Below are 72,089 nucleotides of genomic sequence, written 5' to 3'. Positions count from 1 at the left end.
GAGAAACAGTCTTGTTCCTGACATTCCATTCACTCTCAATAGAATGAACATCTCCAAATGCGACAGTTATGTGTACCTAGGTCGTGAAGTCAACATGGTGAATGACCTGGCAATTAAGTTGTACAGGAGGAATAGAGCGTCTTGGAATGCCTTCAAGAGCGTCGAAGAAAGAGCTAAGAAGATGAAGAACTTCTGGATCTGGGCACATCTCTTCTATTCCACTGTTCTTCCTGCATTAACATATGACTGATAGACCTGAGCCCTATGAAAACAGGATGAGAAAGCTATTCGGGTCTCCCAAAGAGATATTGAAAGAGCTATGCTTGTAGTATCACACTTTACTCAAATGAGAGAAAGAATCCTGAGCTCTGACCTCTGTCGACGTTCAAGAATCAGGGACACTGTCTCATTTGCCAAGGCATCGAAAATCAGATCAACTGCACACTTAATGAGATTTCGAGACGACCGATTGGATTCCACAGGATGTCAAAAAATCACGTGGCTGCCCACTACGAGATGATCAGACTTCTTCATCAAGACCCTCAACAATCGGTTTGAGGCTCTTCATGTTCCTAGAACGAGCAGATGCCATTGGGCTACACCTGCATGGGACAGGAATGAATGGAGACGTTACTGGTGCCTGCTCGAGCAAATTGATGATTCACGGGATGTCAAGTGATCAAGTGTGATGTTCAGATGGTAAACCAATCACAATAAACAATATAGAAAAAGTATATTCTGCTGTTTAATAAATACTAATGGTGAGTGTACCAGATTTAGCTGGCAGGATTAGCACCTAATGTCTAAATATTTGTTGAACAATTAACATAACTAATATATTATAAAAGCAAGTTACAAAATAATATACCAGTTTGTTAAAATAAAAATGCTATTCACAGTTCAAAAATTATATGCATTATAAATATTTCTGGATAAAAAGTGAATAAATATACATTATTTTCAATAAAAGTCAATAAAATACACAAAAGTTAAAATATACTTTGGGAAATTACAACTTTTGGTAGTATTATCTACCTTTATTAACGACTACATTTGTTGTTCTAGTATTTAATTAAATCCATGTAAACAATAATACTAAATGTTATTCAACATATTTTAATTTCTTTATCTCAGTATGTTAGAACTTCCCTTGAAGCTTCAATAATTGATGACAAATAAATAGAGTGAATTATAGTTCTAAATGAAGATACTAGCTTTTTTCTCTATTCGCAGGGGAAAATGCAAAAGCTAAAACCTATAAATATCAGATTTTGTTCCATTTTCATTTGGCTCAATAACTAATAATGGAGTAATGTAGGACCTTCCAAGTATAATTATGCACTTGACTATGCCTCATATATTTCTATTACTTTTGTTTTTTGTGATAAAATATCATTATTGAATTCATGAACATATATGTTTTTATGTTTACTTGATGAATTCATCTCTTTATTCTTTGGTGTTTGTTTGTTGTTATTTTGGCCACACCCAGTGATATACAGGGGTTTTTCTTAGTGCTGTTATTTTTGTGTGTGAGATTCAGAAACCTTTTATTTTTTATTATATTTGTTTAAAAATTGAATCATCACGATATACACAGTTACAAAGCTGATCATGGTTGGATTTTAATCATCTGTTTTCGGGCATTCTGGTTGTTTTCAGATTCTGGCTATTGAGAATAATGCTGTAATGAACATATAAGTGCAGATGTCATTTCTTCTATGTGTTTTTGCACCCCTGGGGTATACTCCCAGAAGTAGTTTTCCTGGGTCCTATCAAAGCTCAATTTCTAGTTTTTTGAGGAATGCCAATATTGTTTTCCAAAAGGACTGGACCAGTCAGCATCCCCACCAACAATGAATGAGAGTCCCTTTCTTCACACATCCATGCCAGCACTGGTTGTTCTTGCTTTTTTATCATGTTTGCCAGTCTCTGTGGCATGGAACTATATCTCATTGCTTTGATTTACATTTCCCTGATGAGTAGTAATGTCTGTTGGATAACACTTGGTTTTCTTTGCTGCTCCTGCAGGAACATTATGGTCTATGAGCCACTCCTACAACAGAGCAACTGAGGCACAACTAATAATCCTATATTGCTTCTCTCTTTTCTTTATGTAATTTGTATGGTTTATTTAGCAATGCCTTTTTTGTATAGACACAGGAAGACAGCTGATGCTCTGCTATGTAACATGGGAGTTAATTAACTCCAAAATAATATTTACTCCTGGTCTCCATATTTACTTGACATAAACCTCAGTTGCCCTTAGTTCCTAGTACTCCAAGGGCAGAGTCCCAACAAGGAACTGATGGACACAGGGAAAGTTGTGAGCTACCCTGGCATCTAAATGGGCAAGGCCAAGCACCATAGTACTTAACTATAAATTAAGAGCACAGTCATGGACAAACTCTGTCATGACCCAAAAAGAGGTAACTGAATAAGGTCCCTGTGGGGTTAGGAAAACTAACCTGGACAGAGGACTGTGGTCTGGAATATATAGTGAAATGTTCCCAGGAAGAACCAAACTTTAAACTTAATGTATCTCTTACTGTTCTCATACAAAATAACATTGCTAGAAATATTAGAAGTAAATTTACTATGACTATGTAAGTGGATTACTAGCTGAGAAAAGAAGAAAACAGCACATCATGGATGGAATCCTGCTCTTGAGCAGATCTCCTAGTAATATGGAGTAATCTCCTTAGGTGAGATTTTTGTCCTTGAGTTGATCTCCTGAAGGAGTGGCCTTACCTCTCTTTCTTGATTTGTTAATATTCAACCCCCACCTTTGTATCCCACCCTACATGATTTTTATATAAACTATGCTGTAAGGGGCCGGAGTGGTCACAGGGTCGGAAAAAGAAGAGAGATAAGAAAGAAGACTTAAGTGGTCAGATAGAGAGACAAAGGCAGAAGATAAAGACTGAAGAACTATGAAGAAGACAACAGGCAGAGAAAGATAGAGGCAGGAGACTGAAGAAGACAATGACAGCAGAGTAGAGACCAGGAGACAGAGAGAGACAGAGACTGAAGAAGGCACACATAGAAGCAGAGTACAAAAGAAGAAGATAGAAATAGAGAACAACAATGAAGAGAAGACAACAAAGGGATGAGGAGGAAAACTGAGACATTGGAGACTTTGAGGTCCACGAGGAGACTAGGATGATGGAACTCTGATGACCAAGACTACGACCCTAATGACGGCTATGACTGTGTCATAAGGGGAGGGATCAGACGAAGCTAGGGAGTCTGCCAGTCTCCCATCCTTCACCTGTCAGCCCGGTTCCTGGGGAGGTCACTTCCAGTCCACTGAGTGCCGTACATTCTTATTTCTTATGTATTGCTTCTTGTGGTGAATATGAAAACTCACAAAGGTCGAGCATTTTTCATTGCCTTTTGGTCATTTGTGCTTTTCCTTTGAGGAAATTTCTGTTCATATTTTCTCCCCATTTTTTGATGAGTTTGGCTTTTTTCTTGTAAAGTCCTACCAGTGCCTTCTATATCTTAGATATGAATCCCTTACCTAATGAGTATTGGTTAAATTGACTTTTGAATTTTGACCCAGCATATGTCCTCTCCTGCATAATATAAAATCTGCACTGGAAGGAATATACATTCAGCTTTGGGGATAGGAATATACTATACATGTCTATTAGTAGCAATTCTTCCAATTCCTCACTTAGTTTTTTATGGATGTTTTGACTGGTGATCTTACCATTAATGGGAGTATAGTGTTGAAATCTCCCACTAGGACTGTGCTGCCATCAAAGCAGATGCTTTATAAATGTTGCTCTTTGATTTGGTGCATTTATGTTGATTAAAGTTAAGTTCTCTAGATCTACTTATCCCTTAGGCAGTATTTAATGATCTTCTCTGAGTATTAATTTGAATCAGACATTTTAACGAATTAATTTTATTTTTTTGTATTTGAGGTCACAATCAGCAGTGCTCAGTGATTTTTTCTGGCTTTGCATTCAAGATCACACCTGATAAATCAGGACTATGTGGGGTACCAGGATCAAGCCTGTGTCTGGTGTGTACAGACAAGATTAAACTTTGTACTATTTCTTCTGCCCTGTTATTATTATTATTATTATTATTATTATTATTATTATTACTGTAGTTTAGGTTATGGTATGGCATGCAAGTTTCTGGCATGCATTTACTAAGTTACTTCACATACACCCACTGAATTTTCCATGACCCTTGCCCATCATTATGTCACCTTCAGTTCAGTATTCCTTCCCCTCCCAAATATATTGGCCCCATTATTTGTTTATAGTTTTTTGTCTGATCAAAATATAGCTACTTTAAGAGTTTTGTCCTATCTTTAAACTTCATCATTGTTTCCAATCTTTTATTCTGAATTGGTTCTTATCATAAAAGTTCAAATATATCACTTATATAATGTAGAAGGTTGTATTTTGTTCCTTAATCCTTATCTACTCCATTTTTTGTTAGAAGAGTTTAGTCTTTTGATTTATAGATAAATTATAATATAAAGAATTGTGTTGCTATTTTTATGAGGATTTTGATACTTTTTTGTTATTCAGCATTGGTTTTATATGTATGTGCACCTCATTTTCTCACAATGCTAATTTATGTGCAACACGTGTTTTCAGCTGTTATTTTTCTGAGACATTTTTCTCTCTCCCTCAAATCTGAGTGATAAGCCTGAAGTTTAGAAGATTTTTTGGTTACAGGTATTTTTTATTCAGTATTTTGGACATTTCATTTCATTCCTGTCTTGCCTGTAGAATTTTATTTAAGAAATCTATGTTGAATTATATTTTATTCCCTTGTATTGAGTTTTTGCTTCTCTCTTCTCACTTTAAGGAGTCTATTTCTCTCTTTTGTTCTTGTAATTTTTATTACAATTTTTTCTTTTTTTTTCGTAGTGGTGTATTTGTTTGGCACTCCTGAATTTCTTGGATCAGTGCACAAATATCCCTTCTCAGACTTAGGAAGTTTGGTTTTCTCTTCCACCAAGCATTCTGTTCCTTTTTATCCACTCCTCCTATAAATCCTATTATTTGCAAGTTGTTCCTTTTTTCTGTCATACTTGACAGTGTTAAGTAGTTGCTCCTGATTCTGAACTCTGGAGTCACTTCTGGTCCTATTCTGGGACCATATAGGATGCTGGAGATCAAATCCTGGTCTAACAGATGCTAGACTGGTCTAACAGCCCTACTTGGTGTACTATTGCTTGGGTCCATGTTCCTTTTGATGATAATCATCAAGTGTGAGTTTCCAGAGAAAAAGGGTGCAGTGGCTTGCGCAGGACTTGTTGTTCAGTGGCCAAGAAAGGTTTCCCCAGGCTGGTCGATGGCGGCAAAGGACAAATAAAGTACCAGGGGAATGGAGAAACTGGAGAACTGGGCCCCAGTTTGGTGGATAGACAGTTTATTGATCTATTCTCCCCAGCATAGTTAGATCTCTCTCCTTTGGCACAATTGTAGTTGTAGTTTTGGTCATATCCCCAGTCATCATAGTTCCATCATCCCAGTCTCCTGTAAACTTCAAAGTCCCAAAGTCCCAAAGTCTCAGTTCTCATCCTTCTTCTGGTCGTTGACTTTATAGTCCTTTTTTAGCCCTTACAGCATAGTTATATAGAAATCATGAAGGGTGGGGACACACAAATGTGAGGTTGAACATTATTATAACAACAAACAGATGTAAAGCTACTCCTTCAGGATATTAACTCAAGAACAAAATCTCATCTGAGGGTTCAGCACTCCAGATTACTAGGAGATCAGATCAACAGTCCAGATTACAAGGAGATCTGTTCAAGGGCGGATTCCATCTAGGGTGTATTGCTTTCTTCTTTCCTCAGCTAGTAATCTATGTAGTCACAAAATAAGTGGGTTCTGTGGTGGTGGTCTCTCTTGTCCGCCACATGTGTTTCATGGCCATGAGCCTCTTTCCCCACCCGGGACTACAGCCGCTGACAACAGACACATGAAGGAGGGAAAAGGGCCTCCAGGCTGGTTGATGATCAGTTGCTGTTTATTCCATTTTCCCAATGCACCTGTTCCAGTCTCACTAAGATCCCCATTGCAGTCTCACTCTGCCCCTCACTCTCATCTCCTCCTATGCCCCATGCTAGTCTCTCCACACTCCATCTGGCAGCCTTGGTCTAGCCCAACCTCCAAACAATGGGGGTATCAACTACACCCAGGTAAGGTAAGCACAATCAACATATTAAAGAGTTTCCTTCTGAAGGAAACTCTTCTAAAATAAGAAAAAGAACTTTCGCAGCCACGAGATCCCCTCAAGGGGAAAATACCACCTAGCGTTGTGTTCCTCCTTTCCTTAGTCGAACAACCATTTAAATATTCATCTTATTTCTACTTCTTAATATTAGTAATTTTGTATGGACACATTAAGAGATACATTAAGCTTAAGGCTGGCCCTCCTGGGGACAACTCACTATAGATCCCAAACTATAGTGCTCAGGCCAGATTAGTTTTTCCTAACTCTAGCAAGGTCCTATCCAGTTGTTACTCTTTGAATCATGACAGGCTTTGTCCAAAACCATACTTTAAACTTATAGTTAAGTATTATGGCACTTTGGCCGGGCCCATTTTGATGCCAGGGTAGTTCACAGTTTGCCCTTGGTCCATCCCATCCCTCGTTGGGACCCTGCTTTTGGGGTGCTAGGAACTAAGGACAACTGAGGTTAAAGTCAAGATAACAGATGCCCTGGAGTGAATATTATTCGGGGTCAATTAACTCCCAAGTTAAAAACGTCTAGCACTGTCTTCCTTTCTCTATACAAAAAGGACATTGCTCTGAAATAAGCTATGCAAAGAACATAAGCGAAGGAGAAAAGTAATATCTCACTTACGAATACAAAATTAGAGATTTATGAGGAATTTGACTTTACAAGTCACAGGTACTGGTTAGGGGAAATAGGTGATTTAACTGGTTGGGGAATTATAGCACAGAGAAGAGGTTAAAAATAAACACAGAGGAGTGGGAGTGGGAGCACTCTGAATGGTGTAACCCAATAAACCTAAACTCCCTGTGGCCAGAGAGAAAAAACAAACCAATGTTATCCTACATTAATCCATTTAAACAATCAGAGTAAACTTACTTATAATATATCTAGTCTTTTTGTATGGACACAGTAAGAGATATATTAAGCTTAAAGTTCAGCTCTTCTTGGGGATATCTCGCTATGTTTTCCAGACCACAGTCCTTAGTTCAGGTTAGTCTTTGCTAATCCCAGCAAGGTTCTTATTCAGTTACTTCTTTTTTCATCATGACAGAGTTTTCCCATGACCATGCTCTTAATTTATTATACTTATGGTGCTTAGCTTGTCTACTTTCGATGCCAGGGTAGCTTACAGCTTGCCCCAGGTCTCTCTAGTCCCCTCATAAGGACCCTGCTTTTGGAGTGCTAGGTTCTAAGGGCAACTGAGGCATACATCAAGTAAATATGGATACCCAGGAGTAAATAGTATTTTGGAATCAATTACAAAGCATAGCCTGAACGTCTCCCTGTGTCTATACAAAAAGGACAGTGCTCAATAAACCATGCAGATGACATAAAGGAGAGAGAAAGGCAATATAAGATTATTAGTGCTTGCTGGAATTGGGTGTGCCTCAGGTGCACTGTTGTGGGAGAGGCTCAATAAATCTTAAGCTCCCTGCGGGAAGAACACGGACATGTTATCCAACAATCAAGAATCTAATATTTTCTTTATTCTTTTTTATGTAGGAGTACTGCTATTTATTCAGCCACTGATTAGCTGATTGAATTGGGAATGAACTCCACCTTACTTTTTTTTATCATAGTTTTATTTATTTATTTGTTTATTTATTTTTCGTCTTATATTTATTTATTGAATCACTGTGGGAAAAGTTACAAAGCTTTCAGGTTTAAGTCTCGGTCATACAATGATAAAACACCTTTCCCTTCACCAGTACTCACATTTCACCACCAAGAACCTCAATATATCCCCCTCCCACCCCACCCAATGCCTGTGAGGCAGATGATTTCTACTTAACTCTTCTCTACATTGATTACATTCATCATTTTGACAAGAGATGCACCATTATTGTTTATAATTTCCCCCCCAACAATCACAATTGCTGAAAAGGCATTGTAAAATACTTTGTTTTCTATAGCTGGTTATGAGAATCATATAATGTTGCGCCGCCGCTATTGCGACCACACAATTTTGGATTTCTGTAAAGAGCCAGATAATTTAGAGATTGGTTTCTGTGCGTCTGGTGTTATGGCTGTGCCAGAGAGCCGCTCATAGGGGGTAACTAAGGACCTCGGTAGGGCGTGAAGGATGACCCGGTACCGCCCTCCTTCCCATAAGACTGCAGTTGCCCTGTCACCACCGGCTCATACCTGGCTTTCCTATAGGCTCTGAGGCGGCCGCCACCTTGCTACCGTGGGGTGGGGGGGAGGCGGAAGGGAGCAACACCCTTTCCCTGCAGGGGAGGCATAGCGCCATAGTTGAATGCATGGTCCATTCACTTTTCTGCCACAAGCTGCCAGGCTCTGGATTAAGTTATCTTGGCTCTGGAGCCATGTCTGTGCCGGAGAGCCACTCGTGGGGGCAACTCGTGACCTCGGTAGGGTGTGAAGGACGAGCCTCTACTGCCCCTCTTCCCATGAAACTGCAGTTGCCCCATCAATGCCGGCTCATACCTGGCTTTCCAATAACCTCTGAGGAGGCGGCCACCTTGCTGCCAGGGGGAGAAAGGCGGAAGGTAGCAACGCCCTTTCCCTCCTGTGGAGGCATGGTGCCATAGTTTAATGCATGGTCCATTCACTCTTCTACCGCAAGCTACCGGGTTCTGGAATAAATCCTTTTGCCTCTGGAGCCATGGCCATGTATGTGGTCCAGATGCATTTCTGCCAAAAGCCCCTGGGTTTCAAGATTTCTTTCGGAGTCTCTGGGATCATGGCCATAAACTACTTGATTAGGAATCAGAGAGGCCGTTTGTAGGCGGCGAGTCAAGGTCTCACCGGGATGGGGAGGAAAGGGCCGGTTCCACCCCCATCTGGTGAGGCCCCACGTGTCTCATCACTGTAGGCCCAAACCTGACCTGTGGACTCTGGATGATGATGGTCACCAGGCCGCCAAGGGGAACAGCCCAAGGCACGAAACCTATTCCCACATGGAGTTGCCCAGCCCCAGTAACCTACTGCAGTAACAGGACGCATTTCTGCCAAAAGCTTTTGGGTTCCGAGATTCATTTCTGAACCTCTGGAATCATGGCTGTTAAACAGTTGGATCAGGAACCAGAGAGGCCGTGCCTCCAATTATATAGCTGAGATGGAGGTGGTTTGTGGGTGGTGTGTCTCTCACATTCCTAACTTTTGGCCATTTACTTTCTTGGTAAACTTTGCCCCAAGTTTTTGGGGTCTTGCCAAAGTCACAGCAGCAATTTTGGGGTATGTGAAAGCCTGACAGTGCCATCAGGATGCTGATGCACTCCCCTCACAGGTAGAGATTGACCTGCTGGAGACACCATACCCCCATATTTTCTTTATTCTTTATAAAAATCTTTCTATTGTCTTTTCTGTACTGATGATATTATGAACCTGTCCTTGAACCCAATGAATCAGTTTTCATCTTCCTATATATTGATCCCAAGTCCTTTTATTGCCTTCTTTAGCTCCTTCATTCTTCTTGAATGAATAATTTGTATTTGTACCTGGATGACAGTAGAATATCTGTGTCTCTGTAGACGTTATATCACCAAGGTGTAGCTTGCTTAGACTTCACAGTTGCCCGTTTCTTGCAATTGACATGAAGTCACAGTTTAACTGACTTGGGGAGTGACTCAATTGTGGTCACATATACCTAATCACAGCTCCTCAGCAGGCTGATTTTTTTACTACAAAGGGATTTTTTTTTCACTTGACACTGAATTGTCTGGTGACTGCTCTGAAGCACAGCCACATTGGTGGACTCACCTCTGAGATGTCTTTGATATGTCATGCCTCTGCACTGGCAGTTGCTTTCTCTGGAAATGCTGCTTACAGCTGTGATCTAGGGAAAACTATACCCTGTTGTGTTGTATCCAGCCAGCTCCTAGTCTATATGACATAATGGCTACATGTATTATAAAAATTTTGTCATAGCTTCTGGTTATGAGTCCTTGTACTGTAAAATTGGCATCTAGACTTCTGATGTTTTGGTGATATGGATTCTCTATTTTACAGATAAATAAGGTGTCTCTAGGTGTTCCATGTCAGATATACAATGTGTGGGTCAGGCCTCATGATAATTTTTCACTGGTCTTATAGCCTCACTGATCTTCCCCTTGATGATCTTGTCCTCAGTGTCTAGTACAATCAAAGGCACATGGTTCATATCTGGTATTTTTTAGTTTGTCTCTCCTTGCTTGTACTTGCAGCACTATTTTTCTACTATTTCTTCTTTTTTCTCAAATCATTCAGTGTGTGAAAACAGCTATATTCTTGGGTAAAGGTAAGGGATCAAAGAGAAATATATCTGACCTATGCCCACTTTACTATAAACCCAGCTCCAGGAAGTGTGCGGCCACATTTGCATTCCAACTGGAGATAATGCATAAGATAATGCATCTTATTATCCTGTTTTTACTTTGGAGAACCTAGAAGGCTACCAAAAGTATCCTACCCGCACAGCAGAGTCTGGCAAACTTCCTGTGTCATACTCAATTTACCAAATACCAGTAACAATGATAGGTCTCATTCTCCTAGCCCTGAAAGAGCATTGAATGTGGCTCTCAGGGTTAGGAAGACGAAGACGTTACTGGTGCCTGCTCGAGGCAATCGAAGAACAACAGGATGATCGTGATCGTGTGATCGTGATGCCACCTTTTATGTATAAATTTGAGTTCCCATATGTTTTATTGTACTTTTGTCTTGCTACACCACATGTTGGCTAGATTTGAAATGACATATTGAATTAACTAGATTAATTGGTGTCATTCCTCTCCCAGTCCGCTTCTAACAATATTCCTCCCCTCACGAGTGGGTGTGCTAAATACATTAAAGAATAATGGACAAAGTTTCATCTTCTTAAGCTATTTTCTTGGAGTAATTGAATTGGTTTCTCTTAGGAAACCCAGAGCACTGCTCCTATACCCTGACTAATACAAGAGGAGGCGTTCATTGAGAGTAAAGCCTTTTCCTACTGGGTTATTCAAATGTTCCCTTGTAATTCTCTGACTCTGGGAATAAAATAATGCTTAGGAGAGAAGAAATAATTATTTAGATACCTTAAAAAAACATCAGTAAAGTAGTGAGGCATGAGTGTCCCTTATATGTGAGTATATGCAGATTGCTGTGATGTGTTACTTATAACTCTAAAAATGAGGTCACTCCCATATGTAATTAATTGGAAAATTTAGAGGTATTCTAGGCCTCATGGTTGCTGAGATTTATATTCTCTTTTCATGCCATCAGTGCTGGAAATTTGAGTTTTCTGTTTTCATTAACAAAGAGCTCTCTTATTCAGACATTGCAAGCTACAGGTGTAAAGTATCGATGCATCACTTCACCCTATTGTTATAGATACAGCTAGGGGATCCAGAAACCTTGATTCCTATGGAGTATAGAGGAAGAGCAGGAATTAGTCCCTCCAGAAAGCTTGTATTACTGAGGAATGTGGTCCATGCTGGTAAGCTTTAATTAATATGAAAGTGTCTAGAAATTTCAGATATTCCCAAGACAACATCTAGGGCCCAGAGAATACTTGCTGAACAAAGCCTTTTAGAATATTTTGGAAAGAACTGAGACAATGAGTATGACTGCATAGTAAGGAATACTCTAAATAGAATAATGGTCAGTTCTAACGAAAAGCCTTACATACATAGAGAGCTTCAAAGGGGCTGATAGTAAAGTCAGTGGATGAAGCAATGAACAAATCAAGTAAAGAGAATTTGCCACCTGTTTTGAGAAGTTACCTGATTTAGCTTTCTGAAATGTGTCTTTAAGGTTTGATTTAACCTTTATACTTTAATTTATGACTGTGATCTCCAGTTGGAATGCAAATAATACTAAAATGCCTAGACTATGTGCTGAGTTATTTCTTCAGTAATATGGTGTCTTTTACATTTTGTAAGCTATGAGTAGCTCATCTAGCTCATCTGTAATTATTTCCTGTGTGTCTTAGTCTCTTCTTGTAGCCTCTCAGTCTTGGTGGGAAAAAGCCTCTATCCATCCAGAAAAGATGGAAACCATATGTAGTAAATATTTAAATTCTCTTTGTGAGAGGAATTGAGTAAATTCTAGTTGCTGGTTCTCTCCAGAATGTGTATGTCTTTCTCTCTACTGATTAACTTGGAAGTCTGAACGCCCTGTGGGTTCTTGTAAGCACAAATTTCCCAACACTAATAAGTCCACTTTGGAACCTTATATAGAATCTTTCCATGTAAAAACCAAATGAAGAAGAAGGTAAAAATAGTCTCTCCCTAAATAACAGGTCCTGAAAACCTTTCACTGTATGAGTTGGGAAAACAAAGATGTTATCATTCCACAGAAGCCATTCCTTGTTTTCAGAGCCTCTTGCTAATTCTTGTTAATGAGATTTCTGCTCCTTCATAAAGAAGGGATTATATCCCTATGATCTTGTTGAAGGTGTAAGGCCATGAGTGTACCAACTTGCGGAGCATGGCAACATGTGCCAAAGCAGATAAGATACATAGCAGATAAGACGTGTCCCTGCATAGCACCCAGTAGGGATTTTCTGGGCACATTTTACAAGCACCAGGTATCCTGCTTTGAATCTCACCACCTCCCAAGTATTGTCACTTAACTGCAGCATCTAGCCCTAAAATGGGATTGGGCTGGGCAAAGCAGGGTTGGAAAGGTTTTAGGTCAGTAATGCTAAACTTTATATTATTGGAACATCCTCCTGAGCTGACACCCCCTAAAAATGTGTGTGTATTTGGCAATAAAGTGAGTGGCCATCAGCTGTCTCCTGGAGTTGTTTCTCTGCACACACATCATCCTTCACCCTGTGTCTGCCCGGACCCGGTGCATAACATATCTGGACATGATGGGGAAAAACTATTCCCAAACACCAACTGTCTATCTCTTTAGCTGCCTTATTAATTTCCTGATTTGCTCTTTTATTTAAAAATAAAATATTGTTTTATTGCCTCACTATTGCCTCATTAAGTCTTCTGCAAAACAAAACTACAAGCCCTTTTGTCAGATAAACAGCTTTGATTCATTTATGTTTCTGAGAACTATACTTAATAAGGTTTTCATTGGTAGTAAAAAATTGTTTTCCTTCCAAATGGCAGCATAGGTATACATTTCTAAGAAAGTATACTTGGAATCTGTCTAGATATAGACTGATCTGCATTCATTTATCTCTAAGAATCAAGTCTGAGCTATGAGTTCAACTGGCTGGACTGAATATTCTTTGTATAAAGCAACACTTTCCACTACTGTAGTGGGGATGACTACCACAATGGAGCTACCACAATATAAATAAAATGAGGTCTGAGTTCTCAAATGGGTTATCAGATCAGTTCTCAGTTCTCTGTTAGCATATGTAAGTTTCAGAGTTTGGTAACAAATGTTCTGAAAGGAGTTACTTGGAACAAACAACAAAGTAATAGGGTTAAAGGTAGTATATAACTTTAAAGTTAGAACTGAATATTCTAAAAGAATTACATATTATTTGAGAGACAGTGGTCAGTAATCCATAAATTTCCCATAGTTTCTAGGATCTCCAAAGCTATATGTGATACTCAGGAATAAACAGATGAAAGAGCTCGTCAGATTATGAAAAACATAGTGGTGGAAAAGTCTGCTAAAGTTTTTTAAGGCAATAAAAAACCACTTCCTTCCTTCGGCTCCCAAAAAGCCAACTGTCATCTATGTCCTTCAAGCTCTCAAGAGGGTGTTAGCTACTTCCAAGTATTTTGGAATACACAATCAACAATATCACATTAGACCCCCAAAGGGCATGGAATTGGCTTTTGGATGCGTGTATGAAAATGCTGCTGTCCTAGTGTTACGGCTTTGGAGTTAAATTTACTCCCAGATATATAATCTGCTCTTGGTTAAGTTGTGCTTTACTTCTGTGACTTTATGTTTTCTTGACAGTGGAAAATTAAGGTTCTCAATGATATTTTTCCATGGCTTATATTCTTATAGTAGAGCAAGTTAACTACCCACATATTGGATGAGCTTTCTCACTGTTAACTAAAAAATTCCAGATATTTACTCAGAACCTATTAATATTAGTAAAGACTGGGAACAGAGCGATACTATAAAGAGTAGGATGCTTTCATAGCACAGGGAAACCTAGATGATTTTCAAGGCACTCTATATGGTGTACCAAACACACCAGGAGTGATCTCTAAGATGTCAGGAGTAAGCATGGAGCACAGGTGGTTGAGACCTCAAAACAAAAGAGTAATCATGTAAATGAGAACTTCCCCCCAAACCTTGAAGATGTACGGTCCAGTAAAATGTGTGAATTACTCTACCATATTCCACTTAACGGTAGGGCGTTCGCCTTACAAGCGGCCAACATGGCCAACCCGAGTTCGATTCCTCCGCCCCTCTCGGAGAGCCCGGCAAGCTACTGAGAGTATTCGATATGCCAAACACAGTAACAACAAAGTCTCCAATGGAGATGTTACTGGGCCCTCTAGAGCAAATCGACGATCAACGGGAGGGCCTTTACCTTTTACCTTTATGATTCCTTAACTACCATAATGCAGAAGAAATCATCATTTAAGTCCTTCACCGTGTCACCGGGTTTGTTATCCTCCATGTATATTATGGATTCAGGACTGATCTTGAGGTCTTTAAACCATTTTGATCTGACTTTTGTGCTTGCCATTATACAGAAGTACGAGTTCATTTTTTTTGCATGTACCTGTCCAATTTTCGCAGCACTGTTTGTTAGAGGCTTTCCTTGCTCCACTTCACATTGGTTACTCCTTTTTCAAAGATTAAGTCAGCATATATTTGAAGGTCTGTGTCAGTATATTCAACTCTATACTATGAGTGTGTATGTCCCTCTCTATTCCAATATCATGTTGTTTTAATTACTACCTCTTTGTGGTATAGTTTGAAGTTAGGGAATCTGATACTGCCCATCTTTTCCCAAGGATTGGCTTAGTTATTCATGGGAGTTTATTGTTCCATATGAATTAGAGGAGTGTTTGATCATTTTCTTTGAAAAATTTCATGGGTATCCTATTAGGGATGGCACTGAATCTGCATAATATTTAGGCAGCATTGCCATTATGAAAATGTTAATTCTCCCAATCCATGGGCAGGGAATGTGTCTCGTGTCTCCATTTCCTCATGTCCTCTTTTAATTATTGAAGTAGCATTTTGTAGCTCTCTGTATAGGTCCTTTACTTCTTTCGTTAAGCTGATTCTGAGGTACTTGATTTTCTGAGGAACAATTATGAACGGGGTTTTTTTGAATATCATTATCTACTTTTATATTATTTGCATATAAGAAAGTCATATACTTTTGAGTATTGATTTTGTAACCTGGCACCATATTATCCAAATATATTTTTTCTAGGAAGTTTTTTTTGTAGATACTTTAGGATTCTCTAAGAATAGTATGACATGTGCAAATAGTGAGAGCTTGAATTCTTCATTTCCTATCTAGATGACCTTAATATCTTTTTTTTTCCCTAACTGGTATCGCAATTTCTTACAGTACTATATTGAATGCAAGAGGCAAGAGTACGCAACATTGTCTTGCCCTGATCTTAGAGGGAAGGTGTTTATCTTTTCCCAATTAAAAATAATACTTGTTGAAGGTTTGGGATAGATGGATTTGACTGTAGTGAGGAAAATTCCTTTTGGATCCCATTAGGTTGAGTTTTTTTTTTATCATTAATAGGTGCTGGATCTTGTCAAATGATTCGTGTGCATCTATTGATATTATCATGTTTTAATTTTTTATTTTACTCAACCTAACTTTTTTTCATAATTTTTTATTTATATTTTTCTTCTTATATTTATTTATTGAATCACTGTGGGAAAAATTACAAAGCTTTCAGGTTTAAGTCTCAGTCATACAATGATAAAACACCTTTCCCTTCACCAGTACTCATCTTTCACCACCAAGAACCCCCATATACCCCCTCACACCCCTCCCAATGACTGTGAGGCAGATAATTTCTACTTAACTCTTATCTACATTGATTACATTCATTATTTCGACAAAAGATGCACCATTATTGTTTAGAATCCCTACCCTCCCCCCCGAACAATCAGAATTGCTGAAAAGGCATTGTGAAATACTTTGCTTTCTATAGCTGGTATAAGAATCATATAATGTCATATAATGATTTTGGATTATTGCAAAAGAGCCAGATAATTTAGAGATTGGTTTCTGTGCATCTGGTGTTATGGTTGTGCCAGAAAGCCACTCATGGGGGGCAACTTGTGACCTCAGTAGGGCTAGAAGGACGAGCCAGTACCACCCCCCTTCCCATGAGACTGCAACGCCGGCTCATATCTGGCTTTCCAAGAAGCTTTGAGGCAGCGGCCAACTTGCTGCCAGGTGGTGAGGTAAAAAGGAAAGCAGAAAGGGAGCAACACCCTTTCCCTCTTGGGGAGGTATGGTGCCTTAGTTCAATGCATGGTCCATTCACTTTTCTGCCGCAAGTTGCCGGGCCCTGGATTAAGTCCTTTTGCCTCTGGAGCAATGGCCGTGCCAGAGAACTGCTCGTGAGGGGCAACTTGTGACCTCGGTAGGGTGTGAAGGACCAGCTGGTGTCATCCTCCTTCCCATGAGACTGCAGTTGCCTCATCACTGCTGGCTCATACCTGGCATTCCAATAAGCTCTGTGGTGGTGGCCACCTTGTATGCGGTCCAGATGCATTTCTGCTGAAAGCCGCTGGGTTTCGAAATTTGTTTCTTAGTCTCTGGGATCATGGCCATTAATCTACTTGATCAGGAGCCAGAGAGGCCGTTTGTAGATGGCAACTCGAGGTCTCGTTGAGATGGGAAGGAAAGGGCCAATTTCACCCCCATCTGGTGAGGCACCGCGTGTCTCGTCATTGCAGGCCCAAACCTGACTGTCCTGTGGCCTCTGGAGGATGGCGGTCACCGGGACGCCAGTGGGAACAGGCCAAGGCACGAAACCTATTCCTACCTGGCATGGCTCAGCACCAGTAACATACTGCAGGAACAGGACACATTTCTGCCAAAAGCCTATGGGTTCCGAGATTCGCTTCTGAGTCTCTGGGATCATGGCCATTAAGCAGTTCGGTCAGGAACTAGAGAGGCCATGCCTCCAATTATATAGCTGAGCTGTAGGTGGTTTGTGGGTGTGTCTCCCACATACCTAACTTTTGGCCATTTACTTTCTTGGTAAATTTGCCCTAAGTTTTGGGGTCTGACCAAAGGAACAGAAGCAATGTTGGGGTATCTGAAAGTCTGACAGTGCCATCAGGCTTCTGATGCACTTGCCTCACAGGTACAGAATGACCTGCTGGCCGCAATATACCCCCGTAAATTCTTTTTTTTTTAATTAATTTTTTTCAGTTAATATTTTTTTATTTTAGTGAATCATTGTGAGATACATTTACAGACTTACAGACTTTCATGATTGCATTTCAGTCATATAATGTTCAAGATGTATGATCTTTTTGATGAATCGTTGGATTTTATTTGCTAGTATTTTGTTGAGGATCTTTGCATCTGTGTTCATCAGGGATATTGGCCTGTAATTCTCTTTTTCATGATTTCTTTGTCTTTTTTTATGTCAGTGTAATATTTGTCTCATAGAAACTGTTTGAAAGTGATTCTATTTCTGCATTTACCTGGAAAAACTTTTAAAGGAGCAGTGAATAATTTCTCTTTTGGAAAACATAGGCAGAATCCTCTATGACATTGAAACTAAAAGCATCTTTAAATATGAGGCACCACTTACCAAGCAAGTGGAAAAAAAGTTAAACAAATGAGACTACCTTAATCTTCGGAGCTTCTGCACTTCAAAAAAAATGACCAAGATACAGAAAAAGTTCACAAAATGGGAAAGATTATTTACCCAATGAATATCAGATAAGGGGTTAATATCCAAGATATGTAAGGTACTGGTAGAATTCGACAAGGAAAAAACCCTCTGTCCCCATCAAATTATGTGGAAAAGAAATGAACAGAAACTTCTTCAAGGAAGAATTACACATTGAAAAATGCATATGAAAAAATGTCCTATACTGCTAATATTCAGGGAGGTGAAAATCAAAACAACTACAAGACATATCTCCAACACAGATACTGGCACACATCCAAAAGAACAAGAACAACCAGGGCTGGTGTGGATGTAGGGAGGAAGGAACTCTCATTAATCATTGGTGGGAAGGTCGACTGGTCCAAGTGTTTTAGAAAACAACTGGACATTCCTCAAAATGGGCATTCCTCAAAAAACTAGAAATTGAGCTTTCATATGATCCAGCAATACCACTTCTGAGAATATATGCCCAGGGTGAAAAAATACACAGAAGAAATGGCACTTCGACTTATATGCTCATTGCAGCACTGTTCACAATAACCAATATCTGGAGACAACCCTAGTGCTGAGAATAGACAACTGCTTAAAGAAACTATGGTGCAAATACACAGTAGAATACTATACAGTTGTTAGAAAAATAAAGCTGTTAAATTTCTTTATAAATGGATGGACATGGACAGTATCATGTTGAGTGAAATAAGTCAGGATGAGAGGGAAAATCATAGAATTTCTGCACTCATTTGGGGCAGTCTCCTGGCCCCGCGCCTGGCTGCCCTGGCCGGGGCCCCTTGGAGGGGAGCGGGTTGAGCTTTCCTCCCCACCCCGACCAGGGCTCTGGCAGCCGAAGACCTCCAGGACCAGCCACCACCATGCTGAAACCACTCTCCACACACATGAAGGTACTGGCAGAGGGACAAAGCCATGCGGGTTCCAGGGCCAAGATCTCCAAGCCTACTCAGATTGGGGCCGAGCATCCTCCACCCCGATCCTCCAAATTCCAGTTGGTGGGGGTCACACCCACCAACTGGCCCCCTGGCACCGTGTAATCCCATCAACAGCCAAGACTCAGAGACTATAAAAACCAGCTCCCAGAAGAGAACAGTGCAGTCTCCTGCCCCCGTGCCTGGCTGTCCTTGCCGGGGTCCCTTGGAGGGGAGCGGGTTGAGCTTTCCTCCCAGCCCCAACCAGGGCTCTGGCAGCCGAAGACCTCCAGGACCAGTCACCACCATGCTGAGACCACTCTCTGCACACATGAAGGTACTGGCAGAGGGACAAAGCCACGCGAGTTCCGGGTCCGAGATCTCCAAGCCTACTTGGATTGGGGCTGAGCATCCTCCACCCAGATCCTCCATATTCCAGTAGGCGGGGGTCACACCCACCAACTGGCCCCCTGGCGCCGTGTAATCCCATCAACGGTCGCGCGGCATCTTATTATGACATCTTATTATCTCATTCCTACTTTGGACAAACTGGCAGGCTACCGAATGTAGCCTGCCCACACGGTAGAGTCTGGCATACTCCCCGTGGCATACCCAATATGCCAAATGCCAGTAACAATGATGGGTCTCATTCTCCTAAAGCCTTGAATATAATCTCAAGGTTAGGATGAAGGAGACGTTACTGGGGCCTGCTCGAGGCAATCGACGAATAACAGGATGGTCGTGATTCGTGGTCGTTGTGATTTGTGAGATTAAAAAATACATAGTTTGAGATTAATACCCAAGTCAGTAGAAATAACAGCAAGAAGAATTGTTCTCCGGTTGAAAGCCTGTCTTAAGGGCTGGGGGAGAGGTAAGTTGAGATATAGAAGGGAACACTAATGACAATGATGGTTGGAAGGAACTGCTCTGGTGGGGAGATGTGTGCTGAAAGTGGTTAAAGGACCAATTATGATAGCCTCTCAGTATTTCAAGCCATAATGTCCAAAAGCAGAGAGTGTGTGTGAGAGAGAGAGGAGAGACAGACAGAGAGAGAGAGAGAGAGAGAGAGAGAGAGAAGAAAATTGCCTGCCACAGAGATAGGGTGGCAGGAAGGATATGAAGGATATTGGTGTTGGGAAATGTACACTGGTGGAGTGATTGGTTTTAAACTATTGTATGACTGAAATCCAATCAGAAAAGCTTTATAACTCTATCTCAGGGCGATTCCATATAACTATCACTGTATCACTGTCATCCCATTGTTTGTCGATTTACTCAAGCGGGCTCCAGTAACGTCTCTATTCCTCCCAGCCTGTGATTTTATCAGCCTCTCCTTACTCATCTTTCCCAATGATTGGAGGCTCTTTCGGGGTCTGGGGGTTTTACTTGTTATCATTATTGTTTTTGGCATATCGAATACGCCATGGGGAGCTTGCCAGGCTCTGCCCGTTCCATAGAAGTAATAAAATTTAAAAAAATCTATCAATGTGATCTCTTTGGTGAGGGCAGAGTGTATGAAAAGAGCTGTACCTATTTTGAAAGGTGGGTTGGATTTGGATAAAAGCTTCATCACTAGCTCCTAACTCTTGTACCATTCTCAATTCCCGATTAGGTTTTTTTACTGTCCAAATTAAATTTATATGGATAATATCAAGTTCTTAAAACAATATGAAGCAATATTCTGTTATCTGTTTTAGACCTAACTTTACTTCAGATTTTAAGTTTTATTGATTTCTTTTTGAAAAGTGATCATGGTACTTTACATGGATGCATGATAGTTTTGCTTTTATGCATCTCCCTGGAGTGACTCCTGACCAGAGAGCAACGTCTGCTAGCTCTAATTTTTCATCCTGAGTTCTAATGAAAGGAATGGATGTGCCAAGGAGAACAAAAGTGACTGATGGTGTTAAATGTTTAAGGATATCTCTCTACGTCAGATTATATGGGAAGTTACCTATCATCATTATGGAGTGGAAAAAAAGAGATGATTTTACCACAGAGAGCAGAGGGCCTAGATATAGTTTTGGCTATGTATCTATCTGTTTCAGCCAATAGTCTGGTTTTGGAGGACAAGGTTCTCTTATTTATAATAGATCATACCACTCCTGTGTCCAAAGGAAATTAATAGTCTTTCCTGTCACCTCCAATATTACCATGGACTCCCATTATGAAACACTCATGGTGTACTTGGATGCTATCATAAACCCTGATTTCCTCTATTCATAATTTGCGTAAATTTTCCTGTATTACAGATCTTTTACTAGATCATTTGTTCTAGTTGTAGTCACATGACCAACAGTTAGAAGAGATACTATAAAACATTTTGATTAAGAAAATACAATACAGTAGAAAATAAAGAGGGATGATCTCCAAATTGCAGAAATACCAGAAGGAGAAGAAAGAGAGAAATTGAAAAAAATGGCTGGTGGAAGAAATAATAACTGAGAAACTCTTCTGAATTAGGAAGGAAATTTATGCACACATTCAGGAGGATTAAGAAGTCTAGAGTACAAGCAAAATTAACTGAAATCAAATGACACCAAGACAAATTATAACTGAATCAGCACAAACCAGAGAAAGAGTTTAATTAAAGCAGCAAGAGAAAAAGAAAAACCTCAAATAAATGGACAATAGCATAAAATTCAAATAATTTCCTCAAATAAAATTCTACAAGCAAAAATATAATAGAACAATATAATCAAATTACTCAAAAAAATTAAACTTCAGCCATCTTTACAGCATACAGCCGCAGAGAAGGGCCAGACGGAGGGCTGGCTCCACAACTCCTGGAGAAGACACCAGGTTCCAAAAAGAGCCGAGATCACCGGGAAGTCCCAGATGGGGTAGGTGCCACATCTCACCTCCCCCAGATGGAACCCCGGTGACTAGAAGCCTCTACAGGTATAGCTCGAGTATGCGGGAACTAGGACTTTTCCTCCAAACTTCCAGGACCACCCCGGCTCCCAGGAAACCTCTGATTCCAGAAGTCATGCCCACGGCCCGCCCCCCAGCACCATCTTTACAGCATACAGCCGCAGAGAAGGGCCACATGGAGGGCTGGCTCCACAGCTCCTGGAGAAGACACCAGGTTCCAAAAAGAGCCGAGATCACCGGGAAGTCCCAGATGGGGTAGGTGCCACATCCTGCCTCCCCCAGATGGAACCCCGGTGACCAGAAGCCTCTACAAGCATAGCTCGAGTATGCGGGAACTAGGACTTTTCCTCCAAACCGTGCGGCCACTTATGCGGCCACGCGACATCTCTGTATATACAAAGTGATCAATGGCAAGTAAATCACCCAACGTTTCTCCTTGAAAATCAGAGTTAAGGTTGGAGCACAGCCACAGCCCAAGAAGCACAAGGACATAATGCAGAACACAGCAGCTTGGAGCAGAAAAGTGAATGGACTATGCGTTAATCCAGGCCATCATGTCTGCCCGGAGGGGAAAGGGTGTTGCGCCATTCGCCCTCTCCTCTCTGGAAAGAAAGATGGCGGCCTCATGGGAGCCTTGTGGAGAGCAGGTATGAGCCGGGTTCTGGGGGCGACTAAAACCTCATGGGAAGGGGGGCATTCTGGTCCGTCCTTCACGCCCTACAGAGGTCACCAGTTGCCCCCCACAAGCGGCTCTCCAGCACAGCCACGACTCCAGAGCACAGAAACCAATCTCTTAATTATCTGACTTTCAGTAGAAATACTGCCAGGGTCAATAAGTGAAATAGCGGAAATCCAAAACCAACATTTAATTCTTGAACCCAGCTGTAGAAAGCAAATCACTTCACAATGCTTTTTCAGCATGTCTGATTTGGGGGGTGGGGGTAAACTCTAAATAATAGTGGCGCATCTTTTATTGAAACAATGAATCTAATCAAAGCAGATAGAGTGTTAACTAGAATTCATCTGCCTCACAGGCACTGGGAGGGGTGGGGGGTGGGGTTTTATTGGGGTTCTTCGGGGTAAAAAATAAGTATTGGTAAAGGGAAATGTGTTCGATATTTGCATGAATGAGACCTAAACCTGAAAGCTTTGTAACTTTTCCCACAGTGATCCAATAAATAAATTATAAAAAAAAATTAAACTTCAACCTAGTTACCTCTACTCTGCAGAGTTTTCTTTTAAGGGAGGGGTAAAACATTTTAGTTAAACAACAAATAAAGATCTTTCTGTAATCTAAACCAATTCTGCAAGGAATACAGGATGGAGATCTGTAACAAATAATTGTCAAATGCAGAAAGAATCAAATATTCATAGGAAATGGTGAAAAAATTCTTCTTGGAGATTTATCTAAATGCCAGTGGGCAGAAATCTCTTCTAAAAAGACATAGGGTCATTCAATTTATAACAAATCAAACTCTAGTTTTCTACTATTTGTAGGAACACATTGGAATTTTCAGTCAAGAAAACTTCAAATAGAATGATTACAAACAAGTTAACATTAGACAGAAAATAATAAAATAGCAGAGATGGCTATTTTTGTATAAGACCAAAAAGTTATTAACTAAAATAAAGTACTAAAACATAGGGATTCATATTTTACAGTGGCTAAAGAATCAATAGATAGAGGAACCTAATTACTTTTTGTTAGTTTGTTTTTGTGTAATACCTAGCAGTGCTCAGGACTTACTTCTGACTATACACTTAGGGATCACTCCTGGAGGGCTCAAGGGACCATATGGAATGGTGAGGATAAAATCTGGGTGAGCTGCATGAAAGGCCTACGAGCTGTACTATTGTTTTTTCCCAATAAATGAATCTAATTCTTATTAAACTATATGGACCAAGTAAAGGAACAGCAAAACTTATAAAGTGACTGCTAATGTCAACAAAAAAGTTATGTTGAGGAAAATACAATAGTAATGGAAGACTTCAAAAACATACTTTCATCAGTGGATAGACCAACCACATTGAATATCAGTAGGGAAACAAGAGTTGAAAATGAGGAACCTGAAGAACTGGTGTTAAATGACATAAGCAGGACATTCACAGGAAACATAATGAAGATTCTTTCCTAGTGCACATGAAACTTTCTTAAAGATAAAATACATGTTAAGGCACAAATCAAATATCACCAAAGTTACAAAAATAAAAATTCTGTCAAGAAACTTCTTGGACTACAAGCAATAAATATAGACATTAGCCATAAAAGGAAGGAGGGTGGATAGATATTACAGGAGGTAGGTTTATTGCATTGCATTTGACAAACTGGGGCTCAGCCTCCAGTACCTCTTATGGTCCCCTAAGCACTGTCATGAGTGATCCCTGAGTGCAGAGTCAAGAATAAGTTCTGAGCACTGATGGGAGTGACCCATGAACCAAAAATATAAAAAAATAAAAAAAATGTTGAGGGTATGATGCTGCCAGCAGGTCAATTTGTACCTGTGAGGCGAGTGCATCAGCAGCCTGATGACACCAACAGGCTTTCAGACACCCCCCAAATGCTTCTGTGCCTTTGGTCAGACCCCAAAAACTTGGAGCAAAGTTTACCAAGAAAGTAAATGGCCAAAAGTTAGGTATGTGGGAGACATACCCACAAACCATCTCTGGCTCAGCTATATAATTGGAGGCATGGCCTCTCTGGTTCCTGATCGAACTGCTTAATGGCCATGATCCCAGAGACTCAGAAACTAATCTTGGAACCCAAAGGCTTTTGGCAGAAATGCGTCCTTTTCCTGCAGTAGTTTACTGGCTCTGGGCCAATCCAGGTGGGAATAGGTTTCGTGCCTTGGCCTGTTCCCCTTGGCGGCCCAGTGACCACCATCCTCCAGAGGCTTCTGTACAGTCAGGTTTGGGCCTGCAGGGATGGAACTTGTAGGGCCTCACCAGATGAGGGTGGAACCAGCCCTTTTCTCCCCATCCCAGCAAGACCCCGAATCGCCACCTACAAACGGCCTCTCTGGCCCCTGATCAAGCTAATTAATGGCCATGATCCCAGAGACTCAGAAACAAATCTCGAAACCCAGCAGCTTTTGGCTGAAATGCATCTGGACCGCATACAAGGTGGCCGCTGCCTCAGAGCTTCTTGGAAAGCCAGATATGAGCCGGCGTTGACGGGGCAATTGCAGTCTCACAGGAAGGGGGGTGGTACTGGTTCGTCCTTCTCGCCCTACCGAGGTCACGAGTTGCCCCCCACGAGTGGCTCTCTGGCACAGTCATAACACCAGACACACAGAAACCAATCTCTAAATTATCTGGCTCTTTGCAGAAATCCAAAATTGAAAGGCTGCTATCGCGGCCATGCAAGATTATACGATTCTCCTAACCAGGTATAGAAAACAAAGTATTTCACAATGCCTTTTCAGGAATTCTGATTGTGGGGGGGGGGAATTCTAAACAATAACGGTGCATCTTTTGTCAAAATAATGAATGTAATCAATGTAGAGAAGAGTTCAGTGGAAATTATCTGCCTCACAGGCATTGGGAGGGGTGGGAGGAGGATATATTGGGGTTCTTGGTGTTGAAAAATGAGTACTGGTGAAGGGAAAGGTGTTTGATCATTGTATGACCGAGACTTAAACCTGAAAGCTTGGTAACTTTTCCCACAGTGATTCAATAAATAAATATAAGAAGAAAAAAATATAAATAAAATTATGAAAAAAAAAGTAAGGTGGAGTTCATGCCCAATTCCATCAGCTAATCAGTGACTGAATAAATAGCAGTACTCCTACATAAAAAATGTTGTGGAAAAATCTACAATGTTAATATACAAAAATATATTTCTAAAGTACAATTAAACCAAAATGTACACTGGTGGAGAAATGGGTGTTGAAGCATTGTATAATTGAAACTGTATTATGAACAGCTTTGAAACTATGTATCTCACTATGACTCGATTAAAAAAATAAGTGAATGAAGAGAAGGAAGACAGACTGCACAATCGGGGCAAAATGGTTTTAAAACAAGTTCTGAGAGAGATTCTATAGCATCAAAAGAAAACAATGCATACAATTTGAGTGAAGCTCAGCATCTCACAAGGGGATCTGTAAGATAATTCACTGGAGAAAATCAATCCTGCTTAAGGCAAAACTAAGGAGTGGTACCTTTGGATGGAGGGAGGCATTTATTCAATTCTTCCCGTGTGCATATTTCAATCTCACTGAGAATCCCATTTCAGTCTTTCACTGCCTTTCATTCCTGTCTACTTCTTACTGCATTCTAGTCTCCCTTTGACTGTCTCACAGTCTTCATCAAGAGCCCAACCAAGGTTGGGGGGTAGCAATTACACATAGGTCAGATAGCACAATCAACATAAGCAAAGCCCTTTCTTCTGAGAAGCTCTTCTAAGACAAAGATCTCATCCTGCTAGGTGATCTGCTTAAGGGTGAAATGACATCTAAGGGCATACTAAGATGCCCTTATTATGCCTTTACTAGTCTATGTACATTGAAACAGTCATATTTAATTTATTTCTTAATAGAGAAGTGCACCAGAAGTAGAACTCTAATCCAGGACCCGAAACAACACAGAGTCTCTACCCACCAAAGTATAGTGGTGGTAGAGGCGTGGTCTTTGGGGTGGCTGCCACTCAGGCAGCTGCAGTTATTTTCCTCTTTCATAGCACTTTTGAGTCATAGCTCATTACTTAATTCTTATGAGGACAGTCTGACTATTCCCAAGACATTAGGCAAATAGTCCACTAGCTTACTCTAATCAAAATACTCCCAAATTCACCAAAATAACGGTGAACACAAGAATCTGAAAAAGCCTAATATAAAAGAACACGTAACTGGAAGCGGCACCAGAAGCCCCACATAAGTTACAGATGAGCACGAAAGAGGAAGTTAGTATTGTTGAAGGGGACAAAGGAGACCACCATTGACAAAGTACATTCAGAATCCTTCCTCGCAGCAAGAGGGTGTCATTGATAGTGAGCTGGAGGGATCCACCTCCATACTATTACAGCAACATCAAGAAACAGCACAAATCCCCACCAAGAGGAGTGGATGAAAAATAGAGCCCAGAAAACTCAACAGGGAATTCCCACAAATACAACCTCTCTAATAAAAAATTTAGAAATGAAATGTTGAAGACGTTCATTGAGCTCAAAGAAATGGTGGAACAGATATCCGGTAAATTAAAGGAGAATATGAAAGAAACAGGATATAAAAGAGGTTATGAAAGGAACAGACAGACAATACAATACAGCAAGAAATGAGAGAAGAAATAAGAAAGCTACAAACAGAAGTTCACTAATAAAGAATTTGGGAGATGAAATTAAAAACTCAGTGGATGCCCCCAACAGTAGAATGACAATAGCTGAAGACAGACTGAATGAGCTTGAAGAAGAGCTGCAGAAAACCTAGAGGCAACAACATGTAAAGGGAAAAAAGAGACCTCAAAATAGCTCAAGGGCAAATAAGAGACCTAGGGTATGAATTCATGAGGAGCAACATAAGAATTGGAGTACCAGAAGGACAGGGAGGCAACCCTGGTGAAATAGTAAATGTTAAGGATATCGTTGCTGAGAAATTCCAGAGCCAGAGAAAGCAGGCATCCAGATCAAAGAAGCCTGAAGGGTACAGGCTAAAAGAGACCCTAACAAAAAGACTCCAAGGTATGTCATGATCAGAATGATGAATACCTCAGATCGTAACACAATACTGCAAGCAGCAAGGTCAAAGAAGAAAATCACATACAAAGAAGTGTCCCTTAGATTTACAGCAGACTTATCAGAGGAAACCATCTGACTTCAAAGACAGTGGTGAAGCAGAGTGAAAAAAAAAAAACTCAATGAAATGATTGCCTCACCAAGAATGCTTTATCCGGCTAGACTCTCAGACTTGAAGGAATGATACACTATTTCATGGATAAGCAACAGCTCAGGAAGTTCATAGACTCAAAACCAACCTTAAGAGAAGGACTACTGTAAGACAAGACAAACCCCATAGCATAACAAACCTCTACAGAAATGTGGCACAAACCCACATGACAATAATCTCTCTCAATGTCATTGGTCTAAATGCACAGATTAAGAGACACAGAGTGGCAGAATGGATTATAAAACCAAATCCAACATTTTGCAACCTACAATAAACACATATGAACAGTTAGAGCAAACATAGACTCAGAGTATAGAAAACAATCCTTCAAGCAAACAGCTCCCTCAAAAAAGCTGGGGTGGCCATACTAGTATATAACAACATAGATTTCAGGAAGAAAAAGCTTAGAAGGGACAGAGAAGACAATTTTTAATAACCAAAGGATATTTACATCTGGAAGAAATCACACTCTTAAACACATATTCACCTAATGAGGGGACAGCGAAATACTTAAAACAACTGCTAATAGACTTCAAGGAGGACATTGGTAGCAATAAAATAGTAGTCGGAGTCTTCAACACTGCTTTATAACTTCTTGATAGATCAACAAGACTAACACTCAGCAAGGAATTACTGGAAAAAATGGAAGAGATTATAAAGGGCTAAAAGTTTATAAACCATGATGCACTGAAGATAGACGTTAATCTCACACAGAAATGGAGAATCAAATCAAACACCTGGAAAATTAAACATCACAATGTTCAAAAATGAGTGAGTCAGAGAGGAAATCAAGGAAAAATCTAAAGATTCCTAGAAACAAATGAGAATGAAGACATGAGCTACCAGAACTTGTGGGACCAAGCTAAAGCAGTGTTAAGGGGAAATTTTACAGCTCTGCAAACATTTATCAGGAAGATAAAAGGGCCCACATAAATAACTTGACTTCACAGCTTAATATCTTAGAAAATGACCAACAAAAGGAGCCCAAAACAAGCAGGATGAAGGAAATATTAACACTCAGAGCAGAAATTAATGAGCTGGATTCAAAAAAAAACAATCCAAAAGATCAATGAAACTAAGAGCTGGTTCTTTGAAAAACTAAACAAGATTGATAAACCACTAGCAAGAGTCACAAAGAAAGAGGGAGAACACTAATAAACTGAATCAGAAATAAAAATGTAGAAACTATAATAGAAACAAAAGAAATTCAAAATATCATCAGAGATTACTTTGAAAGTCTGTATGCCACGAAACAAGAGAACTTAGAAGAAATGGATGAATTCCTTGATTCCTATAACCTCCTGATGCTGAACCAAGGAGATTTGGAATACCTGAATAGACCTATCACTATCAAGGAAATTAAAACGGTAATCAAAATTCTTCCCCAAAACAAAAGCCCAGGTGGTTTTCATTAGCGAATTCTTCCAAACATTTAAATGGGACCTATTTCCAGTTCTTCTAAAGCTCTTCTAGGAATTTGAAGAACCAGAAACACTCCCAAACAGTTTCTATGAGGCAAGTATTACTCTATTACCAAAACCAGATACAGATATCGCAAAAAAAAAAGAAAGAAAACCATAGGGCAAAATCCTTGATGAAAACGGATGCAAAGATCCTCAACAATATATTAGCGAATAGAATCTAATGACTCATCAAAACGATCATACAACGTGGCCAAGTGGGATTCTTCCCTAGAATGCAAGTATGGTTTAACATTCGCAATTCTGTTAACATAATCAATAAAAGAAAAGATAAAAATCATATGATCATATCAATAGGCAATCATATCAGAGAAAGCTTTCAACAAAATTCATCATCCATTTGTGATGAAAACTCTCAGCAAAATAAGAACTTTCCTCAATATAGTCAAAGCTATCTAGCACAAGCTCACAGCAAGTATCATTCTCAATGGGTAAAAATGTAAAGGCTTCCCCTTAAGATCAGGGATAAGAAAAGGATGACCACTTTGACCAGTTCTATTCAATATAGTACTGGAGGTACTTGCCTTAGCAGTAAGGTAAGAAAAAGATATTAAAGGCATACAGAGAGTACAGGAAAAAATCAATCTCTCACTATTTTCAAATGACATGATACTATACTTAGAGAACTCTAAAGCCTCTACGAAGAAACTAATAGAGACAGTAAACTTATATAGTAAAGTTGAAGACTATAAAGTCAGTATCCAAAAGTCCTTATCTTTTCTATATGCAAATAATGAGAGAGAAGAAAGTGATATGAAAAAGTAATCTCATTCACAATCGTGCCCCAGAAATTCAAGTACCTCAGAATCAGCATCACTTGGAAGGTAAAGCACCTATACAAAGAAAACTACAAAATACTATTTGAAGAAATAAAAGAGAACAAGAGGAAATGGAAACGCACCCCCTGCTCATGGATTGGGAGAACTACATTGTCAAAATGGCAATATTCCCCAAAGCATTATACAGATTCAGTGTGATCTCTATAAGGATACCAAAGACATTTTTCAAAGAAATTTATCAAACACTCCTGAAATTCATAAGGAACAATAATCTCCCAGGAATAGCTAAAGCAATTATTTGTAAAATGAGATGGGAGAAATCACCTTCCTCAACCTCAAACTGTACTATAAAGAAGTAATATTTAAAACAGCATGGTATTGGAACAAAGACAAATCCACAAACCAATGGAGTAGTTTTGTATATACTTACATACACCCTCAAATATATGGTCATCTAATTGTTGATATGGGAACAAGAAATATAAAGTTGAGCAAGGAGAGCCTCTTTAACAAGTGGTGCCGACAAAACTGGACAGCTACATTCAAGAAAATGGTCTCAGACCTCTACCTAACTATATGCATAAAAGTCATATCAAAATGGATTAAAGATCTCAAATCAGACCAGAATCCAAAAGGTACATTGAAGAATAGGTTGAAAAAACCCTTCATAATATTGAAGCTAAAGGTATCTTCAAAGATGAAATGTACTGATAAAGCAAGTTGAAACAAACTGGACTATCTTAAACAAAGAAACTTCTGCACCTAAAATGAAATAGTGACAAGGACAGCAGGTTTGAGCCGGGGATGGGAGCGGCAGGGACCTCATGGGAAGGGGGGCGTAATGGGCCGTCCTTCACGCTCGACCAAGTTCGCCAGCTGCCCCCCACGAGCGGCTCTCCATCATGGCCACGGCCCCGGAGGCACAAGGACTTAGCACAGAGAGCCACCCGCTTGGAGCAGAAAAGCAAATGGACTATGTGTTAAACCGCGCAAGCATGCCTGCCCGGAGGGGAAAGGGTGTTGACCCACTCGCCCGCTCCTCTCTGGAAAGAAAGATGGCGGCCGCACGGGAACCTTGTGGACAGCAGGTTTGAGCCGGGGGTGGGAGCGGCAGGGACCTCATGGGAAGGGGGGCATAATGGGCCGTCCTTCACGCCCGACCAAGGTCGCCAGCTGCCCCCCACGAGCGGCTCTCCGGCACGGTCACAACTCCAGAGCACAGAAACCCGTCTCTTAACTATCTATCTTTTAATAGAAATTCTTCCAGGGTTAATAAGTAAAATAGTAGAAATCCAAAACCGCGCGGCCGCAATAGCGGCCGCACCACATCATTGTATTCTTAAACCAAGTTGTAGAAAGCAAATCATTTCACAACGCTGTTTCAGCATGTCTGATTGGGTGGGGGGGTCGTAAACTCCAAACCATAATTGTGCATCTTCTATCGAAACAATGTGTCTAGTCAAAGTAGATAGAGTATTAACTAGAACTCATCTGCCTCACAGGAATTGGGAGGGGTGGGAGGTGGGGTTCTATTGGGGTTCACGGTTAAAAATAAGTATTGGTAAAGGGAAATGTGTTTGACATTTACATGACTGAGACCTAAACCCGAAAGCTCTGTAACTTTTCCCACAGTGATTCAATAAAGAAATAAATTATAAAAAAAAAACAAACTGGAAATTGAACTCCCATTTGACCCAGCAATACTGCTTCTGGGAATATATCCTGGGGGCCCAAAACCACACAGCATAAACACCAGCTGCACTCCTATGTTCATTGCAGCACTATTCACCATGGCCAGAATCTGAGAACAACGTGAGTGCCCAAGAACAGATGAATGGAAGAAGAAACTATGGAACATTATACAATGGAATAATATTCATCTATAAGGAAAATTGAAGTCAGGAAATTTGCCTATAAATGGATGTATATGGAGACTATCCTGCTGAGTGAAATGAGCCAGAAGTAAAGGGACATGTATAGAATTACTGCATTCATTTGTGGTATATAAAAATATGTATAGAAGGCTAATAACCATGGCCAGGGAAAACAGGGATTAGGAGGACTGGTCAATATTTGGAACTAACCACAATTGTGTGTGGGGCTGAGGGTAGGTAAGATAGAGAGGAGAGCAGTATGACAATAATAGATGGGAATGACCACGCTAGAGAGGATCTGAGTGTTAAAAGCAGGTAAAGGAATAGTCTTGATAAGTTTTCTATATAAATATTTCAAACTACAATGCCCAAAATGAGAGAAAGAGAAAAGAGAGAGACAGACAGAAAGAGACAGAGACAGAGCCAGAGAGAGACAGCGACATAAAGACAGAGAGACAGAGACAGAAGAAAAGCGCCTACCTTAGTGGCAGGCAGGGGTGGTAGTTGGGTGTTTATGGGAGAAAACTTTGGGACACTGGTGCTGGGAAATGTACATTGGTGGAGGGATAGGTGTTGGAATACTGTGCGACTGAAATTCAATCATAATCAGCTTTGAAGATTATATCACACAGTGATTCAATAAAAAAGTTTAAAAATGCTTTTTAATAATAGTCATTTTGTTTGGAAACTATAAGAGATATATTAAGCTTAAAGGGCAGCTCTCCTGGGGGGCATCTCAGTATGGATGCCAGACTACAGTCCTCAAGCCAGATTAGTACTTTCTAACCCTAGCATGGTCCTTGTCCAGTCACTTGTCTTTGGGCCATGACAGAATTTGTCCACAACTGTGCTCTTAACTTATTGTAATTCTTATGGCACTTGGTCTGTCGCATTTTGATGCCAGGGTAGCTTACAGCTTGCCCTGGGTCCATCAATTTCCTTTATTTTACTCTGTTTTTGGGGTGCTAGGGAGTAAGGACAACTGAGGTTTAAGTCAAGTAAATATGACAAATGCGCAGGAGTAAATATCATTCAGAGTCAATTTACTCCCAAGTTACAAAAACATAGCATTTAACTCTCCTGTCTGTACAAAAAAAAAAGGGCGTTGCTCTAAAATAAACTAAACAAAGGTCATAAAGGAAAGAGTCAAGGAATCTTTCACTTACAAATACAAAATCCTGAGACTTTGGGAGGATCTGACCTTACAAGTCACAGGGTCTGATTTGGGCATATAGGTGATTTATAGGGAAAGCAGAGCACAGAAGAGAAGTTAAAGATAAACAAAGAGGGATGGCAATGCCTTGGGAGTACTGTGATGGGTATAACCTAGTTAACTTAACTCCCTACAAGAATGGAGAAAGGACAGACCAATGTTATCCTATAGTGGTTTCTTCTCTATCCCAACTGCCCTCTCTCCCAGCACTAAAGGCAGACATTCGAATTTGGACCAATTTTCATGCCTTTGTTTCTGCTCTCTTTGAGTATTCATCTTATACTTCAATTAATTTGTTATATGTGGTAGATAGCTAGTTCTTGAAATTCCTAACTTAAAATTTAAATATATGACTTCTAATTATAATTATTAGTCATTTCTGTTACTTTTATTTCACTACCCTCACTAAACAGGTTCCTACTGAGTGGTTAGGATTTCCCCAAAATCTATCATTGTATTATAACTTTTATCTCACTACTGAGGCTGTAGGAGCTGGAGCGATAGCACAGCGGGTAGGGCGTTCGCCTTACAAGCGGCCAACATGGCCGACCCGAGTTCGATTCCTCCGCCCCTCTCGGAGAGCCCGGCAAGCTACCGAGAGTATTGGATATGCCAGACACAGTAACAACAAAGTCTCCAATGGAGACGTTACTGGGCCCGCTCGAGCAAATCGACGATCAACGGGAGGGCCTTTACCTTTACTGAGGCTGTAGCGATAGCACAGTGGGTAGGGCGTTAACCTTGCATGCAGTCAATATGGCCGACCTGAGTTTGATTCCTCCGCCCCTCTCAGAGAGCCTGGCAAGCTACCGAGAGTATCTCGCCCACAAGACAATGCCTGGCAAGCTACCCGTGACGTATTCGATATGCCAAACACAGTAACAACAAATCTCACGATGGAGACGTTACTGGGCCTGCTCAAGCAAATTGATGAACAACAGGAAGACAGTGAAACAGTGAAACCATCTCACTACTTATTTTCTATTGTTTTTTGTTGTTTGTTCCCATTTGGTTTATTATCTTTAATTGTATAAACTGAGATAAAAAAATAATTTCGTTTTGTCCACTCCATTCTCTTATTAGCTACACTTCTTTGGTTTAAATTATAATAGTTACTCAATATATAAATTTATATTTCCTTTAGTACATTGTATTTTCAAATAATATAATTCTTAATTGTATTATTATATCTCAATAAAAAGCAAGACATTTGATGTATGGCAGGCAGTTAATACATTTTAATATTAGGCTTTTTAGATTCAGTCTGTGTCTTATGATTCCATCTCATAAACACTGTCACAGTGAGCTATGTTTTACTGACTACAGATTTCTAAATGCATGCTCATAGACACATTGATTTATTGTATATTGTTTTCTCATCCCAAAATGAAGGTTAATCCTAGCTCCTGAGTTTACATGATAAGTAAATTAAGGAGGAGGGGAAATGTTTGAAGTATATGTCTTCAGATATTGAGTGTCAGTTTTACCAGACTGATGCTTAGAGTCTAAAAAAATTTTACTTTTTATTGTATTTAGAGTATTTTAAAGCAGGGTAAATTTAAAATAAGGAGTTTTAATCACAATATTTTAAATTTTGAAACACATTTATGTTGATGAATTTGTTAAAAGTGCTATAATTTCATACTTCTTCATGCATATACACTATACACTCACCACTGAAGTACAATTACCCTTTCCCTTCAACATTCTCCTCTTCTTTCCTATATAAACCAGCTCTGTATGTGTGAATCCACATTTTTTATTGTTGGTTTGTTTATTCCTCTGCTTTATCATTTCCTGCATAAGAATGAAATTATTTTTTTAATCCTGGTTTATTTCACTTAGCCATTTCTCAATCCATGCTGTCGCAAAATTCAGCACTTGGTTTTCAATTTATGACTACTTAGTATTATTTGTGAATATATATATCATTTAAAAACTATGGTCCATATTCTGTGCCTCTTAAGGGGAATGTGTAGCCACTGTCTACAGTGCTAATTTGTGACAACACATTCATTACTCAATATCATTGGTTGGGGACTCAGATTCAAAGACAGGCTCTGGAAACTGGGTCCATGCAAAATATAACTCTAGGAGAGTAGTGTGCTGGGATCACTGAGAGTCACTATATAACAGGCATCTGCTTTATTTCTAGAGCGATCACCTAGTCTCCACTATCACATTCTACTCATTGTCATTCAGTACTAAAGTTCTTATGAGACATTGGCCATTGCAACCGATACTGCAATGAATAAAGGTGTGCATATATCTTTTCTAATTAATGTTTTTGTGTTCCTGAAATAGATATCAGGAAATGGAATTTCAAGATACTATGGTATTTGTGTTTCTTAATTTTTTATGTTTCTTTTTGTTGTTGTTTTGGGGAAACGCCTGTGGTGTTCAGGGCTTACTGCTGGATCTGTATGCAAGGTTCAAGTCTGGCAAGCTCAGGGGACCATATGGAATGCTGGTGTGAAACCTGGGTCTGCTGCCTTGCAAGGCAAATGCTATACCTATTGTAACATCATTCTGACTCCTTAATTTTCTCCCCAAGATACCTTTTTTTTTGGTTTTTGGGTCACACCCGGCGATGCTCAGAGGTTACTCCTGGCTCTGCACTGAGGAATTACCCCTGGCAGTGCTCAGGGGACCATATGGGATGCTGGGAATTGAACTCAGGTTGGCTGTGTGCAAGGCAAATGCCCTACACGCTGTGATATTGCTTCAGCCCCAAGATCCCTTAATTTTTATAAAGAATCTGTACCATTCTCATAGAGGTTGAACTTATTTATATGCCTATAAAATAAATAATGGTTGGTTTTTCTCTAGATCACAGCTAGAATTTGTTTTGGTCTACCATAGAGATCCTTCTGACTACTAAGAGGTGACACCTAATAGTTATTTGTATATCTGTATGCTTCATTGAAGAGTTTCTAATTCCACATTGGCCCTAGCCTCGTGTTTTGAGTTACTTGGGATTTTTGTTGCTAAATGTTGTGACTGATACACATGTATATTTATAAAATAGTTATTTTTCAGGTGTATGTGATATAGAAATATATTATTCCACTCAATAGTTGTTCTCTATTTCCTTTTTCACAGTACAGAATCTTTTTAGGTTGACACATATATACATATATATACACAACACATGCATATATAGACATGCCTGTCTATACATGTGTATATATAATAATCCTTTGTCAGATGTATGTTATATAGAAATACATTCTCTCAGTAGTGTCCTTGCTCTAGTTCTACCTTAGTTCACAGTACAGAATCTTTTTTAGGTTGATGTAATCCATATTTAAAAATTTTGCTCTTTTTCTTTTCACTAGAAACAAATCACTGAAGATACCTCTGAAGTAAAGATCACTGTTCTATACTTAATTTTCTTGTTAGCTATTATATATTAATATCTAATGTCCAAGTATTTAATACTTTTTTTAATTGAATTTTGTTCAGAGAGTAAGATAGTGTTCCAAATACATTATTTTGTCTGTGGCTAAACAGTTTTTCTAAAATTCTATGTTGAAGCAGATTTTATTCCTTGAATTTATGATCTTATGATCATTGAATTCTATGCTGTAAATTGACTATAGTTATACCTGATGGTTTATTTCTGGACTTTCACTTGTTTTCCATGGTCTATTACACCAATGTCCTAATTTCTACAATATACGTCTAAGTTGGAGAATGAAATATATTCCATCTTCTTTTACTTGGGATACATTTTGTTATCTATGGTGTTTTTTGTGTTATAAAAACTGTAGTAGTAATAGTATATGTTTTATGCTCCTCATTTCATTGATAGTTTGACAGAAATTATATTAAATATGTATAATGCTTGGGTAGTATTTGCATTAACAATGTAAAGTTTTTATATCATGGACAAAGCATATTTTTCAGGTTTATTGTTTCTTCAATTTCTTTTTTTTCTATTTTTATAGCACAGTGATTATACTTAGAGCCTGACACATGCAAGAAAATTTCTCTTGTTGAACTGTATCTCTCACAGTTAAATAAATCTGTAGTATTTAATGTATGTTATTAGTTCTTTAAGTTGATTTCTGTTTCAGATGCTTTTTGAGGCAACTGCAAATGAATTTCTTGAATTTTGATGTTCTCTTATATTTCTTTTTTATTGTTTATATATAGAAATGAATCAGATATTTGCATGTCACTTTTAGCTCTCCACTGTAATTTATTGATTATATCCCCCCTCCCAAATTTGGAGTCTTTGTGTATTTTCTATGTTTATTAAAACATCATCTGCAAATAGTGATACACTATCTTTTTGGTGCATCGTTTCTGTGCTATTCCTAGTAACCAGAAATAATGAAAGTAGACATTCTTGTGCTAATCTTGAACTTTGAGGAAAATCTTCAGGTTAATTTAAACCATTGAATATGAATGTATATGTGTATTTCTTGAATTTCACCTTAATGTGAGATCTTCCCATTCCAGTTTAAGTGTTTTTAGCACAAACACTTATTGATTCATGTCAACTTTTCTCCACATTTTTTTTTCACAAATGATTTCGATTTAATATCACTAAAGTACATAAATTGGTTAATCTGAGGAAATGTTATTATTCACCAAGAGTATATATATACATATGTATTACACAGTATTTTTGTATATATATATAATATACAGTTTATAAACAACACATAGAAATCTCTTTTGGGGGGAGAGCCATATCCAGTGGTATTCAGAGCTGTTTCTGGCTCTGTGCTCAAGAGTGATCCTGGTGATAGTTAGGGACCAAATGCAGTATCAGTAATTCAAACCTGGGGTTGGCAAGACATAAAACAAGCACTTTAACCCTGGTACGATTTCTCTGTTTCTGAGAGTATATTTTTTGATAAATTTTATTGGATCACTGTGAAACACTGTTACAAACTTTCATGATTACGTTTCAGTCATACAATGATCAAACACCCATCCCTCCACCACTGCACATTTTCTACCACCATTGTTCCCAGTGTCTCTCCTTCCACCCCCACCCCATACTAGCCCCTGCCTCTGGGCAGGTACATTCCTTATTCACTCTCTAATTTGGGGCATTATGATTTGCAAAACAGATACTAAGAGGCCATCATGTTTGGTTCTTAGTCTACTTTCAGCACATAGCTCCCATCCCAAGCAATCCTTCCAATCATGATTTACTTAATGGTCCCTTCTCCATCCCAACTGCCTTTTCCCCCAGCAAGTGGGACTGGCTTTCAAATTGTTGAGCAAAATTTCTGGTCTTTAACTCTATCATTCTTGGATGTTAGTCTCCCATTATGTTACTTTATATTCCACAAATAAGTGATGTCATTTATCTGTCCTTCTCTTTCTGACTCATTTCACTTATCATGATACTCTTTGTGTCCATCTACTTATAAGCAAATTTCAAGATTTCATCTCTTCTAACAGCTACATAGTATTCCACTGAGTACCAAAGTTTCTTTAACCAGTCATCTGTTGTCACGCACTCGGGTTTTTTTCCAGGTTCTGGATATTGTGAGCAGTACTGCAATAAACATACAAGTGAAGATGTCATTTCTACTGTGTTTTTTGCATTTCCAGGATATATTCCCAGGAGTGGTATTGCTGGGTTATGTGGGAGCTCAATTTCTAGTTTTTTGAGGCATGTCCATATTATTTTCCAAAAAACGATAAACCAGTAGACATTCCTACCAACAGTAAATAAGAGTCTCTTTCTCCCTGCAACCGCGCCAGCACTTGTTCGTGTTCTTTTTGATGTGTCCAATTTCTGTCATGTAAAAGGATCCCTCATTGTTGTTTTGATTTGCATCTCCCTGATAGCTAGAGATGCAGAGTATTTTTTCATGTGCTTTATGGCCATTTGAATTTCTTTTTTGAGGAAGTTTCTCTTCATTTTTTCTCCCCCATTTTTTGATGGGGCTGGAGGCTTTTTTCTTGTAAAGTTCTACCAGCATCTTGTATATTCTGGATATTAATCCCCTCTCTGGTGGGCATTGGGTAAATATTTTTTTCCCATTCCATTGGCTCTGTATTTTAGTCACTGTTCTTTTGAGGTTCAGAAACTTCTTAGTTTAATGGAGTCCCATTTGTTTATATTTATTTGCAATTGCTTGGTCAGTGGTGTTTTATCCTTGAAGATGCCTTTAGCTTCAATAACATGGAGGGCTCTGCCTATATTTTCCTATACGTTCCTTATGGATTCAGGTCTGATATTGAAGTCTTCAATCCATTTGGATCTGACTTTTGTTCTTGGCCTTAGACAAGGGTCTGAGTTCACATTTTTAAAATAAATTTATTTATTGAATTACTGTGAGAGCAGTTACAAAGCTTTCGGATTCAAGTCTTGGTCATACAATGATGAAACACCTGTCCCTTCACCAGTGCACATTTTCCACCACCAAAAAACTTCCTTACCTGTATGGCAGATGATTTCTACATTACTCTCTCTCTACTTTGATTACATTTAATATTTCGACACCAGGCCCACCATTATTATTTACGATTTTACCCCAACACTCAGATCTGCCAAAAAGTCAATATTAGACAATTTTTTTTTTTTTGCTTTTTGGGTCACACCCGGTGATGCTCAGGGGTTACTCCCAGCTCATGCACTCAGGAATTGCTCCTGGCGGTGCTCAGGGGACCATATGGGATGTTGGGAATCGAACCTGTGTAGGCCATGTTGGCTGCGTGCAAGGCAAACGCCTTACCCACTGTGCTATCGCTCCAGCCCCAATATTAGACAATTTGTTCTCTATTGCTGATTAGGAATAGCATGTGATGTCGCAGCTGCAAGATTTTGGAATTCTGAAATTTTAGTAATTAAATCTGGAGGAATTTCTGCCAAAAGCAGCTTGATCAGTAATCAGAGGGCCCATTAGTGGGTGGTGACTCGGAGTCTTGTTGGGGCAGGGAGGAAAGAGCCGGCTCGCAGAGGCCAATGGACATCCAGATAGGGTGCTGCAGCTAGGAGACATGTGGGGCCTCACGGGATGCAGGTGGAAGTGGCCCTTTCCTCCCCCACCCCAATGAGACCTCTGATTGCTGCCCATGATCGGGCCCTCTGGCTACTGATCAAGCTGCTTAAGCCATGATCACAGAGAATCAGAAACAAATCTTGGAACCCAGCAGCTTTTGACAGAAATGCATCCAGATTCCGCATTAGTTATCAGCCCTGGGCCACCCCAGGTGGGAAAAGGTGAGCTCATATTTTGCTTGCAGTTGTCTAGTTTTCGGAGCAGCACTTGTTGAAGAGGTTTTACAAGCTCCACTTCTCAGTTCTTGCTCCTTTATTAAAGGTTAAGTGATAATATACTTGGAGAGGCTGTGTCAGAATAGTCAACTCTGTTCCTTTGGTCTGCAGGTCTGTTTCTATTGTAATACTATGCTGTTTTAATTACAACTGCTTTATAGTACACTTTGAGATTGGGGAAGGTGACCCCACCCATCTTCTTTTCCCCAAGGATTGCTTTGGATATTTGTGGGGGTTTATTACTCCATATGAACTTCAGGATTGTTTTGTCTGTTTTAGTGAAAACATGTCATGGGTATCCTTATAGGGACTGCTTTGAATATGCACATTATTTTGGCGAATATTGCCATTTTGATGATGTTAATCCTCCCCATCCTTGAGCAGGAGATGTGTCTCCATTTCCTAGTGTCCTCTTTTTTTTTCATAGCAGTTTTTTGTAGTATTCTTTGTATTGGTTCTTTACCTCTTTAGTTAAGCTGATTCCAAGGTACTTAATTTTCTGAGGCACTATTGTGAATGGTATTTTTTTAAATGTCTCTTTCTTCAAGTCTAAAAGTCTCTTTAAATGGACTTTTGGATATTGATTTTGCAATCTGCCACTCTACTATACAGACTTATTATTTCTAGGAGCTTTTTTGTAGATGCTTTAGGGCTCTCTAAGTATAGTATCATGTCATCTGCGAATAGATTGACTTCTTCCTACCCTATCTGGATGCCCTTGATATCTTTTTTTTCTTTGCCTAAGTGCTATGGCAGATACTTCCAGTACTGTATTGAATAGAGGTGGTGAGAGTGGGCAATCTTTTCTTGTTTCAGATCTTAGAGGGAAGGCTCTTAGTTTTTCCACATTGAGTATAATGCTTGCTGTGGGTTTGTGGTAGATAGTTCTGATTATATTGAGAAAAGTTCCTTCGACTCCCATTTTTTTCTGAGATTTTATCATAAATGGGTGCTGGATATTGTCAAATGCCTTCTCTGCATACACTTATATGATCATATGGTTTTATCTTTCTATTTATTGATATGGTGCATTATGTTGATTGGTTTGCAAATGTTAAACCATTCTTGCATACCCGGGATGAATCCTACTTGGTCCTAATGTATAATATTTTTGATACGTCGTTGGATTCTATTTGATAGTACTTTGTTGAGGATCTTTGTGTCTGTATTCATCAGGGATGTGGGCCTGTAATTATTTTTTGTGGTGTCTTTGTCTGCTTTTGGTATGAAGGTGATATTTGCCTCATAGTAACTGTTTGGAAATGTTTCTGTTTCTTCAATTTCTTGGAGAAATTTGAACAAGATTGGGAACACTTTTGATTTCAAGAAAAGTTTTATTACTCTTTTAATTTAAATTTTGAAAATTAATATGGTCATTTTTCTTTAGCTCATGAGTCAGATTTGGCATACTTTGTGATCACCAAAGTTTATCTATTTCTTCTAGTTTCTCTAATCTAATGGACTAATACTGTTTATGTCTCTTACGTTTTGATATTATCAAGGCATTTTGCATATTCTCTGCATTATTTTTTATTCTAATAATATAGGTATTTTTCTCTTTTTCTGCATTAGGATAACAAAGAGATTCTAGATTCTATTTAATCCTTTAACATGCATTTTGTTCCAGAGAGATAGTATAGTGTGCAGGATGATTGCCTGGCACACAGCTGACTCAGGTTCAATCCCCAGCATCCTTCATAGATTTTGGAGTGTGCCAGGAGTAGTTTCTGAATGCAGAGCCTTAAGTAAACCCTAAGCACCAATATTAGTGGTCTAAAGAATCCATAAATAAATAAATTGATGAACAATTCTTTGTTTCATTGATATATTTAATGATTTAATTTATATTTTGCTATTTTCACAATTTTTTAATCAATTTTCGTCCATCTACTGTCTTTTCTTTTAATTTGGTGTTCCTTTTCTAGTTTCTTAAGATGTGAGGTCAAACTATTATTTAGGAGCCTTTACTTCTTTCATGATGTAACTCTATATTGCTATGATCTTGCTTTTATTGTGCTGTTCTATGTTCTGTAGTAAGAATATATCTTAATAATCATTAATTTCTAGAAATGTTTTATTCTTTCCTCAATTTACTCTTTGATGCAATGGTGTATTAATTCAATAGTATATTTTATCCTTTAGTTTCTAAGTTTTTCCTAGATTTATTTTTATGGTTATAGCTGGAGGGATAGCACAGCAGGTAGGGCGTTTGCCTTGTTCGCAGCCAGCCCGGCCAAGCGGGGCTCAAATCCTCTACCCCTCTCGGAGAGCCCGGCAAGCTACCAAGAGTATCTTGCCTGCACAGCAAAGCCTGGCAAGCTACTTGTGACGTATTTAATATGCCAAACACAGTACAACAAGTCTCAAAATGGAGACGTTACTGGGCCCGCCCGAGCAAATCGATGAACAATGGGAGGACAGTGTTTGTGGACAGCATTTGTTCTTCCTTTATAATAATATTATCTGAAAAGTTACTTGATGCAATTTAAACCTTCCTGATCTTATTGGCACTTGTGTTGCATCCCTGGAGAATGTTCTGTTTTCACAAGAAAAGAACAGATATTAGGAAGAGTTGAAGATCCCTGAAAATATTTGTTAACACACTGGTACTGCAGTTTGTGTTAACTAAGCCACATTCAAGTGTGAGCACAAACTTATTTCAAATTGTTAAATCCTATCATTCCAAATCTTCTCTCAAAGATATCCTGTCTATGTATAATACCCATACTTGTTATTTATTACAGATTTTTGTTTGAATTCTATTTGGTTGAGTACTTTTAAGGCAACCCCAAACTTTTACATTAGACCATTTGTCTTTAGTATTATTTTTCTAAATTTTAATTTGGGCCTGAATACATTAATGAAATTCATGTAGCTCACCTCTTATAAACAAAGGTTTTATTTGACTGAATCCATAGTTGTATTCCATAACTTTTAGGTAGTTATTTCAGTACAATATGTGGAGAAACTTTTGATGCACATTGATATATGTCTACTTAGTTATGGTAAGTTTACATTTTCTCATTCTTGTTATTTCTAAATATTTTTGTATTGAGGCTACCATGAAGTTTATATTTACGATTGTAGACTTATATCTCATTTTAAATGTAAAAGCACTATTTCTCAGTTTCATTCTATGAAATTTTATTATAACCCTCCTTTCACCCATTTTGTCCTTTTTAATTTTATTACTAATTTCAGTAGGTTTACTAACCATTTTTATATTATATGTCTGTACATATAGGCATACATATATACACACATGTTATAGAATGAAGGTGGGAGGTAGAAGAGTGGGTCTGAAAATAATAAAAGGTCAAGGAGATCAGGGGCTAGAAAGTAGCCCGCATCTTTCAAATTGTTTTCAGTTAGCAAGGGTCCCATACAGCATATATGGATATTCAATTCTTGAAGAAAAGTACATTTATAGAGGTTCTAGCTGCCTATAGAGTCACTATATAGATTATCCATCCAACATACATCTTTCAATACAGAAGGGTAGAAGGGGCACTTTCAGTCACAGGTGGTACATGACCTCTATTTCCTTATGGTTTCTCCAATTTTCAATGCTCAATAACTATAAGATATTTATGATGAGACTCTTGATGTTGAACAAAGTTGACTCACAGCTATACTTGCCCATGCATGTGCCTGAATTCCCTGGTTGACACCTGCCAGATCCTTCAAAATTTGTGAGGAAATAATATGACTAAATGAAATCTAGTACACCAGGCATCACAACAGATCTGTTCATATATGGCACAGGCCTATTGCAGGTTAACACTGATATTAAATCCCTGGTCATTTTTCAGAACTGGTCAAAAGAGCACTCAGTATTTCTGGTCATAGCTAATTAAATATATATAATTTATATGTAAATTATACAAATTTATAAATGAAATATATATATAAATATGCTCACTAAGGAGCATCTAAATTAATTCATCAGCATCAGCAAAGGCCCAATCAAACTCGGAGTCATAGATCTGGACAAATTATCAAACATTAAATCACAGTTAACTAGCCAGGCCTTCTGAAGTTGACTCTATTATTCTAACCATGTATTGGGAAATACACTGCCCTCCATCTGTACCTACAAAAATTAGTTTATGAATGCGGGGGGCCCGCAAAACCACTCTCTGGACCGTGGAGGTGGCCCTAGGATCCGTAGGTGCAGGGAAGGACCGACCGAATGAACACGAGACACAAGAGACAGAATGCAGTTCAGAAACAGAGCGGAAAAAGGGACAGGCTTTATTGAGGGTGATGGGGGTATATATAGTGAGGCAGCTACACAAAGGGTCGTGCTCTAAATGTGGTTAGGAAAGTTACAGAGTCTATAAGTTTAACATACCATGCATTACAAGGCTTATACTAAGTTAATCATTGTCATTTACAGCCATGACAATTGTTTTCTCAGGATAACCATACAAAGCACAGGCTTTACCTGCCGAGGGTCACGTAGGTCAGGATAGCCCTACCTAGCACAGGCTTTACCTGCTGAGGGTCACATAGGTCAAGATATCCATACCACAGGCTTCACCTGCTGAGGGTCATGTAGGTCAGGTCAGCCGCACAGGCACGTAGGCTCTTGGTCAGTTAAAGGGCCAGCTTTCCACATATGAAGAGATGTTATTAGGTAAACGTGAGTGCAATCACCAATCATTGCTCCAGCTGGCTGAACTTTGATTATATATCAATGACCAACCACCAGAAAATATTAACCCTGGCTCTGTGTATAAGCCCTATTGACATTGACATTGTAAATGCTAGAATGTAGTTATAACTACAACTGCCAATACTCATTCAGGTTTCAAAAAGTACAGCAAAAGTCCCTGACTTAGGTGTGATCTGCTCAGACCAGATTTAGAGACAGATATTCAAATCTAGCCATTATATAACCCAAGACTTAATGAAAAAATGGAGGCATTCACCTTCTTTAATGTATGAGACAAAACCAAGGAAAGTTGCTAAATATACCAAAAGTTTCTCAATTGAGAAACACCTCAAACTGTTTTTTGATGGTCAATGAAATTAAATCAGTAGAATACAATATTGATAATTTCAGGGAGAGTATAAAAACCCTCCAAATAGAAATTAATTAACAAGAGTACAATAAATGAACTGTAAAACAAAATAGCAGTACTTAGAAGCAACATTTTTAAAGTTAAAAATGAAATCAGTGGCTTGGGAGTCTGTCTGGGCATGCGCAGCTAGCTCGATCCCCTAGAACAGCCGGTTTTCTCTCCCCTGATCTGCGTGGGACGGGAACCGAAGGCCATCCCATCTCTCAGCAACAAAGCTGAATGTCTCCGGGTCTCTCTCCTTATTCAACCAGGTACAGCCTGGCGCCCAGGGCTTGGGAGTCTCTCTGGGCATGCACAGCTAGCTCGATCCCCTAGAACAGCTGGTTTTCTCTCCCCTGATCTGTGTGGGACAGGAACCGAAGCCCATCCCATCTCTCGGCAACAAAGCTGAATGTCTCCGGGTCTATCTCCTTATTCAACCAGGTACAGCCCGGCGCCCCGGGCTTGGGAGTCTCTCTGGGCATGCGCAGCTAGCTCGATCCCCTAGAACAGCCGGTTTTTTCTCCCTTGATCTGTGCCCTTTCCCACTACATATGCCGTAGGAACCATAAGCTACCCTCTTAGATGGAACCTTCTCTAGGTTAGCTAAGCTACTGGAAACACAGTAGCCAATGACTCATAAGCATATCTCAAATCACACTGCATATCAAGCACAGTAGTAACAGTGAACGTGAAGTACTAAACCACACTGGTCACAATGCTAAAGCAACGAAAAAGCCCACCAAACTTTCTTATTGAAGAGTCTAGCCCAGAAGATACCAACAGTACTGTAGTGTTAGACAACCTTTCTGACAAGGAATTCAGAAACCCAAAAAACAATCTGAAAGATCGATGAAACCAAGAGCTGGTTCTTCGAGAAAATTAACAAGATTGATAAGCCTCTAGCAAAACTCACAAAGAAAGGGAGAGAGAAAAGCCTAATAAACCGAATCAGAAATGAAAAGGGGGTCATTACCATCTACAAAAGTAACATTAAAATGGATTAAAGACCTCAACATCAGACCGGAATCCATAAGGTACATCGAAGACAAAGTTGCAAAACCCTCCATGACATTGAAGCTAATGGTATCTTCAAAGATGTCACACCGCTGGCCAAGCAAGTGAAAACATAGATAGACAAATGGGACTATCTTAAACTAAGAAGCTTCTGCACCTCAAAAGAAACAGTGGCCAAAATACAAAGACAGTCTACAGAATGGGAAAGGATATTAGCCGAATAAACATCTGACAAGGGGTTGATATCAAGGATATATAAAGTACTGATTGAACTCCACACGAAGAAAACATCCAACCCCATAAAAATTGGGGCAATGAAATGAACTGAAACTTTCTCAAAGAAGAAATCCGAATGGTAAAAAGGCACATGATAAAATGCTCTATGTCATTAATCATCAGGGAGATGCAGATCAAAACAACAATGAGATACCATCTCACACCTAAGAGACTGGCCCACATCCAAAAGAACAAAAGCAACCGGTGCTGGCACGGGTGTGGCGAGAAAGGGACCCTCCTTCACTGCTGGTGGGAATGCCGACTGGTTTAGCCCTTCTGGAAAACAGTATGGACGATTTTCAAAAAACTATAAATTGAGCTCCTATTTGACCCAGCAATTCCACTCCTGGGAATATATCCCTAAGAGGCAAAAATGTATAGTCGAAGTGACATCTGCAGTTGTTTTTTCATTGCAGCACTCTTTACAATAGCCAGAAACTGGAAAAAAAAACCTGAGTGTCATCTAATAGCCGAGATAAGTACCATGAGGATTACTCCATGGCTCTGAGGAAAGCCGCACACGCAAGGGGAAAAGGCAGTTTAGATAGAGAACGGAGCACCAAATAAAGGGCGTTGGGAGGTTCCTTTCAGGATGGGAAATGCGTGATGAGAGTAGACTATAGACCAAAGAAGATTGCCACTCAATGTCTCTTTTGCAAACCACAGCACTCAAAAGGAGAGAGATAAAAGGGAATGCCCTGCCACAGAGGTAGGGTGGGATGGGGGGATGGGGGTTGGGAGGGATACTGGGACTGGTGGTGGTGGAAAATGGGCACTGGTGGAGGGATGGGTATTCGATAATTGTATAACTGAAACCTAAGCACAAAAATTTCTAAGTCTACAGCTGTACCTTATGGTGTTTCACTAATAAAAATTTAAGAAAAAAATAAATATTTATAAAATAAACAATGTCTTTAAAGGAATGAATGGCAGGAGCTTAATAGACATATACAAGGCACCAAATTCCTTTAAGTTAGAATAAACATTATTATCCAGTGTACATGGTATATTGCTCAATTTAAATTATATTTTATATCTCAAAATATACATCCATAAAATCAAGAAATAGAAATTATAATAACAAGACCCTCAGATAATGATGTATTGGGAATAAAATTTAATCACAAACAATAATGAATAAAAGACTTGAATATTTGAAAACTAAACAGACCACTAGTGGATTACAGAGAAAATGAAAGAAGAAACCAAAAGAATCTTTAAAAGAATCAACAATGAAGGTATGAGCACCAGATCATATGAGACATAGAGAAGGTCGTGTTAAAAGGAAAAGACATAACAATGCAAGCACTTATTAGGAATCAATAAAAGGCCACATTAATTTAACTACTGAGCTTAAGCAGCTAAAGCATTCAAGAGAAAGAACCAAAAGAAGGATTAGCTATAGAGATATCTCCAGACCCCTCAGCAGGCTGTTTCTTTCAGAGCAGCATGAAAGTGGGCCGGAAAGCTCCCCTCTTCTCCCCGACAGAGCCCGTCCAAACAGTGGAAAACCTCCAGAACTCAATCACTGCCATGGTCACTTACGCTCTCCACACACTTGGATTAGCCTCACCCATGAGTGGATCTGTTCCTGGACCATACAGCAGCATTTGCAACTTCATTGCCTCTCATACTTTATACCACCGATAAAACAAGATTAGCACACCACATTTGATGTGGTTAAAAGTAGAAGGCAACAAAACTTAGGGACAAATCACTTAATCACTTAACTTCCTGTTAATCATCGATTTGCTCTAGCGGGCGCCAGTAATGTCTCCATTTGGCCCTGCCGCATGCTAGTGTAGCCCAATGGCATCTGTTCGCTCTAAAAACATGAAAAGCCTCAAACCGATCGTTCATGATCTTGATGAAGAAGTCTGACCATCTGGTAGGGGGGAGGCCACACGGTCTTTTGACATCCTGTGGAATCCAGTCTGTAACAGCTCTAGTCCAGCAGTCGTCTTTAAATCTCATTACGTGACCAGCCCATCTGATTTTTGACACCTTGCCAAACTAGACAGCATCCCTGATTCTTGATCGTCGATGGATGTCAGAACTCCAGATTCTTTCTCTCGTTTGAGTGAAACGTGATATTCCAAGCATAGCTCTTTCAATTCCTCTTTGGAAGACCTGAATAGCGTTCCGGGTGCCAGGTCATTTGTCATGTTGACTTCTCGACCTAGGTACACATAGCTGTTGCATTCGGAGATGGTCGTTCCGTTGAGAGCGAATGGGGCATCAGGAATGAGGTTGTTTCTCATGAACATTGTCTTCATAAGATTCAGCTGTAGTCCTACCTTTCCACACTCACGGTCAAAGTCGGCCAGCATTTGTGCCACTTGGCTGATGTTTGGTGTTATTAAAACAATGTCATCAGCAAAGCGGAGGTGGTGTAGTTGCCGACCATCTATCTTCACTCCCATTCCTTACCATTCCAGTCCTCGCATGATGTTCTTGAGGGTGGCACTGAAGAGTTTCGGTGAAATGGTATCACCCTGCCGAACCCCTCTCTTGACATCAATGAATACTTCTTTGTAGAACAGCGAGATCCTGGTAGTGAATCCGCAACACAGCTCACGAAGGATCTTGATGTATTGGGCTTGAATGCCCTGATTGGCTAGGGTTTCAATGATCACTTCCGTTTCAACAGAATCAAAGGTAGATATCAAGGATATAAAAAGTAATGGTTGAACTCCACAAGAAGAAAACATCGAACCCCATAAAAATTGGGGCAATGAAATGAACTGAAAATTTCTCAAAGAAGAAATCTGAATGGCTAAAAGGCACATGATAAAATGCTCTATATCATTAATCACCAGGCAGGTGCAGATCCAAATAACTATAAGATATCATTTCACACCACAGAGACTGGCCGACATCCAAAAGAATAAAAGCAATCGGTGTTGGCACAGATGTGGTGAGAAAGGGACCCTCCTTCATTGCTGCCTGGAATGCCTACTGGTTCACCCCTTTTGGAAAACAGTATGAATTATTCTCAAACAATTAGAAATTGAGCTCCCATTTGACCCAGCAATATCACTTCTGGGAATATATCTCAGAGAGTCAAAGAAGTATAGTCAAAGTGATGTCTGCACTAGTTTCTTCATTGCAGCACTGTTTACAATAGCTAGGATCTTGAAAAAATACTGAATGTCCAAGAACAGATGTCTGGTTAAAGAAACTTTTGTACATCTACACAATGGAGTACTATGTAGCTGTTAGAAAAGATGAAGTCATGAAATTCATATACTAGTGGTAGTACATGGAAAGTATCATGCTAAGTGAAATTAGTCAGAAAGAGAGTGACAGACATAGAAAGATTGCATTCATCTGGGGAACATAAAGTAACAAAATAGGAGACTAACACCCAAGAGTAGCAGAGATAAGTACCAGGAGGTTCACTCCATGGCTTGGAGGCCAGCCGCACATGCTAGGGGAAAAGGCAGCTCAGTTAGAGAAGGGAGCACGAAATAAAGGGTGTTAGGAGGATACTCCCAGGATGGGAGATGCCTGATGAGAGTAGACTCTAGACTGAACATGATTTTCACTCAATGCCTCTTTTTCAAACCACAGCACCCAAAAGGAGAGATAGAACAAATGGGAATGCTCTGCCACAGAGGCAGGGTGGAATGGGGGGGGGGGGACCGGGTGTGGGAGGGATACTGAGATCAGTGGTGGTGGAAAATAGGCACTGGTGGAGGGATGGGTATTCGATCATTGTATAAATGAAACCCAAGAACAAAAATTTGTAAATCTACAGCTGTACCTCATGGTGTTTCACTAATAAAAATCTAAAAACAAATAAATAAAGTAAAATAAAAGTTAATTCCCAATGTAAAAAACAAAAAGAAACCACATTGTATATGTTATAAAATATACAACTATATTTTATACAAAAATATACAAGACTGTGTAAGAAATTTAAAAATATATTAGCATTGTAGGTTAGGGCTAGCAATAAGCATTGCCTTTATTTTTTTATTATTTTTAATTTTGCTTGAATTTTCTGTCAGTAAGCACAGCGGTAGGGCATTTGCTATACAAGGAGCAAACATGGACGACCCGAGTTCTATTCCTCCAACCCTCTTGGAGATCCCGGCAAACTACCGAGAGTATCTCGCTCCCACGGCAGAGCCTGGCAAGCTACCCATGATGTATTCGATATGCCAAACACAGTAACAACACGTCTCACGATGGAGACTTTACTGGGCCCGCTCGCGCAAATCGATGAACAACAGGAGGACTGTGACCGGACTGTGAATCATAGATATAGTTTTTAAATATAACATATGGTAAAACAGTGGGTGTTTTTACAGTTTTTAATGACATAAGAAGAATCTAGTTAAAGATTAATAAGTTTTATAGGTGAATAATTAGTTAACAGAGATTCAGTGCTATGTCTAAGTTAAATGTTTTATTTATCATACATTATGTATATTTATCTTAATCTGTGTACATATGTAAACATTATATGTCATAACATGTGATTCATGGTAGTACTCTAATGGATAGTTTATGAAAAACATAGATTTACAAAACTTTTATCTTGCATATGACTCTTTATAATAAATTTAATAAATATTTATTTAAATAATTATGAGAAAATTGCTTTAAATTACTTCCTTTCAATAATTAAAATTATGTTTGCTATCAAATTATAGATATAAACAAACTTCATCATCAAGGCCACATTAACTTTATGCAACGAGACAACTAATAGGGTATTTCCTCTTTTGAATTAGCTGTGCTCTAAAAAATACCATTTTCATAAACAGAAAATTTTTCATAGAATTTTTAATTTGAGGCTAGTTTTACATTTTATTAAGTGTTCTATATTAAATTAAATTTATGTTATATTTTTCTAAATTTTAGGTTACTGACTTTTACTTATAGTTGTATACTATTGTATTATTATTTATTATTTTTATTTAACCCTTTTCTTTCTATGTGTTGTTATTTTGATGACCATGTATTGTACATTTTTAGTTTCAGTGCTTGTGTTGGTTGTGGTACACTGGTGTGGTGCACACTTACAACACTGTAAGTGTTCCAGAGATCGAACATATAGATTTATACAGGAACAATACAGGAACTTTAACTGATATATCCCTATGTTCCTCTTGCAACTGCATTTTAGTATAGAAATGGATTACCCAATGCAGGCACTTATAGACTTGTGTTTCATAACTATTATGTATGATTTCAAAAGTTATAGTATTTTTTTCAGGATACCACTTGATATGGGTGTTGCTTTGAATAAGCAACTTAAATTCTTTATATCTCAGTTTTCTCGGTGTAAAATGAGGGTGATAATTGCTTATAACTTATAGTTTGCGATCTATAAGTTATTCTATCTAAGGTGTTAGTCTATATAAGGTGGGCTAGTCTATATAAGGTGCCTATAATTATAACATCATTGTTAAATATGCTATTCATATTTTCAAGGGATGTTACAACTGTATGTTTATGAGACTAAAGAAAGAGAAATTAAGAGGAAACAGAGTTCAGTTTAAAAGTTGGACTGAGAGCATACAGCCGAAGAGAAGGGCCACATGGAGGGCGGGATCCACACCTACCAGAGGGGAAAAAAAAACAACAGGTTCCAAAAAGAGCCGAGATCATCGGGAAGTCCCAGATGGGGAAGGTACCGCATCCCGCCTCCCCCAGATGGAACCCCGGTGACCAGAAGCCTCTACAAGCACAGCTCAAGTATGCGGGAACTAGGACATTTCCGCAAAACCGCGTGGCCGCTTACGCGGCCGAGCGACATCTCTCTATATACAAAGTGATCAATGGGAAGTAAACCACCCACCCAACGTTTATCCCTAAAAATCAGAGTTAAGTTTGAAGCATGGCCACAGCCCCAGAAACACAAGGACTTAATGCAGAACCCAGCAGCTTGGAGCAGAAAAGTGAACGGACTATGCGTTAATCCAGGCCATCATGTCTGTCCGGAGGGGAAAGGGTGTTGCCCCATTCGCCCTCTCCTCTCTGGAAAGAAAGATGGTAGCCTCATGGGAGCCTTGTGGACAGCAAGTATGAGCCGGGGGTGTGGGGGCGACTAAAACCTCATGGGAAGGGGGCATTCTGGTCCGTCCTTCACAACCTACCGAGGTCACCAGTTGCCCCCCACGAGCGGCTCTCCAGCATGGCCACAGCCCCAGAAGCACAAGGACTTAATGCAGAACCCAGCAGCTTGGAGCAGAAAAGTGAACGGACTATGCGTTAATCCAGGCCATCAAGACTGCTGGAGGTAAAGGGTGTTGCCCCATTCACCCTCTCTTCTCTGGAAAGAAGGATGGCGGCCACATGGGAGCCTAGTGGACAGCAAGTATGAGACGGGGGTGTGGGGGCGACTAACACCTCATGGGAAGGGGGGCGTTCCGGTCCGTCCTTCACGCCCTACCGAGGTCACCAGTTGTCCCCCACGAGCGGCTCTCCAGCACGGCCACAGCCCCAGAAGCACAAGGACTTAATGCAGAACCCAGCAGCTTGGAGCAGAAAAGTGAACGGACTATGCGTTAATCCAGGCCATCAAGTCTGCTGGAGGTAAAGGGTGTTGCCCCATTCACCCTCTCTTCTCTGGAAAGAAGGATGGTGGCCGCATGGGAGCCTTGTGGACAGAAGGTATGAGCCGGGGGTGTGGGAGCGACTAAAACCTTATGGGAAGGGGGGGCGTTCGGACCGTCCTTCACGCCCTACTGAGGTCACCAGTTGCCCCACACAAGCGGCGCTCCAGCACGGCCACAGCCCCAGAAGCACAAGGACTTAATGCAGAACCCAGCAGCTTGGAGCAGAAAAGTGAAAGGACTATGCGTTAATCCAGGCCATCATGTCTGCCCGGAGGGGAAAGGGTGTTGCTCCCTTCCGCCCTCCTCCCCCTGGAAAAAAAGATGGCGGCCACATGGGAGCCTTGTGGACAGCAGATATGAGCCGGGTGTGTGGGGGCCACTAAAACCTCATGGGAAGGGGGGCGTTTCGGTCCGTCCTTCACGCCCTACCGAGGCCACCAGTTGCCCTCCACGAGCGGCTCTCCAGCATGGCCACAGCCCCAGAAGCACAAGGACTTAATGCAGAACCCAGCAGCTTGGAGCAGAAAAGTGAACGGACTATGCGTTAATCCAGGCCATCAAGTCTGCTGGAGGTAAAGGGTGTTGCCCCATTCACCCTCTCTTCTCTGGAAAGAAGGATGGCGGCCGCATGGGAGCCTTGTGGACAGAAGGTATGAGCCGGGGGTGTGGGGGCAACTAAAACCTCATGGGAAGGGGGGCGTTTCGGTCCACCCTCACGCCCTACCGAGGCCACCAGTTGCCCCCCATAAGCGGCTCTCAACTATCTGACTTTCAGTAGAAATACTTCCAGGGTCAATAAGTAAAATAGCAGAAATCCAAAACCAACATTTAATTCTTGAACCCAGCTTTAGAAAGCAAATCACTTCACAATGCTTTTTCAGTATGTCTGATTGGGGGGGGGGGTAAACTCTAAATAATAGTGGTGAATCTTTTATTGAAACAATGAATCTAATCAAAGCAGATAGAGTGTTAACTAGACATCTGCCTCACAGGGACTGGGCGGGGTGGTGGGTGGGGTTTTATTGCAATTCTTCATGGTAAAAAATAAGTATTGGTAAAGGGAAATGTGTTTGATATTTGCATGACTGAGACCTAAACCTGAAAGCTTTGTAACCTTTCCCACAGTGATTCAATAAATAAATTGGCTGGAGCGATAGCACAGTGGGTAGGGCGTTTGCCTTGCACGCAGCCAACATGGCCGACCCGAGTTCGATTCCTCCACCCCTCTCGGAGAGCCCGGCAAGCTATCGAGAGTATTCGATATGCCAGACACAGTGACAATAAAGTCTCCAATGGAGACGTTACTGGGCCCGCTTGAGCAAAAAAAAAGAAAAATAAATAAAAGTTGGACTGAAGACATACTACTTCAGATAATGCACTTATCTTGCATGTAGCTGCCCTGAATTCATTCCCCGGCACCACACACAGTCCCCAGATCACTGCTAAGACTGATCCCTAAATGAGAGTAGGAATAAATCCTGAGGACATTCTTTGTGACAGAATCTTTATTTCCATCAAATGTTCGAGAATAATCTGGACCTTTATTAGTGAACTCAACTTGTTATGTATGATTACATAAAGTAGACATAGCACAGGATTCAGGGACGCTAAATTATGGGTGAAATAATGTTCTTTAATAAATTAAAATCAAGCAGTTTATTATCCTTTGCCACTGTACCCAAAACTTCACAGTTTTGCATAAATTGCAGAACACATTGAACGTATTTCCTCATTTTTTAAATGAAAATAATGTAATAAACAGCCTGTCACATGAATTTCAACTCTAAAATGATATTTTTGTAAGTAATTGTTGAACAAAAAGTGGAGGCAGTAAATATGTTGTCTGGAATAAGTCTGACAAACATCTAATACCAAATAGTAGTATAGTAGTGTGATTTGCTTATGTCTCCCCTTCATTTGAGGGACAGATGCAATGAATTATTGCTGGAGATGCTCTTCTTTTCCAGTAATGTAGCAACTTTGAAGTTGTAAATTTAATAATCCAAATATACAAGACTAACACTTAAAGCACTGTAGCACTGTCCTCCCATTGTTTATTGATTTGCTCGGGCGGGACCAGTAACATCTCCATTGTGAGACTTTCTGTTACTGTATTTGGCATATCAAATATGCCACAAATAGCTTGCCAGGCTTTGTTGTGTGGGCGAGATACTCTCGGTATCTTGCCGGGTTCTCCAAGAGGGGAACACTTAAAATTTGATCTTAATTTTTTTTTAAATAAAAACTTCATTTTAATCTTTCCTCTTTGGTTCTTTGTGTTTATACAAAAGCTTAACATGTGTTTTAGCAAAGACTTTCTGGGCTTTGTGTGGGGCCTTCACATAGAAGGCCTAGGTTCAATTCTTAGCACTGCATGTTTACCCAGAGGAACCCCCAAGCATACCACCAGGAGTAGCTCCTGAGCACTACTATTGTGGCTCAATAAACAGCACCCATTAAAACACAAACACAAAAACAGAGGGAAACAGGTGCACTAAAATTGATGTTCACTCGCTAAGATCTTTCACATTAGTGCAAAATATTTTTTTTCAAAATTTCATTAAATTTTTACTAAATGATTAAAATATTATGCTGAATGGGGTAAATTGGTTAAAACAGAAAAAATATAACAGGAATAGTATGAACATATTTTGAATATTTAAGCCAGTAATAATTAAAACAGAATATTGCAAAACATTAACAACAACAACAGGTCTGAAGAGATTATATATGAATAAATTGAAGATAAAGGAGGCATTAAACACAGAGAACAGAAGGATTTTTAATAAATTATAGTTATTTAGAAAATAATTCTACCAATTGCCTCAATACTTCCATATTAATATTTGTAATAAACTCCCTTCCCTCTACCATTTATTTTTTTTGTATTTATTTTAAAGTTTCCAATTTTTTCAAAGTTGGGTCTATTAAATGTTGTTATCACTTTAAAAAATAGGAAACTATTTGAAAAATCTTGTGGTCAATGTTTTGCTAGTTTTCCATAACCCAATATAATTTGTTATTTTGTTTATGATACATAGCTACTTTTCCTAACTAAATAGCTATTTTACATAGTGCAAAATATTTTTTAAAAGTTTTCTTCCCAAAATATAAAAAACATACAATATTAGAACATATACTAAAAATATATGTTGTTAGGTAAAATTGTTCAACAAGAGACCTGCAGAAGCATTTTAATACGACAAATTGTCTGTTTAGGCTTTTGGGGAACTTATAGCAAACTCAACCTCCAAAAGACATGTTAATGATGTCGTGAAAATTGAATAGAAAGAGAAATGAAGAGCATTAATGAAATTTCCATTGTTAGAATATCAAGGGGAAGTTTTCAAATCTTCCTCCTATGGCATGAACCCGTGTAGTTTTCTAGAACAGAGTGAAAACAGTATCTGCAACAGCAAAACACATTCATGTAATTGACATATTTGCAGGTTCAATGAGTGTGCATCTTATTATGCTTTGAAAATAATCACCTATAAATTTAAATTAGTCTAAAGCTACCATCATAAGCTTAAAAGTGAAATTAATACCTATTTTTATAGCATTACTTTAATTCTAACATCACGGCAAAGACTGCTGAATCGAACATCTGGAGGATAAATTCATAGAATACTGTGAAGTATATGCATTTCATTCTCAGGATAAATATATAAGCTGCATGAAGACTTACAGAGATGTAAAATGTGGTGATTTTGCCATGAACATATGACCTATTAGATCATGATTCCTAGTTTTTTGATACAAATGTCAAAAGCTTTGATGTGAATTTTGCATGTTTAATATTGCTGTTTCTTTCAGATAGATATTGCTGCCAATTTCCCTAGAAAGTAATGAAAAAACACCAGAGCTCTAAAGTTTTCAGTGACCCGTAATGATTTAAGAACTATATATGTAGTAATATGTATATAATATACATGCATATAATATATACATGTAATATATAATATTTATACTTTTAATATTGGATATATGAGTCTTTAAAGAGCAAATGAATCATTGCTCTTTGCTCCTTTTCACTGGTAGAATCAATTCTATCATAAAATACAGTGAATGAGATCCTGCAACAATTCCAATTTTACCTATTGACTTTTATTATTTTTACTAATGTAAATTGAGGGGGTTAATAAGAAATCTTGACCAAGCAACTTCATCCATATATTGCCAGAATTCACTTTACTGTCAAATAGTCAAAATGTGACGGATTTGTGAAAAGTTACTAGGCTAAGTGAAAATGATCTTCAGTTATATGTAACTGAAAAGAAAATGAATTAGGCTGTTTAGATTCATGGTGCTATGAATTGTGAAATAAAATTCAAAATACATGTATGACTTGGATGTTCTTTTGATATGTAGAAAATTGGAAAAAAGACAATTTATTTTTCAGGGCATTTATATTTTGAGAAAATATGCAAGTTCTTAGAACAGGAACATAATGTCATACCACACTGTATGAATTTTTATTCATTTTTGTGGATTCCATGTAGTCTTTCTTTTATTAAGTCCTTACATGTCCATTCTAGAATAGTTGTAAGTGATAGTGAAAAAAACCCATTACTAACAACTGGTACCAGAGTGATTAAATAGTCTCTGCTTTTTCCAAGAGAAGGGTAAAGATGGAGTCTCAAATCCCAGGTATTCTGAGTTTCATTTTTTTTTTTCAGTCTTTAGTAGTTTAAGTTTCTGTTTCCTTGACACGTGCTATAGATTTTCTACTGAAAAACAGTATAACTGAATAACATGTCTTTCCCTGAGGGGTTGTGTTATATCAGAAAGAGCTATGCATAGGCACAATTATTGTTTATTGGTGCCTGATGAAATATACAAGGTGTAGTTAATTAATTCTAAGATCTACACCCATAAAGAAAACAAGGTGAACATGAAAAACAAGGTGAACATGAAACAATTACATCCTTTTCCCCAACTTCAGCCTTCTGGGTGGGACTCTTTGGTTTTTTTTTTTTTTCTTTTTGGGTCACACCTGGCGATGCACAGGGGTTACTCCTGGCTCTGCACTCAGGAATTACTCCTGGCAGTGCTCGGGGGACCATATGGGATGCTGGGAATCAAACCCGGGTCGGCCGCATGCAAGGCAAACACCCTACTTGCTGTGCTATCGCTACAGCCCCAAGGGGACTCTTGTTTTGAATTTGGTAGTTTACCAGGTACAACAATTCTGAGAATGAGACTGGAAACAGTTAATAGTTAACTGGAGGTGCCACTTCCATCTCTTGTGCCTGTCACAGAGTAACTGACTGATCCCCCTGAAATGTACCCAGATTTCTCTGATTTCTGCCTCGATTATATATACATATATATTATATACATAATATATATCATCCATTGTGTATATATACACACAATGGATAAGATACATGAACCACCTAACTTATACCAGAACTAGCCTGCTGCTGACTCTGCTAGTTTGTTTGGTTTAGTTTGCTCCACTAGTTACACTAGCCCAATTAATCTTGCTAGCTGTTCCTATAAGTACACAGCACTAGATCCATGTCTCTAACCACTGGCCCTCTGAGTCATTCATCTGGAATTAGTAATCATTGTGCTCACTCTCCTGAAGATAGAGACTTGTACCTTTATAATAACACATGATCCTTGCCTCCTGGATTCATACCTTTTCCTTGAATCTTGATCTTAAATTTGAATTTAAGATAGTATGGTAAAAATGACGAATGTTACTCTGATTAGTGAGTTACTAAGATTCTATCTTGATAGCAGACTTGTTCTTATTTTCAGACTTTGAAGAAACCAACTATTATGAAATAAGTGCCGATGTTAGAGAAGACCATGGTGTCAAGAAACTACATAGGTAGGTGGTTTCTAGGAGTTGAACATAGTTTCCATAAAAAACTGACAACTTATGTGCTGATGATACAATGGGAGTAGAAGGGTGGAGTGCTGGGTGAATTTAGTCAGCTTAAATCTCATCCATTTATAAGGTGTGTCAAATCAGGATAGATAATGGTATGGTTAGAGGTGGGGGACAACAGCAGATAAAAAGGAAGCTGACAGCCAAGTCTTTCCCTTGGCTCTCCTCTTGTAACCCTCTCTCTTTACACAATTGAATGCTCTCAGATGGACTACAAAATCAGTAGGGCCTCCAGTCAGATGGCAGAGTAAGGTTAGGACTCATAGATCCATACGTTTCAGAATACAAGCAGGGTTCAAATGTTCATGAAAGCTCAGATTCAGACAGGGATTGAATGCCAAGCAGGGCAGATGCTAAGCACGGGAGTCTCATCTGCATGGAAATGTATGTGGCAGGAAATTAGGAAAGCTGGGGCAGGTCAACACAACAAGTACAGAACACAGGAATCCCGTCTATGCACAGGAGGCCATGACCAGAGACTAAGCAAATATACATGGGATTAAAAAGTGACACATGGACAGCATCTAGTCATCATTCACTGAAGGCAAATTGACGGTACTGTATGAGATAAGGAGTTATAGGATGAGATAGGACAATGCCAGGGACAAAACAAGTGACATCATTCATGGATAAAGGAGAGGCCTGGATATTTGAGGGGTGACACAGACACATCTAATTTAACTGTACAATAAACTTGAACTTAATCTTCTGAGTTTTGTATGCAACTAATTTCTTACAATTCTCAAGAATCTAAAAGCACAGAAAAATCCACTTTTGAGCTAACGCTGAAAAAAACAGAAAATGAGCTTGGATAGAGATATTTTCCTGATAAGTTGGCAGTCCCATCAATACCTAGATTGAGTCCAAGTAAGACTGCTTCTGCACCTCAAAAGAAACAGTGACCAAAATCCAAAGACAGTTCACAGAATGGGAAAGGATATTTGCCGAATACACATCTGACAAGGGGCTGATATCAAGAATATACAAAGTACTGGTTGAACTCCATAAGAAGAAAACATCCAACCCTATCAGAAAATGGGGCAATGCAATGAACAGAAATTTCATCAAAGATGAAATTCAAATGGCTAAAAGACACATGAGAAAATGCTCTACATCATTAATCATCAGGGAGATGCTGATCAAAATAACAATGAGATATCATTTCACACCACAGAGACTGGCCCACATCCAAAAGAACAAAAGCAACCAGTGCTGGCACGGATGTGGCGAGAAAGGGACCCTCCTTCACTGCTGGTGGGAATACCGATTGGTTCAGCCCTTCTGGAAAACAGTATGGATGATTCTAAAAAAAACTAGAAATTGAGCTCCCATTTGACCCAGCAATTCCACTCCTGGGAATATACCCTGCAGAGGCAAAAAAAGTATAGTCGAAGCAACATCTGCAGTTGTCTGTTCATTGCAGCACTGTTTACAATAGCTAGGATTAGGAAAAAAACCTGAGTGCCCAAGAACAGATGACTGGGTAAAGAAGCTTTGGTATATCTACACAATGGAATACTATGTAGCTGTCAGAACGGATGAAGTCATGAAATTTACATACAAGTGCTAGTACATGGAAAGTATCATGCTAAGTGAAATGTGTCAGAAAGAGAGGGACAGACATAGAAAGATTGCATTCATCTGGGGAGGGAACATAAAGTAACAAAATAGGAGACTTCCACCCAAGAATTGCCGAGATAAGTACCAGGAGGATTACTGCATGACTTTGAGGACAACCGCACACGCTAGGGGAAAAGGCAGCTCAGATAGAGAAGGGAGCACCAAATAAAGGGTGGGATGGGGAGAAGGGAAATGCGTGATGAGAGTAGACTATAGTCCGAACAAGATTGCCACTCTTTTGCAAACCACAGCACTCAAAAAAAGAGAGATAACAAAAAAGAGAGATAACCCTGCCACAGTGGTAGGGTGGGATGGGGGGAAGGGTAGTGGGAGGGATACTGGGACTGGTGGTGGTGGAGAATGGGCACTGGTGGAGGGATGGGTATTTGATCATTGTATAACTGAAACACAAGCACAAAAATTTATAAATCTACAACTGTACCTCATGGTGTTTCACTAATAAAAATTTAAGGAAAAAAAAAGACTTTATAGCAAGGAAGCCCAATAACATGTATTCAGGATTATGACATTTGATATTGTGAGATAATTAATGTTTTCTGATTCTAAGACTCTCAGTGTATTTATTTGGCTTGCAACAATAAAAAAGAAATATTCTATCCAAACATTCTGAATCATAATTAAAATACACTTGAAATCTATTCCTCAATTAGATGGCCACATAAACTATTTCAAAAAGAATAATATATTTGAGCGTGATGATATTGTACTAGCACAAGAGACTAGCAAGTGCTTGATAAGCTTTTGCATAAATCAATCAATCAAAGATATAAAGTTTATCAGTAAGCTTTTCCTTGTTTAATAGCAGAATGGTTAAAGGAGCATACTGAAAGAGGTAATTTTCTAACAATAGTGTTTCTTGACAACTGACATAAGCTGGCTCCTATTATCTGCATTTAAGTTTTCTGTCTTTACCCATTTTCAGTCCTTTCCTCTAACTTCAATCTTCTCTAAAGTATGTAGATACAGAGTAAAGCCAGAATTTCAAATGAATTGAAAAGGAAAAACTAATGAAATTTTCTGCATTAGGGCATTTAGCTGCTTCAGCCAGAAAAAAAATTTTCAAAAGCAAAATATTCTGGTATTTAGAAGGTGTTAAGTTTTTCAAATTGTACATTGTGTTATACTCAACTAAACCGAGCAGGAGATTCCTTCTGACTAGTGCAATGGGAAAAATAAATGACTGCAAATGTGTGAAAAATTCAGGCTGTTTAAACAAACCTGTGTCTAAAGGCACGTATAAGAACACTGATTCACAGATGGATGCCCAGAAAAGTGAAAGCTAAAGATTAAATAACGTTTATTTATTTATTTATTTATTATTATTATTATTATTATTTGCTTTTAGGGTCTTACCTGGCGATGCACAGGGATTACTCCTGACTCTGCACTCAGAAATTACCCATAGGCGGTGCTTAGGGGACCATATATGATGCTGGGAATTGAACCCGGGTCGGCCACGTGCAAGGCAAACGCCCTACCCGCTGTGCTATCACTCCAGCCCCTAAATAACATTTATTTAAAACAAAGTCAAGCAGCATTTATAATGCATCAAATAGCAAAATTATTTTCATGACATTATATAAGATTTGTGTGACTCTGTTGTGAGTTCTATTTAGTATCTTATAAAATGAAATTAGGCTGCTTTCCAGTAATTTTTATAGAGGAATATTCTGAAAGGATATTTCTGAGAATTAGGCCAGTCAAGTACAAAGAAAAGTAAATTAAACATTTTAATTAAATTAAGTATTAAAATTTCGATGTGGAGCTCAGAATATATGTGTGTCTTTATTTCCAACAAACAACATTGTATCTCTTTCCCTCACTGGAAAATAAATCATGATTCTAAATAATTTTTTAAAATTCCCTACACAACAAAAATTCCCTATGAATAATTTTTCATTTTATATTAAACATTTTAACACACAACATTAACTATAAACATGATTATAAAACAACCTGTCTTACCTATCACTATTTCAAAACATAAAACACATCAAGTTAATAAAGAAACCTTGAGTTGAATTGGCCAACAAATGAGGAAAATACAAACAGAAATCGCAGATCTAAAAAACCTTGTAGGTGAAACAGAAAACTCACTGGAAGGCCTAAGCAGCAGAGTAATAGCTGCTGAAAAGTGTCCTCCAAGATGAGGTACAGAAAATCTCAAGACAACAGCAGAAGATTGAAAGGAGCCACAAAATAAACAAAGAATTAACAAGACAAATTTAGGATTAATTCAAGAGGAACAACATAAGAATCATCAGGGTCTCAAAGGGGCAGGAAGAATACCCTGATGAAGCATCAACAGTCAAAGCCGCCATTACTGAGAAGTTCCCAGAGCTGAAGTATGCATGCATGCAGGTGAAAATAATGTTTTATAGCAACATTTACTAAAATAGTCAAAACATAAAAACACTAGTGAATGAATAAAGAAAATAGAGTAAATATATATAATGGTGTATTTTATAATTTGGATGTACATTGTAAAAGTAATCTATTTTAAAGAGATCAAGAAGAAAGGGTATATAATATAATTTCATTTTAATTAAAATGACAGAATGGGCAAATTCATCAAGAATATACTAGTGAAGGGATGGGTACTCAATCATTGTATAACTGAAACCAAGCACAAAAATTTGTAAGTCTACAACTGTACCTCATGGTGTTTTACTAATAAATATTTGTAATTAAACCTCATTAAAAAAAGACAAAAATATAATTTATTGATTTCCTGAATTTTACCTGAGTGGAGATTGAGGAATGACTGCTAATCAACTCTAGGTTTGACTTGGGGGGAGATAGTAACGTTCTTTTTTTTTAATGGGAGTGATTTTGCATCTCCAAAAAATGCTATAAGCATGAATTTCATTTCTTTTTTGAGAGTTTGAGTTGCACCCAACCTGAGAGATGCTCTGGATTTACTCCTGGCTCTGTTCACTGATTAGTGCCTGGGCTTAAACCTAGATTGGACCCATGAAAGAAAAATGACTTATACTACATTCTATCTCTCTGGATTCAGAGCTGTACTTCTTTTGTTTTGTTTTAGTTTTAGGGGGCGCATCCATATGTGCTCAGGGCTTACTTCTGGTTCTGTGCTGAAGAATCATTCCTAAAGCAGTTTAGGACACCGAAAAGGATACCAGGGATTAAACTGGGTGGGATTAGTGCAAGGCAAGTGCCATACCTGCTGTACTATCTCTCCAGCTCTCTGAATTATACTTTTTCAATCAGCTGTATTGCATGTGCATTTTCTCAATAGAAAAATTATTTAAAAATTTGATATTTATAGATAAAAATCCTTCAATATCTATCTCATTGCCATAAAATAATAAGTATACGATAGTACACATAGAGGGCACAAAATGGCAAAACTAAAAATAATAGTATTTTTATAAATATAGAATAGAAAACTTGATATGAATGTTGATAACATTTCTACACATTCATAATTTATTCTTCATTTAAAAACTTGTTTAAAAGTTTCCAGTGTGTATATAAATATGTATATTTGCTTTTTGGGTCACACTAGGTGATGCACAGGGGGGAATATTCCTGGCTCTGCACTCAGGAGTTACTCCTGGCAGTGCTCAGGGGACCATATGGGATGCTGGGAATCGAACCCGGGTAGGCCGCATGCAAGGCAAATGCCCTACCCGCTGTGCTATCTCTCCAGACCCTCCAGTGTATATTTTTAAATCACAGTTTCAATTTGAACTTTTCTTTTAATATGTTTCTTAGAAACTTTTTCTTTTTTTAAATAAAGTGTGCTTGGTTTCCCATGAGCTTCTGTTTGTGTTCTATTAAATTTATGAAATATATTTGATGAATGAAAAGTTTTCTAAACAAAAGTGTTTTACAATAAGGACTAAACATCTAGTCAGTAGTGAATAAACAAAATGTTTAGATAAATGTAAAACAGAAACTTAGCAGTGCATTAGTGCAATATTGTAGTATGCATTCAGAAAATCACCGCTAAGTGCATCAGGAAGAATAGACCAAATTGAATAATCCAGATTTAAAGCATTGCAGGAGATTCTTCAGAATCCTGATACTGTAATGGGACAAACTAAGTTTACATTTTAGTGAAATTTTTTAATTGATTAACAATTAGTTACTGCTCTCAGTTTGGAAAAACTGTTAGTTTGATATGTTTTCCAAGGAGGAAGTTTAATTCACTTTATGCTTTTGGGTTTTCTTTCTTTTGTTTTGTCGACCAAACCAAAGAAAGAAAACCCAGAAGCATAAAGTGGAATAAACTTCCTCCTTGGAAAACATATCAAACTAACAGTTTTTTCAAAAAAAAATTTCACTAAAATGTAAACTTAGTTAGTCCCATTACAGTTTTTTATACATAAAAACTTGGGAATAATGATATCTATCTGCAAAACTAGAAATTAATTAAAAGGATATGTTTTAGGAAATCATTTAAAATTTGTTAATTCCTGATAAATTCTATTTATCAATAGTGATCATGCAACACATATAATAACAATTTTCTAGAAATTCTAGAACATTTCTTATGAGAAGCTTTTGTCATTTTTTTATCAACAAAGTTTGGGAAAACTCTTTCCCTAAGATTAATTCTTCTTAACCTCCTTTTCCCGAAAAGTCACCATCAATACCTTCTACTTTTATGTTCTTGACTGAGACTGCTGCTTTCGTATAGAGTGAACTTCTAGGAAATTTTGTATTAAACTTAGTGAGACTTCTTTTCACTTTCAGACTGTTAAATTATTTCAGAATACACTGAAATTGTTTCTCTGACCCTACTTTTATCTTTCAAAACAGAACTGTGATTTTGAAGAAAATAGCACTCCATAATTTATTTGAAGGTTCACTGTTAACTCTACAATTGTCTAATAAAAATCAATACAAATAAACATAATTTGATTGCATTCTATAAGAAAATGCCTGGAGTACTTCTAAAGGCATAATAAAATGTTAATTTAAATTTGGTTATGATATTTAAAAGGAAATTTTAAGAAGAAAGAAAATCCCATTGGGTCTATTTCTGTTTAATTTTTATTTAAAGCAAAATTTAAATTGAAAATAGAAATTTCATTAGTTGACAACATATAAGGGATAATTTGATTCTATTTGTCTATGTACATTTTTGTGTGTTTCTTTAAACAATGCTTACATTTCTCACCATTAATTATGATATAGAATCCTTGTGACTTCTTTTCAATATTAAGTTTAAATTTTCAATTAATTTCTGTTAACTGATTTCTGTGAATTCTGATTAGTTTTTATATATAAGAATATAGGACATCTTTTCAAATTGAATAAAATGTTTTAAATGAAGTACTTATCTCTAATTATAGAATTTATATTAGGTGTCATAGTAAATGATGTTACATGAGGCACATGCTTACTCCCTTTTGCATAGATTTTATTTTTATACCTACATTCATTGCAGCATTATCCACAATTGCCAAAAATTTGGAACCAACCCAGGTGACCATGAACAGATGGATGGACAAAGAAACTATCAGACATATGCAAAATGGAATATTTCTCAGCCATAAGAAAAGATCAAGTTATGCATTTTGCTGCTACGTCGAGGAATGTGGAGAGTATCATGCTGAATGAAGGTAGTCAGAGAGAGAGACCAATATAGAATGATTTCTCTCATATGCCAGCATAAGGAAACATAATGGGGGGATAAAAAAATCCACAAAGACAGTGGAAACAAAGAATAGGAAAACTGGCATTCAGTAAGTAATTTGTCACCTGAAGGGGGCGATGGATAGGAAAGGAAGGGGGAGATGAATATGGTGGAGGGATGTCCAATCAGGAGAAGAAGGTGGAGCGGAAAGGTGGGGAAGTGTTATATATGAAAACCTATCAGCAATGTAATCCGCAATGCAAAACATATTTTAAAAAACATTTCCGTCATAGAAGCAGATCATTGAGTGGGAGGAAAACAGGGAGAAAAGGAGAAATTGAAGGGAAGTGGGAGCTAGTGAAGGGAATATTGTTGAAATAACACATGCCTGCAACCATATCATGAATAACTATAAACTCACGATGACTGAAAATTAAAACTTTTTTAAAAACCACAAAATTACTTGTTACATCACACTGGGATTCTTTTATCAATCCAAATTTCTCAACTAATTAAAAATTTGTGCTTATATAATACTACTTGTACAGAGGTTGTTTTATCTATTATCATAGTCTTGAAATATACTATCAAATATTAATAAAAAATAAAAATAATAAATAAAAAATTTTAGTTAGAACTGAAAATCTTATAAGACCACCGAATTTTCAGATTTCAGAAACCTGAAATTTGTAACATCAAATGCAATTAAGCCAAAGAAAACATACTCTAACAAAATTCAATGATAAGCACCAGAATTTTTTACTTGTATAAATTTGAATAAGCAAAGTAATAGAGTGCTGGAGAGATGGCTTGAGTGATAGAGTGCATTCTTAGCATTTTCTAAGCTCTGACTTCAGTTTGGAGCACTTCTCAGTGCGCACGCTATTTTTAAAAAAATGTGTGTTGTAAAACTGAAATTTTAGTATTGGGAAGTAGGGACATTTTCAGGATGATTAAGTTACTGGTGCAATTTCCTATAATGCTATTAGTATTCATATAAAAGAGGCTCTAAACAAACTACCTCAGTGCATTCTATGTTATTATGGAAAAGAAGAAAAGTGTATACCCCAGGAGACGTCTTTCATCAGAAAACAACGATGTCAACATTAGGTGTTACATTTGCAGTCTCTGGAACTGTGAGAAATAAATTGGTATTATTTGTCACAAATTCTATTGTATTTAGTTATGTCTTTAGTGTTTTGCTACTAGCAATATTCTATGAATATTTTTATAAAATTTCTTGTGTACAGGCATACACATTTCTTTAAAATACACACTGAGAAGATTCTTCTAGACTCCATGCAATGCTGTCTTCAAGGACAATCTGAAAGAATCGGGGGTGGTGGTGGGGGGGGAATGAGCATCATGCTTGCCCAAATAGAGCCCAGGCGCTTAAAACCTCCAGACTCCACAATCTTCACCATACTCCTGGCCATACTCCAAGGCTCGAATGAGTCTTATCCAGAACTTAATCTATAGAAAACCTCAGGTATGTGGGTTTTGTGACTGAAATCTCCAGATTTCACAGATCAGGGATGGCTACCTCTCAACCCTGAGACACACACACACAAACACACACAAACACACACAAACACACACACCCCTTATTTCTCCAGGAAGGCCCAGGTAGCTTCCATACAGTTAAAATTATAACTCTAGGTGTATTACTGCATTAAAAATTCTGGACGTTGTGAAGCGACATCTCAAACTCTACACACTGATAAATGAGGAGTAGCACACCAGATTGGATAGGGTGTAATGTAGAAGGCAATCAATCTTGACTATCAAAATAAAAACGCAGAAGGCTTAACCTATAACAACATTTTAGTAATATCTTAATACAAGGGCTTAATGACTCTCACCACGTAGTCATTAAGCCCTTCACTAACTTTCTTCTAAGGAAACATTTTTGACCATTCTTTTAGCAAATTATTTATAACAAGCAATATAAAATAAATTATTGAGGACTTCTGAGGGCTTAGTTGGGAAGTTTGGAAATAATGGTTTTGGGAAGATTCAATGGTGGTGGGATTGGTGTTGAAATATTGAATGTCCGTAGCAAATCATCTTGAACAACTCTGTAAACCACAGTTTTATATAAAGTGTAAGGGGAAAATAAAATTTAAATACAAAAGCAAAACATAAAGCTAAAAAATATATACTTAGAATGAAATTTCTGAGTTATAGCATAGTCATATAAAGTCAAATTACTTTCCAAATGTACTGTAGTTTTGTTTATGTTTTAATTTTCTATACCACAAGCTATGTTTGTTATACTCTGGAGCATGGTTCCAGGCTCTGGAGCAGATGAGACCTGACCTTACAAAGTGGTCTTGAACTGAGGCCCCACGGAGGAGAATATCTGGGCAAAGTTGGCAAGAACAGAGTGTCAGCACCCAGTGTTCGACCTTGAGTCTCACTCAACCTCCTAGTCACATGTGCTAAAGACACAGAAACTGTCATGTATGCTTAACAGTTCATCCTAACCACAGAATCTAGCCTTGAATGGGATTGGACTGAAGCAAAGTAGAGAAGAAAAGGTGATAGGTCAATGATGCTAAACTTTATATGATTGGACATTCCTATAATCTGAGACCCTTTATAAAATATGTGCATATTTGGCAATAAAGTGAACAGCCATCAGCTGCTCCTGGAGAGTTTTTCTCCACATACCCATCATCCTTTGCCCCACATCTGCCCAAACCCAATATGCAACGTGCCTGGGCACCTTGGGGAAAAACTGTTCCCCAACAGTAGACAGAATCTTACATTTTGACACTTTAGTAAGAGTTTGTTGTTCTCAAAATTTATTTTTCATTTCCTTTATATATATACTAATATATACTAATTGTATACTATATATACTATATATATACTATAGGTCACGGTCCTCCCATTGTTCATCGATTTGCTCGAGTGGGCCCAGTAACGTCTCCATCATGAGACTTGTTGTTACTGTGTTTGGCATATCGAATATGTCACGGGGAGCTTGCCAGGCTCTGCGGTTCTGCCATGCGGGCAAGATACTCTCAGTAGCTTGCCGGGCTTTCTGAGAGGGATGGATGACTCGAACTCGGGTCGGCCATATTGGCCGCTTGCAAAGTAAACGCCTTACCTGCTGTGCTATCGCTCCAGTCCAATATATAATATATATACTAATATATACTAATTGTATATATACTATATAGTATGTATACTAATACTATTATACTATATATAATATAGTATATACTATATATAGTATATAGTATATATGCTAATATATGCTATATACTAGTATACTAATATTCTAATATATACTAATACTCGAACCTATTCACTGCTGTTTCATCATTAGTAAGTAAGTAAGTAAGTAAAGGCCCTCCCGTTGATCGTCGATTTGCTCGAGCGGGCCCAGTAACGTCTCCATTGGAGACTTTGTTGTTACTGTGTCTGGCATATCGAATACTCTCGGTAGCTTGCCGGGCTCTCCGAGAGGGGCAGAGGAATCGAACTCGGGTCGGCCATGTTGGCTGCGTGCAAGGCAAACGCCCTACCCACTGTGCTATCGCTCCAGCCCTAAACTTGCAAAATTATAACAGCTCTAAGGTATCTTAATAATTTGTTGGGGTAATATCCTCTATTTTGTAATTTTTATTCAAGTATGCTTGAACTACTTCACTCATTGCATTGTCATATAAATTTCAGAATCAATATTTCAAATTTCTACAAATAAACTGGATTTATATTGTAATAGAATTGGCTTAAATTTACAGAATACTCCAAGATAAATTGACATCTTTATGACATTAATTCCTCCAATCTCTTGATAAAAAGTTTCTCTGAAAATGGAAATAATTACCGTATTGTACCTTAATTGATTATATTTTTTAATGCCACACCTGACTGTGCTCAGGGTTTAACCATGGGTCTGCACTTACTATTATTGCTGGCAGTGATCAAGGGTATGGGGTGCCAGGGATCGAATAAGAGTTGGCAGCATACTTTTCACATGCCAAAGACTCTCAGGTCTGTATTCTAGTATCTAATATTTATTATTGATTGATAATTTCCACTCCTTTGATGTTTTTCTCTATAGATCACAGATTAATGAGATCATCATATATTTGTTCTGCCTCTGGCTAATTTCATTTGGTATGATACTCTCAAATATCATCTAAGTTGCCATAAACATCATACAGTTAGTTTTTCTCTTGTGTTTATAGATTATTCTATTATGTATATAGGCTTTTTAAAATTCAATCATCTGTTGTTGGATATTTGGACTGCTTTCCATTTCCTGACTTTTGACTAAGAGTTGCAATGAATATAGTTATTAAAAGTTCTTATATCTTATGGTTAGATACCTAGATATGTGATAGCTTGGTGAAATGAGACCAATATTTCTGCTTTTTTGAGAAATATCCATATTATTTTCCATAGAGAGTGGACCATGTGACATCCCCCCACCCAGCAGTAAACATTGGTTCTCTTTTCACCACATCTCTGCCAGTATTTGTTGTTTTCAGTTGTGGAGGTGATTTTATTTTGTTTATTTATTTTTCTGTTATGGGGAGCATACAGGAAAGTGCTCCAGAATTTCTTCTGACTCCTCACTCATGGATCACTCCTGGATGAACTCAGAGGACCTTATAGGGTGTCAGGGATTGAACCCAAATTGCTCATTCAAGACAAGCATCCTACTTGCTCTACTATCTCTCTAGCTCCTATTTTCAGAATTTTGTTTTGTTTTTTTGATGCATGCCTTTCTAATTGGTGTGAGGGGATAACTCATTGTCATTTTTATTTTTCCTGATACAAAGTGATAATCAGTATTTTTGTATGTTTATTGGCCATCCATGTCTTCGTCATGGAAGTGGCTATCTATTTTCTGCATTTTTAATGGGATTGTTGGTTTCTCTTTTTCTGAGGTTTGTGAGTGCTTTATATGTTTTGGATGTTAATAAGGTAAAGGTAAAGGTAAAGGCCCTCCCGTTGATCGTCGATTTGCTCGAGCGGGCCCAGTAACGTCTCCATTGGAGACTTTGTTGTTACTGTGTCTGGCATATCATACTTCATTGATATTTATATATCTGTATGTCACACAGATTTATCTTAATGTCTCTAGTTCCATATCTTTTTTTTAGCCTGAGAAATTTTTGCCATACGTTTCCATTATTGTACATGAAAACCTTCGAATATTGTACTATTATAAAGAAAATATTGTACAAGTTGAGGATAGACTCACATACTGAAAAAAATACTGAGTTCCTACTTTTATTTTCCTTAGAAAATGAGGCAAGATTTTTCATATGTTATTTCTGCATGTAATGTAAAGATATTCACTCAGTTATTTAGTATTAGGGCTACATATATAAACATATTTACAAACGTTAAAACAATCTTCCTTTCATGGGATAAACCCACTTGGTCATAATTTTTCATGTATATTCTATATTCTGGTACTTATAGTTGGAAAAATATTCAGTATTTATTGTTGGATTAGATTTGCTAACACTTTACCTTCTTATTATTTATCTATTTTTAGTGTGAAGAATGCATTAGTATATTCTTGTATATATCAATTGGAAATGGTTCTCTGTTTTTGTAGTATATGCAAAGTTTTTTTGAACTATTTATTTATTTATTTATTTATTTTTATTTTTTGCTTTTTGGGTCACACCCGGCAATGCTCCTGTCTCTGCACTCAGGAATTATTTCTGGCCGTGTTCAGGGAACCATATGGGATGTTGGGAATTGAACCCGGGTCGGCCACATGCAAGGCAAAC

This window comes from Sorex fumeus, unplaced genomic scaffold, assembly GCF_029834395.1.
Source record: "Sorex fumeus unplaced genomic scaffold, SorFum_2.1 ptg000050l, whole genome shotgun sequence".
Taxonomy (NCBI): domain Eukaryota; kingdom Metazoa; phylum Chordata; class Mammalia; order Eulipotyphla; family Soricidae; genus Sorex; species Sorex fumeus.
This window is presented reverse-complemented; position numbering follows the sequence as displayed.